Here is a 72,089-nt window from a genome sequence, read left to right as displayed (position 1 = left end):
GCTGCTGCTCCACCCTTTCTGTCCAAGTGCAGTTTTTAGTTTTACACATTTACAATCTTTTTTTAATTATGGGCTGACGGCATTTGCCAAAAATAGAATCACAAGCACCACTTTAAATGGATGGTGGTGGCGGGGGGAGGGGGTTAAAATGGAGGGCTGCCAAAGACAATGGTGCAGACAAAATGAAATTAAAAAGAAGATATGGTGCAGGTGTGAAGGACTAAGCTAACAGGGAGAAGAGTGGAGGAAGGAGAGAGGCGCTCGGCATTACTCAAGAAATAAGGGCAGCGTGAAAGGGGGAAGGGGATGAGAGGAAACTCCAAAGAGGTTTCACTGAAGAATGGCTGATGGGAGACAAAGCCAATGAAAACAGGGAGTAAGGAGTAGAAATGGAAGAAACTTCAGGTCAGTCCCAGCTGGCTGAAGAAAGATCAGCATACAAAAAAAAGAAAAGGCAGGAACTTTCTCCATTTCCTCGTCTCTTTCTCTCTCAAGTACACCTCATTTGGATAACAGTGGGTGATGCGGAGGTGGGAGGATGGGTTAAGAATAAAATTTTTGACAATTTGGCTTACGGCATCAAACTCTGTAGTTGGTTTTAGTTGTAATCAGAACAGTGTTACTTTGGTATGAGTATTTTTTTGTTCTTACTTCAAATAAACTGCCACTGGAATATAGCGATTTTGCTTTCGCTGTCATTAGAAATGTGCTAAAGAAAAAAAAACTGCAATAGACGACTAAGAATACTGTAGCAAAATCAATTAACCCACTTTGTTTGCTCTTTCATGAAACACATACAAAGCACCTACCTACAAGATATTTTACTAATACTATATTTTCTCCCACTGTATATACTGTGTTTGAATCCCTCCAGAATAGTGTCATCACTGTACAGTATACACATGCAGATGTATACATTTTTGCAAAAACTAAAAAAAATGTATACATGTGCCCATAGGTAGCATTCTGCTGTTAATATTCACATTATCAACATTTATCATCAAATGTGTCAATGTCATCAATAAATGCTGAATATATTTTGCAGATAGTTATATCCAGGATAAAGTGCCTGTACTTTAAAACATTCTGTAGGTTTTCCATGTAGGTTTTTTTTGACAGTCTTAAGGTCTTGTATAACACACTCACTGGTTTCTTGTTCCTATAGACATGTGTCTCTGCCGTTTGTTTTTGCTGTCCTCCTGTGTAATCGTTTCTTGCCTTTGTGCATACGTGCATGCCTCACTGAATTTCAATGCACCTTTGCCTTTTCTCAACATGTCACGGCTTTGTGCTGTCCGTTCTGTGTTATGGGGTTGATCTTTTCCAGTGTGACTTCAGCATCGCTGTCTAAATTCCCAGAGATGGCCGGTGAGTGTTTCTCAAGGGTGTTGTTTGCCACGCCCACCTCGACCTCCCCTCCACTTCCATCTTTCTTCTGTAATTCCTCCTCCTGACACAGGATGCTGTGAGGAATCACATAGCTTGCTGAGCTGTTGCCCTCCTTTGGGATGTGGCTCTTGGGCTCATACTGACAGTTGGGGTTCGAGGTAGGAGCACCCATATTGTTGTTAATACTGACGATCTCAATGGCGTTGCTCCCCGGGCACAGCCGATGGCAACCCAGGAGGATGGAGAAGGCCTTGCGGAAGTCGGCATTGAAGGCATAGATGATTGGGTTGAGCGAAGAGTTTGCCCAGCCAAACCACACAAACACATCAAAGGTGGTGGAGCTGATGCAGGGGAATTCTGTGGATCCATCTGGCATGTTTGTTTCACAGAATGGAACCATGCAGTTTAGGATGAAGAAGGGCAACCAGCAGCACACAAACACACCCATAATGACAGAGAGCGTCTTTAAGACTTTGGTTTCTCTTTTGAATGACATTTTAAATGAGCTCTCACTGTCCATGTTTGAACTGTTTCCCATGCTGCTGTGTCGGTTTTTGGCACTCTCTGCTGCTCGCTCCAAAGCAGATATTCTCCTTATCTGTGTCTGGGCGATGCGGTAGATCCGGGTGTAGGTGACGATCATAATTGCCACGGGGATGTAGAAGCTGATAAGGGAGGAGGAGATGGCGTAGGTCCTGTTAAGACTGAAGTCACAGTTGTCAGGGGGCAAATCATCAGGGTAGGTTCCATTTAGCTCGACATAGCTGGTGGTCTGAGCTTTGTGCCAGTTAAGCTGAACAGGAATGAAGGAGATGAGGACGGACAAGGTCCATGCCACACTGATCATCAGACACGCTACTTTAGGGGTCATCTTGCGTTCATAGCGGAATGGGCTTGAAATGGCCCAGTAACGATCGACACTAATCACACACAAGTTCAAGATGGAGGCAGTGGAGCACATTATGTCAAATGCCACCCATACGTTGCAGAATGCACCAAATGGCCAAAACCCCACAATCTCTGTCGCTGCCTTCCATGGCATTACCAAAATAGCTACCAGGAGGTCAGAGATGGCCAGCGAGATGACAAAGAAATTTGTGACCTTCGACCTCAGGTGTCGGAACTTGGTGACGGCAGCGCACACCAGGGTGTTGCCTAGCAGCGTGGTGAAGATGAGCAGGGAGAGAAAGCATCCTGTCAGAACACGTTTCGAGGAGTCTCTCTCTGGCGTAAGCTGCTTTCCATCTCGAACCATTGAGAAATTCTGATCCATTGTTTATGCTACAGTTTTAATAAAGAGAGAGAGGGGATGGGTGAGGGGGATGTCAGCAGTCACCCCATCACATCCCCAGCCTGCAGCAGCTGTGCTCCTCCAAGGACGACTCTCAGACGGAGAGTGTAGCTGGTGGAGAGGTAAATTGTCTTGGCACCAGCTCTCTCACTGACTGGGTCATCAATAGGCTCCTTGTCACAACCACCATTCTTGCACAAGGGATGCTATAAATATTTCAAAATTCTCTCCTCAGGAATGTTTCCCTTAAAAATCTCTGGTTCATAAATTCCTGCAGCAGCAGCACAGACAGCAGACATTCTAGTTTGCAGAGGAAGAAGAATATTCCAGCAATTTGCAATTGTTTTCTTTTTTTTCAATCGCAAATTGAGTCCTAAAAAATGAGTAAAGCAGCAATAAAAATGAGTTTTAAAGACAAGTTCTTGGTCCTTTTTCTCCTGGCATTGTATGCCTCAGCTGTCAAGCCCTCAGCGAAAAGTTTCACAACATACTGTTGCTAAGCTTTTGAGTAAACAGAGGCTCAGCCAATCATTAGCCTTATATACCACCTCATCAATAACTTCTATTGATGGTTTTTCGCACCGCGTTTATCTGATTTGTTTAATGATCTGCGAGGCGTGTCCCTGTGATTGTCCCAGCATCGACGCTGATCCACCCGACTACTAGGTAATGTCCTCTGTGATATTCTTTTTAATTTCTCTTTAAACGCTCCTCTCTCCTAGTAAATGGCACTGTCCCCGGCTAAACATAACACCTGAGTGTTGAGCAAAAAGAATAAATAAATAAAATGAAAATGCATTCAAAAGTCTTAACGGTTCGTTTTGAAAGAAGAGAGATACAGATTAAATGAGAAAACCAGAAAAAAACGCATCAGTCTTCCAGCGCTTTATATTCTGACATGATGCTTCAATTCAAACGCGTTTAGTTTCCTTTTGGCTGAATTTTGTGGCAATTTACCAAAATCCTTTCATCCTTGAAAATATAGAGTTTTCATCCGGACATCAGCCCAAATTCCTGGATTTGAAATAAAGGCTCGCTTCATTTATTTATTTTATTATTATTATTATTATTATTATTATTATTATTATTATTATTATTATTATCGATTTTTGTAGACAGCGTTCGCTTCGCTCTTTGGATGTGGATAGCTCCGGGCAAGTTTTAAGCGTCTTGGGTTAGCTTTGAAAACAACAGAATCCAGAACGAACCAATCAAATCATCCGCTAATTTTTAACTAATAAAAAAAGTTCCGTTCCGAATCCACATTTCTTCGGTATACATCCAACTTGTATCTTGGTAGTGAAGGAGAAGGAGCTCACCCTCTCTGCGCGCTCCTCCATGCCAAGAAAGTCACGCTGTCCCTTTTTGCGGCGTTTCCTTGGGTGTTTAAATCAGTCTTTATGCTTTTCTTTTTGGGGGCCATCCTTTGTGATGCAACATTCAGATACACTGCGATGTGTCTTCGGTGTGATTGGCAAGCGCAGAGAGATAGGAATGACTCTGGTCTCTCCAAGAGCGTGTTCCTACGCGCTCCTCTCTCTCCGCTCAGCTGCTGCTGCCTGCTGCTGCGCACCACGGTCCCTGCCACAACTGCTCCAGCAGGATGAGAAGGGTAAAGCTGCACAAATTCACCCTATACTGCACACCGTTTGCTTCTGAAAGTGTTTAACCAAATAATTTACGGCAACCTTTATGACTGGGAATTTATAAGTGTCTGACACATGCAAGGTTCATTCTGAAAAAAGTGAGAGAAGGAATGCGTGTATTCTCTGCTCTCCAAATTACGGGGATTTCTGTCTTTGAAATTACGCATTTGAATTTTGGTGACTCTTGTCTAACAGTTTTTATAAGTACCTGAATTACAATTTTACACTAGGCTACCATTAACTGTGGCATTTTCAGCTTCTTCTTCGTCTTTTTTTATCGCCTGCACTTCACCTACACAGACCTATAAAAAGCCATCACTACCACAAAGTCGCGAAAAGACAAGATGAGCTATAAACGAATCTGCCGCGATGTCCTGGAATGAACTTGTAGCCAGCAGACACACAGAGGCACAATGAGGCCATCTACAGGATACAAGACTGCAGGAGGTTAATGTGAGAGTGGGAGCCGACAGACTGAGCCGCAGCGTTGCATTAACGTCACCTCAGTAAACATGACTGACCAACTTTGAATTAAATTAGGTTCCCAGGAGCCTCGCTGCAGCATGAAGAGCCATAAATTAAGAGAGGTACAGAGTGTTGATCTGTGTGTGTGTGTGTGTGTGTGTACTTGTGTTTACTATGGGGACACAATCTGTTTATACTGTCAGTTGTGGGAACACACACCCCATTTGGGGACAAAAAGCAAGTTCCCATAAAGTAAAACATTAAACCTAAAAGGTTTAGGTTAAGTTTTAAGTTCAAGAAATAAATATAAGCCAAAGTAATGTCCTCTGAAGTGATGTTTGTGTGTGAGTCAGTGACTGAGAGAGAGCGAGATAGAGATGTGTACTGCTCAAGCTATGCTATCATGCCACTGGCTGCCTGACAGGCTTGGCCAATTTGAATATTAACTATTTAGCAAGATGAAATCCTCAATGGACGCTCTCTCACTGTGTGTGTGTGTCTATGTGCAAGTATGACTGTGCACATCTGTGTGGGGGTTTGCAGATGTGAATGTGTGTGTACGCGTGTGTGAAGTGAGTGAGTAATGCATGTAGACAAGCCAAGTGTAAGAGGCCTAGCAGACACAACGCCCACATTTCCCCGTAGCACAGAGCCAGGGTGTGCGTGCAGCTGAAAAAGTTCAAACCAAGACCATGTCACACACAAACAGAAACAGAAACACACACACACACAGTCTCACTCATTCACTCACACAAGACCAACCATGCAATGGAATTTACGTCTGCTCCAAAAAGCAAACAAAATAGAATAGAATAGAATAGAATAGAATACGGTTTTCAAAATTAAATTCCAGTGGTTAATTTTTCTCACAAGCAAACAGGAAATGTAAATAATATGGTGCTGTTTAAATGAATATGATGATTCACTTTATGGCTTGTTTGTAATCTCTGTACATACAACAGCACACAGTTCATTTGTAATCGTCAAAAATCAATTTAAAATCAGTCTTGCTTTTCAAAGTCAGCAGCAAAAGTCGCATGAGGTCAGCCGTTTCAAAAGATATGAGTACTATAAGTACTGTGTTTTCTAATGAACTGGCGTTGCAAAACTTTGCATGACTTTAAATGACACCACAGTGAATATTTGCCATTGTGCTGGCCCTCAGTTATTCCTAGAGGCAATGATTTGGAGGAGATGATCTAAAAACTGTCCAAAAAGCTTCTCATCATGACTCCATGGTCCATGCTAATATCTGTTGGGGGCTTTCCAAGCCCCATTTAAAAACATTACCACAATGCATAGATTCACCCATTCAAACCAGGAAATATCAAACAATTCAAGCTGTCAGGAGGAGTAGGGGCAAAAGCTATGAGGGAAAACTCAAAGACTAAATTTTTAACGCTCATTGCAGAACATTTGACTACTGAATAAGATTCACAAAGCAGTATCTTACACATGCATTGACATCTGTATGCATTGCTGTCATGAAAAACTAGCATCAGGATGTACATGATGCCAAGCTGCATAATCAGCATCACACAGATGACTGTATATTAAAATTAGCCTTTGGACGCTAAACAGGAAGTTCCTATAGCTTCATTAAAATATAGCTTTTTTTTTACATGACTACTTACATAAGAGACTGTCTGGTGCCTGGTTTCCTTTCTCTATAATAGAGAAACTAGTAATTACTGTGCATAGCCTTGAAATGCTATAATCATCTGTCAAGCGTATGCAAAAGCTCTGTTCTTCATTGCAATCTATTCAGCCTTCTATACAAAACAAAGTCTTTTTGAATCTGGGAAAAAGCTGTCAGTTGATACTGATAGTATGTTTCATTTAGTTTTGAATAGTTTAGCATTTAAAATTATTAGGGGCATCCGGTACCCATCTGTAACTTAGAGTCCAGCAAGCAAAAGTACAACAACAGGCAACATGCATCTCTCAAAAACATGGTCTTAAAAAGAGCAACAACATTTATTCCTCTTGGCCCAGCCAAACCACCGACGTTTGCTGTTGGAAACGATTGCATTTTAAAAGCACATTGTTTTCCTTTGTGGTGCGAGAAATTCACTTTAAACACTGATAATGAAATATCAGTAATAAAAAAAAGAAAATGATGACACTTGCGTCAAGGTGATGCTTGCATTATGGCACAGTTTTTCAAGCCTGTCAACAGCATTAGATGATTCTCTGTGAAATGTCCAACTGCAAATAGAATTTAAAAACAAGACCTGTCAGGCATTTCTGATTCATGCTTTTCCAATTCTTAACCGACATAATACAAGGCATGGAGGAGCTTGTATGTGTTTCTGTGTGTTTTCATATGTGTGAGGTGACAGGAGACAGAAAGTGAGATAAATGAATATAACGCTATAAGACTGGCCCTGTCTTTGTCACACACATTTTCACTCTTTCTTCCTCTCTGCCCTGCTCTAAATCCTCCGTGTCGGTGTGACATCCATCAGGTCCCACAATGTGCTTGTGAAGCCTTTAACCTCCCAGATGCCCAGCTTGAGCAAAATGTTGTGCACTAATCCCACCACTGAGATTTACCAGCTTACACGCATATAAAAGCTGGTGTTACACTCTACTATAACTGCATAATTATCCTCACTGTGGAAATCTGAGGTCTGTCTAATCTGTCTAATCAACCTATACTGTTTTTGCATCTGTGCATTATAAGTTTATGACATCTTTTCACGCATCAGGAAACTGAAAAGATCTCTAAATGACCTCACTGAGCCATTAGGCCCTTAATTGCTGCTTTAAATGATTTCCCTCAGAGCTAAAAGGGTACTTATTTACACCAAATATGATAATGAGGACAGAGGTGAAAGCAAAAAGATGGTATTCTTGCATGATCAAAAAATCCCAGAAATTATTATTAGCTGATAGGCTTCAAAAGTCAAATTTATAAAATGTAAATTTAAAAACAAAAATCAAATTTAAAACATTTATGTGCCACATCTTATTTACAATTGTATTTACTTTGGTGGAACAATTTCAATGGATACCATTATAATCAGGCAATTCTTACTATCAAATGTATAATGCAACCTGTTGAGATTTTCTGTCCCTTTCTTCTTCTCAGTCTCTTTTGTCTCTTCCTTTATGTCCCAGGATAAAAGAATCACTGCATCAGAACCATCTGTCTGCACTTTCATTTGCTAGAGTAGGTTTATAAAGAAGGGGAAGCATCAGTCATGCAGAAGATTAATCTCTAAGCATTCTGCAAACACATTTAGATTACTATTTTGATATAATGCAATGCTAAGCCCTTTACTCTAACCTTAAGCGTCACAACTTAATGCCTCACTCCAATTTTTTACCTTATCCCCAAAACCAAGTGTTACGCTTATTGTCTCTTACTCAATCTCATGAAGCCTTTATGGCTATCTGTGTCATGGTACCGGGTCTATGACTCAGTGTTTCTATGTTTCTTATGTTCTTATTTGGTATTGTTTAGTTCCTTGTTGTTCCTCGTTTATTCATTTGTATTTCTAGTTCTGAGTTTCTTGTTCATGTAGTCTATTCCCTTTTGTTCCTGCCTGCATAGTCGGTCATGTCTGTCATGTATGTTAAGTTCTATCTCCATGTTTAGTCATCTGTTTCCCAGTCATGTCTCTCGCGCCCTCTGTTCCCTCTATTCACTCAGTCCGTTTCTCAGTGTTTTTTATGTGTTTCCTGTTTTATTTTGATAGTCCCTTGTCCTGTGTTCACTGTGTTCAGTTTTGCTTCCTCCCTGTTTCATTGTGTCTGATTAGTTGCAGCTGTTTTCCCTTGTGTTTCCCATCCTGTCATTAGTCGTTAGTCCTCTGTCTTCCTCTGTCTGTTGTCATGTTGTACCACATTGCTGTGTATGTTTCTCTGTGGTCCTTGTTTGGCTCACCTAGTTCTTGTTCCCAGTTTAGTTCACCCCTTTGTGTTTTGAGTTCTGCATTTGGGTCCTACTCCTGCCTGCCACACAGCTACGCCGTGTGAATCTGACAAAGGATTTCAGAAAATGCTGATCTAATGAGATTTTCCAGTACACTCATCTCTTGGGTTTACAGAGAGTAGACAAAGTATCTAGTGAGTGGCAGTTCTCTGGGTGTGTGCTGGAGTTTGATTAGTGGTTACCTCATTTCCAAGAGTAACAGGTTTCACATGTTAGGGCATTTAAAATGAGAGAATTAATTCAATTTAAATTAAAAAATGGAGTAAAAAAATGCAAAAACAACTTCACTTTCAGTACATTTTGCTTGTTGCACTTAAATTTGTTTGTTGCACTCTGTCAACCAGTGATATGACTTTTACAGAAAGGTAAGCACATCTCAGAAACACAGGGTTATGTCTTGATTTAAAGAAAGTTTATTATATCACATGTTTACCAAGGTGGTTAGCAGGAGGAAACTCATCTGCTACAAAGATAAATCACTGAAGCTCATTTACTTGCCATTGCTAGCTATGTTTGTTTACGATAAGCAGATCATAACTGATCTCAGGGCAGTGAGAGCTAGAACAATGGCAGCTTTTCTTGCACATCTCCCTTTGTCTCCCATCGATTTACCCACAATGTTTATCCACAATGTGCAAGCGCAAAACACCAGAAAAAAGATTGCTGGCCTATGCACCTGCCCAGCTGAATTATTGTTAAAGGGAGCAGACACGACCATGAAATGCAGACATCTACATTTTCCTATGTACATGAAACAGGTAGAGCTTTCACACGCATTCATGTGATGTAAAAAAAAAAAAAAATCAAACAAGCAGGCAGACAAGTGACTGTAGATTTTCCTTACTGAACTTACAGTAAGCTTCATTAGTGAAACAATTCAGCAGCAGCAAGACCCAAACATAGCAAACATACAAAAATTCAAGTCTGAAATCCAAATTTTTCATCCAAAAACAGGTAACGGTCATACCTGTGCGGCAGTCAGCAAGACAACTACTCCAGAAGAGGAGCAGTTAAAAGTCTAAAAAGCAGTTGAGAAGTTCGTACACAAGAAAACAAGAAAAACTAGGAACTCTAGAAAACTAGGAGAAATAATGGCTAGAAATCTTGAGTAAGGAATCAAAATGTTCCTGCAAACGAAAGAACAACTGCAGGTATAATGACTAATTACTGGTTGAACACAGGTGGCAAAGAAAGGGGGGGAAACAGAACAAAGACTGAGGAATAAGACAGAAATTTCAGGGGGGAAAAAAACGTGACTAACACAAACTGAGCGAACACAGTAAAAACTAAAGTAAGTAGACCAAAAAAATGATCTCCTGCCTCCTTTAACCGATCACTTTTCTTTGACTTCAATGAAAAATGTCAGGAGGTCACGGAACGACGTGAAGGAGAATTTATAAGGATTTTACTCATGAACGCTCATTTTGCTATGAACTGTGAGACAAAATTAGCCCACCTCCTTTCATAATGGAAAGCTCATTGCTTAAGGAAGCAATAAAAGAAGCACTGAACCATCTTAGTATTTAGAGGATTTACATAGTAATTATAATGTCTGTCACACAAATACTTCCAGGTCACTCAGAAGTCTTTTTAAGTGAAATTGACTATTCAACTGCATCCTAACACAAGGATGGAAAACTGACAGCAATATGCAATGAATAAGAAGCTAAGCAGGAGATATCTAAAAAGTAAACTCCACATCATGACAAATAGTCTCTCTTTTGGCAGCTTGTGAAATGTCAAACAGTATCAAGAAGTGAGGCTTCAACAGATGCCTCACTTCTTGATGCATTCTCAATCATCCAGGTAAGTAAATCTCCAAAAAGTTGATTCTCTTCATCTGGATGTAGCGTTTTCACTACATCCAGTGAGACGCAGTGAGACCTCACTTGTGACAACAGGTCTCACCAAAAATCTCAGCTGCACAACTTTTTGACACACTTGTGGTTACGGTAACTAGTAACACTGAAAATCTTACTAGTTAACTCCAACAGTCAAAACACTGAACTTAAACTCTAATTAACTAGTAAAGAACAAAATGCTTACACACAATAAACCAGGGATGTTCTGGGTTAGGCAGTAAATTGTTGTAGTATCACTAGTAAAGGAGGCAAGCATGAACTAGTCTGAAATAAGGAATTACACAGAAGATGATGTTGTTGAATGAAGCATCTCAAGATACAATTCTGATGATTAATATTAGCATATGTATATGCATAAGTATTAACATATGTATATGAAGTCAGTGCTTCTCAGCTAGGGCAGCTAGGGAGGAGGAATGTAATCAGCAGAGATGAATGGAAACATAAAAGCCAACACTGGGCAGGATATTTGATGGAAAATGCAAAATTTGAAATGGTACTGAGTGAAAATAATGTTTCCAGAGATGATCAAGCTTACAATAATGGTTTATTACAGCAGAAAAATTGATGATTTGTTCCATTAGTAGTCCATTAGGATATCAGATAGGGCATTTGCAGGGTTACGGTGCACATCTGCATATTGTTATCACACAGGTCAAACACATAGTGATATGCTGAGGTAGACTTATACAGAAGAACAAGGTAGACAAAAACATAAAGACACATACCAGTCACACATGTGCAAGCATGTTAAAAAACAAATATCTTTTCAGGAATTGCACGATTTTGCACTAATTTATCCTGCACGTGTTTTAAAAGTACATACTATACATGCTTTCCAAAAAGTTACAAATTTAGACAAGTCAGCCAAGAAGGATTCAGTGACATAAATATAGACAAGCATGAATAAACATTGTTATTATACAGCGTTTAATAAGGTAAGATTAACATTACTGAGAATTAAGGAAGCAAAATGTACAAAATACTTCCATTTAGCAATTTGAATGATGTTATATGAATTAGTTACTGCTGGGACTTGACAATTTCACAGGGGTATTGTTGTTTCTTATTTATTTTGAATTGTCTCAAAAAAAGGAAGGGAAGCCAACTGGGCTTTGAGGATCGAAACATCCATGGGTGGAAAAAACAACAATTTAGATGTTTTCATCCACTGCCATGAAAGCGCTGTTGTCACTCTGATACCGGCTGTCACAGGATGCTGTGGAGTCCTTAATAAACCTTCAGAACTGTCAACACCTGTATGCTCGGTGAAATTGATTTTTGCAGCAAAGTCAAAGTATCTGTGAAATGTCAGACGCAATCATGTCCAGGAATCATATTAAATGTTAGCATCACAAATTGATGTATTCAAATTTTCCAATAATCAGTGTGTTAATTTAATTAGTACAGTTTCTTTAAATTGAAAAAAAAATGTCAGGCTTTACACAAAAGAGAAATGCCACCATATAGTGATAAATACACAGATGAGGAAAAACTGAAAATAAACAGTTATTGGGGTAAATTAATGTAAATGAATGTGTGTATTACCCCATGCTTAGTGACATAATATAGTTTACTGGAGTCTTCCAGGAAAACATATACTAAAACAAATTTCATTAATATGTCTTATATTGTTTCATTATACTTAATCTAGACAACTACAATTGACCGTTACATTTTAGTATTAAATGAAAGGTAATGGTCAATATCTTTGACAATATATATTCAACAAACACATAATATGATAAACATGAAATACAAAAATGATTTGCCATTGTAACAATTCATTATAGACTTGTCTCTCTATTTCTTTTTTTCCTTTATCAAACACCATTATTATTATATTTCTAAATACAGCAGATGGTACATCAGTAACACCTGAAATATTTAACTCAATTCATTGTCAATTAAACACAAAACCTCAGAGTATTAATATCATATTTTAATGGCAAGTAAACCATCAGTATGTACATCCATATATTGCTTTCTGTGACCTTCTCCTCCTTGTCCCCATATAAAGTGCATTAACCACACTGCCATATGTCAGTTGACTATTTTCTTCACTCCCATTGGTATTTATTTCAGTTGCCTCCATCAAATTTGTAACCCACTACCTCATTTGCATTCACATGCTTCATGTGGTTTTAATGAGATGAGGTTACATTTTATGCCATATACTTCCTCCTCAAGCTTGTATCTTGTATCTGAACAGAAACCACAGTTGCTATACCTGGAATCAGCTGTAGCCCAGTTCAGGGTCAGAGCCCTTTTCTTTTGTCTTTTATTGGAAAATTGCAGTTATGAGAAATGTGGAAAGGGGAGAGAGATACACTGACTAGCCACATTATTAGGCATATAAGTTCAACTTCTTGTTAACACAAATATCTAAACAGTCACATGGCAGCAGCTCAAAGCATGTAGACATTGTCAAGGCAATCTGCTGAATGCAAACCAAGCATCAGGATGGGGAAGGGTACAGGTAGTACCAACAAAGCTTTAAGCATCCAGGCTGACCTGAGTATTGTAGCAGACCATAGCCATTCTTTTTTGATCACAGTGTACTCATCTTCCAATACCTTGGGTCCACAATCACTGTTGGGATGTACAGCCAACAACCCTGTAGGAACTGTGTAAACCTGTGATGCTATCCCAAAAGGTTGATTCTGTTCATCTGGATGTAGCGTTTTTCAGTGGGAGAAATGTTTCACCACTCATCCAAGTGACTTCTTCAGTCTCAGCTGACTGCAGGTTTCCCCAACCTTATAAACAGTACATTGCACAATGACTGAAACTAGCACCACTGAATGAATAACGGACTGGGAGGTCCCCCCTATTGTGTCAATATGGACCAAAATAGAAATGTTCGAGAAATGTTTCTAGCAGCTTGTTGAATCTATGTCTCAAATTATTAAGGCTTTTCTAAAGGGCAAATGAGGGTCCAACATAGCACTAGCAAGCTGTACCTAATGAAGTGGCCGGTGATTGTAGAGAGGAATGGAAGAAAGCAGAACTGTCCATGTAGCAAGTGTCCAGGGCAGCCAGGAATTGAGCTAGGGACTCTTTCCTTGAAGAGATTTGTGCTTATATAGTATGTGCACCACAACTCAGCTTTAAGTTTGATCAGGTTTTTTTTTTTAACCTCTGGTAGTTTTCCAACTATTCACGCTCCTTCTTCCTAAAGTCACTGTCAGAGATCGTCACATCTATCACAAGTACTTTCCCTGCATCTTGTCAGCCACCAAGACGGTCTGGATAGTCTGTCTGGAGCTTGAAGTCCCAAAGGACTTTAACTCTGCTATTCTTACCCACTTTTGGTGGTGTGTTTCATTGGGATTTGGGGACTTCCAACCCGCAGATGTTCCTTTTCACTGTCCCAGCTACTTTGTTACACCTGTCAGTGTTTGCTGTTCCAGTACACAGCCTGGAACTTATGTCCTGTCTACTCCTGTCTCCGTGTACTGAGGGCCTGTTTTTGTTCTGCCATGATCAGAACCTAAGAGCTGTTCATCAAGCAGCCTTTTTTATCCACAGGCAGTTTAAAAAATAATAATAATAAAATAATTTAATAAGAAGAAAAGCAGAGACAGCTCACTACAGACAAACTAAGAGACATGAGCACACAAAGCATTGCTTTGTTCTGCACTAGTAATGAGGGATTTGAAAACAACAAAATCATCAGTAATATTTACAACGCCTGAGTGTTTCCTACGATAAAAAATCACAAATGGACACTAATACGTATAAAAAACAGTGTACTGTTAAAATACAGTACACTTTTATTCTTGTTTCTACAAATACCCAATTTTGTAATAGGATGTAATGATCTTCTTTTATCGTTCTACCAAGTACTTGGCTTTTTCTAAGCTCCTTGGCTATAACAAGAAAAGAATGAAGTTGATCCTTTCATCCAAGATGCTTTATCAACTTCCCCTTTATCATCAGATGAGCAAGTGCTTCTTTACTGATTATTGAAGCCTCTTCTATCCTGTCCAGCTTGCCATTTAATATCAGACTTTATAAATCAAAAGCAAACCTTCTGAGAAAAGATTTGAATTGATAATTTTGTCAGTTTATATAGGTTTTTGTGTCATATTTCATTTTACAAACTAAATATGTAATGTTGCTTGGTGAGTCTGGATTTTGGGCATCTCAATAACTGCCTCAAGACAGACCTTCTGACAATGTCAAGTGTCTCCCAGATATCAACCGTTGCCTAAACGTATTTCATAACACTTTAACAGGTTTCTAAAACAATGACAGGTTCATACAGCATAAAATGACTGATGCCAAATGTTATGTGGCTAACTGCTTTGACAAAGGGCCATATTCAAAACCCTTCTGTGTGAGCACAGAATTGCTTGGATAGACCTTTTACATGAAAGTGTCTCTGTGGGATAAACGCAGCTGCAGCTATGATAAATAACAGTTCTGTCTGATACAGGTGTGCCAGTGTGCGAGCACTGAATAGTCAATTGTATTGTGAAGCAAATGTCGATAATTAGCCCACCTAAATGAAGCATGCACACAAGGTTTATCAGATGCAGCTGCTCATTATATGTCCTTAAGCGGATTTTTAGGTTATGCTTCATTGTTTTAATGTTCAAAGTAATTTCTAGGGAATGGAAAAAAAGATAGCTGACTGGACATGAGCCTGCAGACATACAGGAAGGACACTCGGTGACCTCATTACTGTTACTCACCCACACCCATTTTCATTATTTCCATCCTCTTTACTAATTTCACTTGTTTATAGCCACCAATCTTTCTCCGTTCTCATAATTACTTGGTTCAAAATCGATGCTCCTCTTGCCCTAATGATTAGAACATCACCAGGAGTGGTAACACACCCAAGGGCATAAAAGCAAGCATGCAGATAAGCAGTTGCTTAGTAAGAAGCGTGTAATTGCTATGCAGACCAAAACAAATGGTCCAGCAAGGCCTATTTATTCTTCAGTTATGGATTTGACTTATTGGGATGCAAAGGACATCTCTGAAATACAGAGATGAAATTAAAGTGTGCAAATATGTTGAGTGGGTAGAAACTGATAACATGTATGGCATCAGTAAACAGCACAAGCCACTTACAGTTTATCGTAGAAACCTACAGAAGTGCTGTAAAAGAACTTTAAATGAACTCTTCACAAACACCTTTGAATTTTCTCCTTTTCATTTCTTATTGGACTCGATCCTTTTCTTCTGGTATTACACTCTGTCTCTTCTGAGATGATTTCCTTTTGCTTAAATAGTTCACTCTTCAGTCCCAGTTTGTTTTTCTTTTTAATAAACATAATTTTAAAACGTTTTTGCTGTTTCCATCAATTGGATATTGTGTATTTGTTCCTAAGCTTGGCTTTAAACAAATATTAGACAAGTAGAGAAAAAAATTCAATATATATTCACATTATTTCAAGTCTGCCTTAAAAAAAATGCTTTGATCCCCATATAGACATTGATTATAACATTATGGTGTTGCAGCTAGGTTACAGGAGTGATGCATAACCCCTTTTTCTTTGACAATGTAGTGTTCAGGTTTGCAAAAACAGAAATCCCTGAAGTAAAATACGATGAGCAATTAATTTGTCTACCATTTATTCATTTGCATTTGAAAAGCAGAACTGGGCCATGAGAATGACAAAGACATATAGAGTTAAAATGTGACACTATGGTGAAGAATGCTCTTTATGTTTTCACTTTCCCCAGTTTTGTCAGCTGAAGCACTTTCAGAAGTGCTTCAGCTGACAAAATCCCACAAATAAGTGCAGCTGTCACCCACACCAAGTGCAGAGCTATAAAGCTGTGTAAAGCTTGCACAATAACCACAAGCAAGCGACTGTAAGTAGTGGCCCTGATAACTATGCTGACTAATTTGTGTGTATCACTACACAGTGCCACTCTCTGTCTATGTGTCTTCACATACAGCACTTTGCTGCCCTTTCTTTGGAGCTTTGGACTCAACATTCAGGTGTTGCTATTTGGAACCGGTATAAAAGTTAAGAAGCTATGAAAAACAGTTCAAAAATCACCTTTGAACTCTGTTAGAAAAGGTATGTTCAGCTGGGGACAGCCTAGCCGTTTCCTCTTTTTACCTTACATAATATTTAATCCTGTCATCAGTCATGTCCTTTCCTGCCTTTTTGACCCAAACTGAGTGGATAAATGTGTAGCCATGCATGAAGACAAAGGGCAGAGTCTTTACTGAAGAACAACAAAAAAGAAAAAAAAAGAAGGAAAACGTCAGACTACGTCAAGGGAGTATTTCTGTTCGTGTTAGCCAAAATTAGCAAAGTGAGGTTCAAAAAGTGTACTGTGAAAAAGAAAGACAAAACCCTTTAATGTTATCCTTAAAATGTTATGAGGCCTTACCAATAGAAAAGGTCAAAGAGATCGATTGATTGTTACTTTTTAAATGCATCACGAAAAACATAAATGTTTTTGCTCTTGTTCTATTTTTAATTCTTCCCTTACCTGAAACCCATCAAGTGATTTTTATAGACAGACTCCTCCGGTGAAACAAATCCTGACTGTGTGGGAGGTGCTGTGCTGGATATGCACAAACACCGGGATTTTGAAATCATAAATAAGAAAAAAAGTGTTCGCATGCCATTGCTCATGTTATAAAGCCCTCAGCATGTCATGAGAAGTAAAACAGTCAAAAATGTCACTCTGACACTGTCACAGTCTGACAAAGTCAGCTCTTTGCGAGAGCACTCAAATGTACTGTAGATATCAAGCTGGGAGACGATTAACTGTGTATTTGAAAATGTAACACATGCACCACAGAGGTACGATTTAAATGACATGATTTTTTTCCCCCTTGGTTTTGAAAGGGGTTTCTGTCTACACTGTAAGTTAAAAATACATGTAGAAAGAAACAGTAGAAAAAGTGAGGCTGAGGGTGGCAAGAAGAGGACAAGTCACTATTCATTGGATGCTGGTAAGATGATGGGAAAATGTTGCTTTTTCAGAATGTGTTCCTATTTTTGTCTCAGAACACTCTTAAGGCCACTGACCAAAATGGTCCATCCTCAGAGCACTCAGTAAGGTCGAAACAAGTGTAAAGATCACAGAGGAAGATTCTTTTTGAAAATGTCTAATATATATATTACTTAATGTATAATTTGGTTCCATCACACAGCATTCAGACTGACAAAACACACTTGACGCCTCACAGATTCTAGGAGCTTTTCTGCTTTTTGTCTTTCTCTATTTCAAGAAGCTTTCCAGTGAGTGGGCAGCACCAAGTCCCCGAGGATTTAATGAAATTTCTTTTTTTGTGAGGCAATTTTTAAAATGTCAAAAACAGACGGTTCAGGGAAAGGCAGGTCTGTCAGTCTGGCTTGTGAAATGGCGACTGGTGTTGACCGTCATATCAAAACACTTTATTTATTAATTTTATTTATTTATTTATTGAGCAGAAAAATATAGCTGCTGCTTTTATTATATCAGTTCATTTACTTTCGTCTTCTCTACAATATCTATCTATCTATCTATCTATCTATCTATCTATCTATCTATATATATATCTATCTATCTATATGTATATATATATATATATATATATACATATATATACACCTCCAGTGGTTCAGTGCAAGGCACAAGGTCATGGCATTTTATGTCAGGACAAGATGAAAATAGAAAGAAGGCCAGGAGCTGGACAGATTGAGGCACAATGAGTCAGTCTGATAACACAGACGGACTGAATCAGTGGGCTGAAAGCAGAAGGCAGTTCGTGGAAGTAAGTGTGTGTGTGTGTGTGTGTGTGTGTCTGCTGCAATTTTTCAGAGGGGAGGGAAATGAGAGGACATCAGAGAGATGATGTTCTTGGGTTTTAGGGGTTAGCTGCAGGTGGGGAACACCAGTCCTGCAGGTCCCTGCGGATGTCTTCAAACTGTTCTTCAACCCCAAACGCATGCTGAAAATAACTCCTCTCCCTTTATTCCAATTAGATTCATTCTCTCCCTCTTTTTCTGAAGCCATCTGTTTTCTGTCCAGTTTTACTTCCCGACTACAATATGGAAAAATGTGTCTTTTAGCTTTTACATTACATTACAGCTGATTTTAATTTGTGATGTTAAATGTAGAAATGTTAGCATGTTAGAAATAAACACCATCGGCATCCTAACTGATCAAACTGGCTGGGATACTAGTGACCAACCTCCTCACTGCAAATTTATCTTATGTTTGTCTTATGTTTTATCTTGTCACAGGAATACTTAAAGAAATGGTTGCCAAGCTGTGACGAGGGGAGAGGCGAGGAGAAGAGAGAACCTTGGGCAGCGCTTAAATTTCCGCAACTTAACACTGCCCTCCTGTGGTATATCTAGTGAAGAAGAACAGATCGAGCTTAGTCAAAGGGAATAGTAAGTATTACACTGAATCGGTCCAGGATTTTTCAATAACATAATATAATAATATTATATTTTTCTCTAAAAATGTATATATTGTTATTGATTACATGCAAAAACTTGTTTTAATTAAAATTTTTAACACTATGTACTACAAAGCGACAACCAACAAGTTAAGTAACTACTTACATCATATTTTAAGGCATGTTTGCTTAAACATGTTGCTGAATATACAAGCACAGGATAATCAGTTATAACCACAAAATGATAAATATCACATCTAACCTTTTTTTTTATTGGTTGCTTGATTTTTTTTTTTATTGTTTTTAAGAGTGAACATTGTTCCATCCCTTGATAACATCACCACAATGGGGCCAGGAGAAACGCTGCTCGCAACATATTCTGACAAAACGTATACATTCACATGACTGGAGCTACTCATTCTGAATCTGATGGCGACGTGTGGGAATGGGGTTACAGCTACAGAAAAGTTTCAATGCAGGTGTAAAATGTATTCAACATTCAAACAGATACTAGATGGTAGATAACACAAACACTGAAAGTGGCACAGAAAAGGCTGGCATTTTGTCATTTTGTTTAAATAACTGGGGTCAACCATCCAAAAGCAACAGACCGTGCACAAGAGAGGTGAAGAAGAGAGTGCAGGGTGGAGTGTGTGGAGATTAGTGTCAGGGGTGATTTCTGACAGAAGGACAGCAGCAAGAGTGAAAGGAATGTTTTACAAGATAGCAGTGAGGCCCGCTGTAATATATGGTTTGAAGATGGTAACACCTACAAAAAAAAGGAAGGCAGAGCTGCTAATATGCTAAGATTTTTAATGGGAGTGACCAAGATGGACATGAGTACATCAGAGGGAAAGCTCAGGTTGAGCTGTTTGGAGACAAAGTTAGAGAGGCAAGGTTGAGATGGTCTGGACATGTGCACTGGAGTGCAAGCAGATGTAATGGAAAACATGTAGCAGCCAGGTTTATGGATGTAAATGTGAAGGAGGGTTAGTGTGAAAGTGGAGGATGCTAAAGAAAAGGTGAGATGGAGGCAGATGGTCCGCTGTGGCGATCCCTAAAGCGAGCAGCTGAAAGAAGAAGAGAAAGTTATGCCCTGTGTGGAGAAAGGATGAACTCATTCAGTGTATAGCAATGTTTTTATATTCCGAGTAATCAAATAAAACTAGTTAACTGAAAACAAACACGGTTTGGAAAAGTAACTAAAACTACACTGCGCAGATATAAAACAAACGTTTAAAAAAGTGTTTTCAGCCTTGTTCTAGGTCATGGATATCAAACTCATTTTACATGATGGGCCAAGTGCAGCCCATTTTAATCTTAAGAGGACCAGAAAAGTGAAACTTTCCTTTCTGTCACTGTATAGAAATTTCATTGCATATTTAATCTTAGAGATATCTTAGTTAAAGAAAAGCAAGTGCAACAGCAGCTTGTTTTTCTACACAATGAAGAAATGCTGACATACAAAATGAAAGAAATCTGTCAGCAAAACCCGTTGGGCTTAAATTAAGAAATAAATGTGTACAATTACATTTTTCTTTTTACTGTGGACACATCGAAAAAAAAAAGTCTATATTATATAGTGAAAAAAATGATTTTCTGTAATGTAATTTTTGATCTATTACTTAATTACTTTAGTGTAGTATGGCTGTGGGAGAGGCCTATCAGCATGAAAAGCTGTAAGACGTACAGTTAAAAGTCACATTTTCCAAAGCACTCCAGCGGGCAGGATTGGAGTCTTTTTTTTTTTTTTGGCCGATTCTGGCCCTTGGGCCTTATGTTTGACACGCCTGTTCCAGATATTACATCCATTCCAGATATTAGAATCTAACAAATACCCCCATGTTGTGATAAAACGAGTAAAAAAAGTTATTACTTAAATGATAATTAAAAACTACAAAAAAATACAATGAAATTAAACATTTGCACAATAAAAAAATAACTGCAACAGGGAAACTACTTTAAAAAGGGTGAAACGTTTGAAAAAGAAACAAACATATTCTAACTAATGAAACTAATAACTAACTTTAAGAACTTTGGTCCATACTGTAACTTGCAGAATAAAACACAAACACGGGCTACAGATGGACAGATCTATGGCGTAAGCTTGCCGCTCTATGTTCATATTCTATATTGACGTTCCTCCTCCCGGAAGTCAGCCTCTGCCTCTCACGCTGCCTCCTTCCCAAGCAGCGCGAAAACTGTATTTACACGTCCGAGTTGCACAGGGGTAAAAATTGTCTGTTGTGAGTTGAATTCACGTCGTATCTGTGGCTGTAAACTACTGTTGCGAGCGAAATTAAGCCCTGTGTCACGCTGCTGTGGGTCAGTGTGGCGCTAGCTGCTAAAAACACTACGACGTAGCATGAAAGCTAGCCTCCTGAGTTAACCAACACTTAGTAAGTGCTGTGTTCTGCCAGCTTTCCAGATATACCCAATATACTGAACGTCGGGTACATGTTATTAAGATAGCTACTTTATTTAAATGTATCCTAAAAGAATATTTATTGCAGTTTATTGAACGCCGAAGCACCTTTGAAATAATTAATCACCGCTAACTCTGTAGTTAAGCTTTATTATAGTCTATTGTTGAAGAAATGAATTAGCATAACAGGTAAAGATTCCAGTTTTCATCTCAGGTCTTTTAAGGCATCAGATATTATAGCGGAAGGTTTGTTTTGCTGAAAGACTTGTCAGTGTAGATTAGTGGTTACACAGCACAAACTGATAACAGTTGAAAACAACAAACGCTGCAGCGAGCACGTCATCTGATTCGTTTGATAAGACCTGTTTGTTAATGTGGCCACTGCCAATAAGAAACTAATAATCTGTCACTCCTATTATATTTCGTTGACTCACAGGGAAGAGAATCCCTGTGAGTCTTATTTTCATCACCTCTCCTTCTTTTCTCTTTCAGAAAGCAAAAATGTCAAAGATCGACAAGATGAGCATCCTGGGGGTGAGGAGCTTTGGGATTGAGGATAAAGACAAACAAGTCATCTCTTTCTTCACTCCTCTGACTGTTCTGGTCGGACCCAATGGAGCGGGGAAAACGGTACGAAAGCATTTCTGACAAAAGCAATACTTGACTTATTGAAACATGACAGCGAACACAAGGGTCGACAGTAGCACTTTTTGTATTTTCCAAAGGCTTACAGGAAAAGTTGAAGAATAATATTCCAGAATGATAAATGCTGCTGTCATGTATTCATTTCTTTTTGATGCTTTCAGACTATTATTGAATGCCTGAAGTATGCAACATCTGGAGAACTTCCCCCTGGATCTAAAGGAGGTGCATTTGTTCATGATCCAAAGGTTTGTTTGTGTTGAACTAAAAAGTACATTTCTCTATTTCTGATTGCAGTGGTATGCTTAAGACTCATAATGTGTGGCATGCATCTGAAATTACTTTTTGCAACAGATTTTTTTGTGTATTTGTAATATTTTATATGTTTTAAATGCAAATTTAATACTAGAAAACATAAGACAGGGATAAAGTGTGTGAAAAAGCCTGATTTAAGTCACTTGTGAAAATGACAATAAGACTCCTAACTGCTTGGTGCTAAATATCTTTATCAGGTTTAGTTTGTCTTCATACCTTAAGAATTGCTATGATTTCTCAAATTTAGCATTTTCTGAACATGTTAAAATTCAGTCTTAGCCTTTACATCTTCTTCAGGTCCTTGTCGGATGATTTTTACACCTTTATTCACGTATAGCGATGTTCATATGATTCCAGGATGCCCATGAGACGGATGTGCGTGCTCAAATTCGCCTCTTATTCTCAGATGTCAATGGAGAGAAAGTGACCATCCAACGCTCTATGTCATGCACTCAGAAGGCAAAAAGCTACACCTTCAAAAGCTTAGAGCAGGTCATTACCAGATGGAAGTAAGCCAAAATCTCATGTTTCTTATGTAAAGTTTTGTTTAAAGTTAAAAAAAAAGAGAAATATTTGTGGATTGTATACTAAGGTTTCCTGACCTTTTTCTTATGCGACTGTCTATTATAATTCATCCAGAGATGGTGAGAAAGTCAGCTTGTCTTCTAAGTGTGGTGAGCTGGACCGGGAGATGATTTCTGCATTGGGTGTGTCGAAGCCTGTCCTAAATCATGTCATCTTTTGCCACCAAGAAGAGTCTAACTGGCCCCTTAGTGAGGGAAAAGCACTCAAAGACAAATTTGACTCCATTTTTGCTGCAACCAAGTAAATGGACTACACAAGTGTTGCATTACCCAGTTTTAGTCTTAAAGGAATTTCTGTTAATGTCAATTTCTCTCTCCTGATCAGGTATATCAAAGCTCTAGAGACAATGCGTCAGCTGCGTCTCAAACAGAGTCAGACAGTCAAAGAGTGTCAGGTGGAGCTGCGCTACCTGAAGCAGAACAAGGAGAAGGCCCAGCAAATTCGAGAAACTGTGGACACCAAGGAAGCCCAACTGATGGCCTCAAAAGACAGCGTCCAGCAGATAGAGAACCAGATTGAGCCGCTTGAGGTGGGCTGGTGTTTGTATGTGTGTTTTGTGTATTTATTTATTTGTTGGCTGCATATCCATGAGGCCGAGCTTCCATCAAATCACATCCCAAAGGTGCTCTGTTGGGTTGAGATCTGATGACGTTGGAGGCCATTTGACTGCACTGAACTCATTGCCATGTTTAGTAAGCCAGTTTGAGAAGATCTGAGCTTTGTGACAGTGTGTGTTATCCTGCTGGAAGCAGCCATCAGAAGATGGGCACGCTGTGGTCATAAAAGGATGGATATGATCAGCACTCGGAGAGGCTGTGGTGTTTAAACGATGCTCAATTGTTACAATGGAGTCAAAAGTGTGCCAAGAAAATCTTGGCAAGTGGTTATTTAAGTTATTGTTGTCTTCCTATCAGCTGGAAGCAATCTAGTCATTCTCTTCTGTCCTCTTACATCAAAAGGCATTTTCAGCCAGAGAACTGCCGATCTCTGGATATTTTCTCTTTTTCAGACTATCATCATCACCTTTCTTCCCCGTTCTGAAGCTCAGTTTAAATTTCACCAGGCTGTTTTGACTGTGTCTACAATGAATGTGTCTAAGTCTAAATGCATTGTTGCCATGTGATTTGCTGGTTACATACTTGTGTCACTGAGCAGTGCAAGAGGTTTACCCAGTGAAGTGTATGTATACATGCATACATATTGTGGTGTAAGCAGATTTCAAACCTTGCAAGTATTTCTTCTTGAGTGGAAGAAGTTGAGGAACACAGATAAATTATTTGGGTGTGTTATGATTAACAAGGTTTTTTTTAATCCTGTGTCAAAGAATATGGGTGCAATGAGCACACTGGAAGGGGATAAAATATATAAAATAACTTAAATATCTTATTCTTATTAAACCAACTGACCAAATGTATTTTTTATATTTCACTGCAAATACATCCCTATAGGAGTCTGTCACAAGTTTATTGTATTTCACTGCAAATGAACAACCAGTAATGCTTTAAGTAACTTCATTCACTGAATCGGCTGAATAAAGCTTATAGCACAATAATATTTAAGGTTTAACCCTCTACTGCATAGCGTTGCCCTGAGGCAACAAACCACAATTTCATGCCTTACACTGGCCCTTCAAAAAAAACAAAACTTTTTTTTTTTTTCAAATAATGCTACCAGGCACATCTCTTTCCAATAAAATGATGAGTTGAAGGTGGTGTGACTTTCATTTGGGGGGGGGGCAGGACCCCTTTCTGCAAGCTGCACTACATGAGAGACATCTCCATTAGGAGGCAAGATAAAGATCACTATTTTACATGTTTATAGTGAAATAAATGTATATTAAAAAATACTTGTATGTGCATGAATATGTTAAGAAGCATATTTGATTGTTTGTTCTACTTTTTTAAATTTATTTATACAGTACAACTGTTAATTTTCATTCGTTGCCTCAAGGCAACACTGCGCAGTTAGCCCAATTTTTTTCAGGCAATATAATGCATTTGCATATGTGTGTAGAGATGTATTTGTGTGCATTTATATGATCATAGACAATGTTTTTTGCTTTACAATCTACTCATAATTACAGGACATGGATGTAAAAACCTTTTATGCAAGGAAACCAAGGGAATGTGCACTTTCTGTCCTCAGAAAGTGAGGACAGTGAGCTTTCAGGGAGTGACAGTGAAGTAGAGGAGTGGATCCCTGAATGAGGTTTGAGGGACACTTAGGAGCTCAGGGGTCAGTTGGTAAAGTAACTGTGTCTGTGTGTGTGTTAGTGCCCACATAGCAAGCAGGTCTGGCCAGGATCTGGTATCAAGTCAGCACTTTGAGTAATCTGGGAGAGTAGAAAAGCGCTATATAAAAATCAGTCCATTCACTGTCTGAACAGAGTTTCGGCATGTTACTTTTGCACTGTTTTGCATGTTCCGGCACATGTTGTTATTGCATGGCTTGATTAAGGTACACATTATGCTGACATCTGGGGCCAGACCTGAAACTGTTCTGGGCCAGCACAGGGCCAGCAGTGTGTCTACAACTGGCCCGTGGCTGCACACCACCTACAGATGGCCCACATACTGCAATGAATAACGGCCTTTTGGTGGCCCAGATCAGGTTTGCCAGAGGTAATCCACACATGGGCCAGCACAGGACGACCAGGGTGTCTGAAACTGGCCTTGTGCTGGCCCATGTGTGGGCCACCTCTGGTAAACCAGGTCTGGGCCACCAAAGGGCCGTCATTCTTTGTGGTATGTGGGCCATGTGTAAGTACATTGTGTGGGCCTGATCCCTGCCATACCAATATTGCTGTGTGGGTGTCAGTGTGTGTGGTCGTGTATTACTTATTGTTGTGGGGACACAAATTTGTTTACACACTCACATTGTGAGATCTCGCCTACTTTATGTGGACAAATTGCAAGATAAATCATTCAATTTTAGGGTGAAGGCTTGAGTCAGGGTTAGGATAAGGTTTAGGCAGGGACTTGTGATGGGTAGAGTCAGGATAAGTCTCCAGGAAATTAATGTAAGTTAATGTAATGTCCACAAAAGTGATGGAAACACAACGTGTGTGTGTGTGTGTGTGCCTGCGTGCGTGCGCGTGCATGGGGTTACGGTCAAATGTTGGATGTATTTTGGTGTTTTATTATTTTGTGAAATGTTTACATTGTTTATTTGTTGTTTATTTATTTGTTCATCCTTGTTGTACTAATACAACTTATTATAGAATAACTTGGCATTTTACTACCCTTGTTGCACAGTGTTGCCTTGAAGCAACAAACCAATATCTGTTTGGGGGGGGGCCAGGGTGTCAAATTTTATGGTTGATATAATATTAGGGACCCTAAAGCTCCCCCAAAATAGGGAGAAATATTTTTTCCCCAAAAATTAAAAAGTCATGCAGTAGAGGGATAATGGTAATTGTCCTTTTTTCTCTTTTTTTTAATATTTCTTTTTCAGAATCGACTGATGGATATTGACCTTAAACTTGGGAAAGTGATGAAGCTAGATAATGAGATCAAGGCTTTAGACAGCAGGAAGAAACAGATGGAGGAGGACAATAAGGAGCTGGAGGAAACAATGGAGCAGGTAATTTGATAATATACGTAGTATATATATATATTTATTTTATTTTGTGATGAAAAACCTAAAGCAGAAGAAAAATTAGGAATGACAACTTTTCGTAAAGGAGGAATGCCAGCATGAAAAAGACTGAAAAATAATTAAGTATAATACAAAAAATAAAATGCATGATCAAAGTTAATGAGGTTGTATTATTAATGTTTTTCTCCCTTATAATAGGCTTAATTATATTTATGTATTCATGTAAATATGCCAGACTTGGCCACACAGGCTAATTTTCTTCTGCGGGAAAAGCTTAGCAGTTGCCTCATTGTACTCTAGAGTCCACTTTGTATGATGTGTCATTATCTTCAGTGAGGAACTAATAAATAAAAAAAAAGCTACAGAGGGTGAATGAGATTGTTTAACTTAACAATGAGCCAGTTAATCTTTGGCTAGCATGACTACTGTATCTTTTCACTTCTCTGTTTGTTGGTTGATGGGATCTCTTCCTATAGTTAACAGTATTAGGACTTTGAACTATATGGAACCAGAGCAATTGGGGCAGATTGATGACTGTGAAAGACCAAATTTATTACCACTATATACTGTTTTGATTTTAAAGCATTTATAAAAGCAGGTCCAAATGTCTATATTAATTGCACTTGGTGAGCCACTCTGAAACCAGTTTACTGTGTGTGGCAGGTGTTTCAGGGTTCAGATGAGGAGCTGCAGGAGATTTACCAGAACCACCAGAGGACAGTGAAGGAGAAGGAGCGAAGGCTGACCGAGTGCCAGAAGGAGCTGGAGAGAGCTGGCAGAGAGTGTCAGAGACTCAACAGAATCAAAGCTGAACTCCTGGTTGAACAAGGTACCCACAGCTGTACATTTGGTGCTACCAGGGTAGCTAAACATCTGTACCTGAATGTGAAAGCACACACACGATTGAATATATTCCAGCATTCTGGCAGAATGTCACACTCAATCCTAAATAAATGATTAAGCTGAAAATATTCATATTATTAAGGCTATTTTTTTCAGCATAAACTTTATTTTTCTTTAGTACAAGATTAGCTTCTTACACCTATTTTGCTTTTGTTTTTCCTTCTTCCCAGGTCGTCTACAGTTGGAAGCTGACCGCCATACACAAAACATCAGGAACCGTGACACTCAGGTAATGGGGGCACAGTCGCAGTTGTTCTAATGGAGGCTTTAAATGAATATAATCGAGTGACAGAGACTAGGAAAATTTCATCACAGCAGTGTCAAGCGAATGTTAGGTTGTTCCTTGAACAAATCACACATGTTGGTATATTTTTCCTCCCTTTTCCTCCCCTTTCCCACACAGGTTCGCTCTCTGTCAACCTATCTGGAGATGGAGGGCTATGACCGACCACCCTTCACTGCTCTTCAGCTTGAGAGCTTTCATCGTCACGTAACGCAGAGACTGGAGCAGGAAAAAGGGGCACTTAGCCAAGTTATGGTAAGAAATTCTCAGTTGAAATAAAAAACCAAGAGTTTTCCTGAATTCATGTTATTTACAAACAGAGTTAAAAAACAAAATGGACAAGAATTCTTTTAAATATTTTCATTTTTGCATTTCTGGTTAATGCTGTTAAGCAGTGCTGTTGTTTTCTCTCTGTCTGATCATCTGCAGAGACTCTTAATACATAAATATATCTTTATTATTCACTAGTGTCTTAGAAGGTTTTTCCATAAAACATTCAGTAATATAGACAGAAACTGTTAAGATGATGTCGGCATTTCATGTGCAGTTTTCTCTTTTGTGAAAGATTTGTGCTTTTGTGTCATCAGGTCGATCTGCAGGAAAAGGAGCAACAGAAGCAGCAGTCTATTGATGAAATGAGGGATAAGAAAACTGGCCTGGAAAGAACAGTGGAGCTGAAGAGAGACATGCAGGGAAAGAAGCAGCAAGAACTGAGGAGTGTGAGAGCCGAGCTGCAGAGGCTGGAGGGTTCGTCTACTCGACTGCAGGAACTGGAAAATGAATTGGCTAAAGTGGTGAGAGTATTTTGTTTTGCTGTGAATTTTAGCAGGTGGTTGTTTTTTTGTTTTTTGATTAATTTGCAGAATTCCATATTAAGGATTACACTTTGTTTGGGACACACAGAGCATATGAACCTACACACAGTTATTCTGGAAAAAGATGTTGGTGCCCTCCCTACACATTCCCTCAAAAAATGTTTTTAATTTGTAGCGTGTTAGACTCTTTATTCACACCAGACAAAGAAGTAGCAATGTTCAGCAAAGGGTTGTAACTAGGGTTGTAACATTTTGTCAGTAATGGTGATAACACTCGAATAACAGATAACAGAGAGGACACACAGAAAGGGTGTAAGACAGAGAGATATACATTTCCTGAGCTTTCTCGAAGAGATTGTTTGCATAATGTTCAGAAATTTTTTTGTCGAACAGTTGTGCATTATTCCTACGATTTGTTATTATCATTTTTGTGAATGACGTTTTAAAAGGTTTGCCATAGAAAGTTTAGCTGGAACTATACTGCTGACACACTGTGTCCTTTTGTTGTTTTAATGATGCCATTTTTTCAATGTTTGTTTTCCTGTTCAGGAGCGTGAGCTGCAGAGTGCAATCCAAAACTCCAACGTGGAAGAGCTGAAGGCTGAGGTTTCGGAGCTCCAGAGAGAAAAAGCTGAACTTGACCGCAAACAGAGACGGCTAGATCAAGAGATGGAGACGCTCAACACACACATGACTGCACGCACGCAGATGGACATGCTGAAAAAGGATAAGGTAATGTGTCATCTACAGTTAAAGAAAAAGAGTCAATGTTGATTACTGCAGCCTTTCTTAGAGTTGACCCCCTCGAAGGCGATGTTAAAAAATGTTGCAGAAACTCACCCAACTTTACTGTAGTGGTAGTAAAACCAAGTAACCCTGCATGGTAATCTAACCTTCGTTCTCTGCTTTTCATCTTCCCTTCTTCGTCTTTCCCTTTTATGCCAGCTGCCCCATCATGTTTTCTTTCTCTGTAGACTCTCATTTCTCCGTTTGCTCTTTTAATCTTCTAGGGCGAAAAGGAGGAGCAGGTACGCAAGATCAAGTCCCGTCACAGTGAGGATCTGGTGTCCTTACTGGGCCACTTTCCCAACAAGAGAGAGCTGGAGGACTGGATCTATTCCAAGTCCAAGGAAATTAACAGCACCAGGGTCAGACTTGCAAAACTCAAGTTAGTAAAATGCATTTACGTTGAAGCACACACACGATGAAAGAAAATGCTTTTAAAAAGACGTTTTTCAGAGGGACTGATTGGTGTTATATTGCTGTTTTTTCCTACATTTCAGTAAGGACTTAGCTTCAAGTGAGCAGAACAAAAGCCACATTTCTGCTGAGCTGCGTAAGAAGGAGCAGCAGTTAACCAGTGACGAAGAGAAGTTCTTCAATGTGTGTGGTAGTCAAGATCTAGACCAGGACCTGAGCAAACTGCAAGAAGATCTGGAGAAGATATCCAAACAAAGAGGTTAATGGCCTAAAAAATTAACTAGAATTGGCACCTTGGAGTTGACAAGATCCTTAATTGCAGTGTGGACCTTAACTGTAAACTATAAAAATGCCTCTTTTTCACTAGTGCTCTGGCTGCAAAAGTCCAGTTGTATAGAACTTATTTTGTCATAATTACTTTCCCAATAAGTTGCTAGTTGTTATTCCTGTTTTATATAGTGGTGTTCATTGTAATAACCCAATGTAGTGTAAAAATGAGGATAAAGCAGAGTAGCTACTTATTGATTAGTCCTTGATCATCATGTCTTGTCTAAAAAACAAAAACAAAAAAAAAAACCCAAGATGGCCACAGCCAAAGTGCCAGACTTATTCTTTAAAACTTGGCAGACCAAAAGGTGATGAACATGTCCATCATTAATATACATTTGATCTTTTATGTAGATAAGATGTTGCGGAGGTTGATGAGGTTCATTCTAAAGAAATACAGAATCCTTTGTGTTGCTGGGTGTATTTAACAGGTTCCGTGCGTCGCTCTTTAAATGCCTCTTCTGTGCGTTTGACTACATTATAAATTAATGTAACAACATCTTTCCATCTGTGCTATAACCTCGAAGAGTGAATCAACTTTGTTAAAATTAGTTGACATATTCAAAAGCATCACACAATCAAGAAAAGTATTTCCTATTGAATATAACTATATATGTATTCGCTGGGTATGCAGTAAGTTAACCAAGGAAGTGATTACTTGACTTTAGTGTGTATGCCCATTTTAACTAAAAGCCTAATGTATAGTGTGGTTGGTTGGCGTCTTTTCTAGTAATAATTGTCAAAGCGATTCAAATATTACACAATGATTAATAAATTTTCTCTTTCTGCACCTGTCCTGGTATAGCCATGCTAGCTGGAGCCACAGCAGTGTACACCCAATTCATCAGTCAGCTGACAGAGGACAGGGAGCCCTGCTGCCCAGTGTGCCAGCGGACGTTCCCCTCTGAGTCTGATCTGCAGGAGGTTATCAACGACATGCAGTCGAAGTTACGCCTGGTGCCGGACAAACTGAAAAATACAGAGCAGGACCTGAAGAGGAAGGAGAGGAAGAAAGATGAGATGATGGCTCTCAAACCTGTGAGGTACTGAACCAGAGGGGTCTCTGATCTGAGTTTGATTGTTTTCTTCCGCTTCTAAACTCGAGTAAAAACAAATAAAAAAACAAATGTCAGGTAATACCCTCAACAATATTAAACTAGAAAAAAAATTGAAAAAATAAAGAGTAATAAATAATAGAAGGCCAGAACTGTTGTTGTTTAGCATCATAGTAATTTAAAACTCTACCATAAAACAGTGCAAAGAACAAATCCCTGATGTCTTTTCTGTAGTCACCCAGTTGTAATAAACAACAGGCATTTAAGCAGCACTGCATACAGACTGATAAACACTAATCTGTAGGACTGTGTAGCATAAGGTTCCTATACTGAGTTTGATTTTTTAAATAAATAAATGACCATAAAAGTAAATATCTTTAATTGATTTTTCCAAAATTTACAGAGTTACCATTTTTCTTCCTAACAAGGAAATAAATTAGCCTGTGGACAGTCTCTTGTTCTCTTTCCTTTCCAGTAGATGGAGCTAGAGTGTCATAGTTCTAAATTCTGGACACACACACACACACACACACACACACACACAGTGTATGTTAAATCTCTGAAATGAACATAGTTTAGTAAGCCAACAGACACTTTTTTGTTGTTCTTGTCAGGACAACCTTTCATGTTAACTTTTATAGTAAGTGTGATGATAGTCAGAGAAACATGTATACAAAAAACTAAAACATTTCAGCGTCATATTTACAAATATTCTTATGTAAATAGTCACATACTTAAATTTTTCGAGGGTTTTCAGCCCCACCTTGTGGCTGCCTGTATATTAGGTTTGCTTCTTTTTATTAATGGAGATGGAAAAACTTTTATCAGCTGCCATCTTTCAAAGGGTGTGAATATTCTGCTACAGGGCCGTGTGACAATGTATCCAATGAGTTCATGTGAGCTGATTTTATGCGTGCATACTTAATTAATTCACCTTATATAGCAGTGATCTCTACAACCAGAGTCTGAGTCGAGCCTCTGAGTCATCTGATATGCCATTACTTTTTCTTTTGATTGTATTATCAGATGAGGCACAGCCCGTCTTCAGTGACCCTGCAATGCACCAAATGTCTTGGCTGCCTGTGGTTCAAATTCAGGACATTGAAGTAGGCCAAGTGTCTCTCAAAAGGGATGTTTGTTTTTAGGTCTCTTTAACTTGGAAGCAATAAGATGATTAAATGCTCAGCTAAATGTAGCTAAACTCATTAGTAGGTGCAGCTTTACAGTGGAAACACTAGATAAAGTTAAATTAGTTAACTCTGATGAGTGTTTCCACTTAAGTTAAGTAGAAACACTAGTTTAAGAGGTGTCCCCTTTCAGCACATAAAGTATGGCCACTGTGTGTCGTGAGACAGGATATCTTATATTATATGTGTGTTATCTCTCTCCTCTCCTTCAGAAAACAGACATTATAGACACAGCAGTTTGCTTTCAAGAGTTTCACGAAGTTATCAGCAGTTTGTTTTCCTAATGTTTTCAGGTGGGCTATTCCACAGTTTGGGACATAAAAGTCAAAAACTGTAGTAGCAAAGTTCTGAAAATCTATTTATTAAGATAAAATGCAGTAATCCATTTGTTAATGTCAGTTAAATGTATGGCCATATAGTTCAGTACATCATTGTCATGGTAACAAATGTTATGCTGTCTGATAACTGTGGTAAATAGCAACATGTACAGTAATGTGAAAAATGTAACTACTGCCAACTTCAATGACAACTGCCGTGTAGAACATCACAGAGTGATACTCAATCTCCGCCAAAGATGAAGAATTTCCTGTCAGTGATACGTGATTTGAGCCATTCAGGAACGTTATCTGAAAAATCTGCCCAGCGATTACACAGTCTCTCAAAGGCTGCCTTTATTCAAGTGAAATGAGGTTAGCAACCTTATCAGAATTGTTAGTCTGAGAACACTTACCTTTTTGTGGGATGTAGTACACCTTTTTAAAGCGTTTTTGTTTTTACATGAATTCAACTTTGTCATATAACAAAAGGTTGACTATTGGTTTATAAATTAGTATATTAACAGCCATTTCTATGACAGAGACTGATGAAAAGGTGTTTTTTGCACAAGATGAATCGTGAGAACTGTGGGGGTTTAAGAGTTTTCTTTTTTCCCCGCACCCCCACCATCCGCTCAGGTTTATTTTGGTTTGGTTTTGTTTTGTTTTTTTGGGGTGGAGATTGACGTCTTTTAGCTATTAATAATGTTGAATAATAATTCTGTTATGTTTTGCAGTTGTATATTATAATAACTCGAGTGTGTGTACAACATGACTCCAAAACTCTTCTTTCATAGTTATGTGACAGATATTTGAAAATGTGCCTCCAAATATGCTTGTAGACTTTAATTACAAGGTGTCAAAAGGAAACATTGTTGTACATACAGGTTTTTAATAAGTGTCACACTTTCAAAGTATATTTACTTTCCATTGTAATGTCTCTCAGACAGTCCATTGTACAGCTTCAGGAAAAGGAGCTACCAGAGTTGAAAAACCGTCTACAGACTGTGAATAGAGAAATTGAGAGGTTGAAGGGTGATGTGGAGGAGCAGGAGACTCTGCTTGGCACGCTGATGTCTGAGGAAGAAACTGCCAAGGCCTGCTTGCAGGACATTTCTCTCATGGACAGATATCTGGTATTAACCTCCTGCCTGTCATTCTGGACTTGCACTTATATCTTTCCTGATCTTTCTTTACGCAGCTTAAATCTTTGTGGGCTTTCATTTTCTCTCTTCTTTATTTTCCTGATATTTAATTAGCTATAAATTATTCTTGTTGATTGATGTTGTTATTAGAGTTCCATTTAAGCAATGTCCTTTTTTGGATTTTCTTTTGCTTTTCAGATGGACCTTAAGGAGGTGGAGAGGAAAATCGCTCAGCATGCAGCAAAACTCCAAGGAGTAGACCTGACCAGAACCACACAACAAGTCAGTCAGGAGAAACAAGAAACTCAGCACAAGTTAGACACCAGTAAGATGACACAAAGCAAGCACATCCATTCACGGGGAAATTGTGTCTCTTACAGTCTTAATTTTCTAACTTTGGCACTCAAAATCTTTTATTTCTTTTTTTTTTTATTTAAGAATTTGGCTCAATTATCATGCTCTGAGGACCTACATAAGGAGTGTGACTGGGAGGGGGGTATGAAGATATAGAAGCTGTTATTCGAGAAGGGCTGTTTTATTGATTTCGCTCAAACACTAGATTACTTTTCTCACTGAAACAGCTTAAACAGTTTTACTGCTTTGATCCTTTGCTCATACCGAGGCTGCTAGCATTTGTTAGCTTGTTTAAGATGTCCACGTTCAGCCTGGTGACGATGATTTAAGTGTCTGATTGGATTTATTGTTACAAACATTTTTGTTCCACCTGCGATTTACTCTCATATAACTGTTCACTTGCACCGTTGTATGCATGTTGTTCATGAATAAAATGGTATACATTGACCCTGCCGGTCATCAGTGACCAAAGATGCTGGAAATCGTGTGATATGGGTCCCTGGCTGGTTTGTTGATGTGTCTCTAGTTGCTAGTTGTTTTTTCTTTCTTTTTACCTCTTTGTATATTTTCAGCTTCCAGCAAGATGGAGCTGAAACGTAAGCTGATCCAGGACCAGCAGGAACAGATACAGATGCTTAGAAGTGCAGTGAATGAGACACGAGCAGAAAAGCTCCAGCTGAGCAGTGACATGCAGAAACAGCAGCAGCTGGAGGAGCAGTGTGCCGAGTTCACCACTGAGATCCAATCATTGACCAGAGACATCAGGGTATTTTTTTTTCTTTTTTGTTGTGCTTATATATTTTATATTCACATGAAGATTAAAATGTTTCACACTTTATTCTCATACTCATAATACAAAATAACAGAAATATACCATAATCATACAATCAAGTCTTATATATTCATTATATATGGCTACCAGACGTTTGGTGAACATCGTTTATTTTTAGTTGCATGGTTTAAAAAAATTCTATAAATTTTCTATGTTGTCCCTTTTTTGTGTGTGGGGTTTTTTTTTCCTCTTCCACTTTGTGGTTTACCAGGAGGCAAAAGAACAGCTGTCCCCTCTGTCTGCCGCTCTGGAGAAGCTACAGCAGGAGAAACAAGAGTTGCTGGAGCGCAAGAGGCAGAAGCAGGAAGAAGGGCAGGAGAAGGTGGACACAGTCTCACTTTTGTCTCTTTTGGAACGTGCTTTCTCTATAATGAAAAAACAGCACAGAACTTTACATTTACGGAGCAATTACTTGTTATCGGTTTTCATTTAAAGTGGTAACGGAGGGCCTGTTTCTTTTCCATTTAATTTGCTGAGTTTTTTGCATTTTACACACACACACACACACACACACACAAATTAATAGATAATGACAGAGCATTATGTTTTTGTAAGACCTTTTTTCTGCCACAAATAAACTGAATATCTGTTCATCTAAGTCTGAATTCTGTGTTTCTGACAGATCAGCTCCATTAAAGAGAGATTAAAGGCGATCACCACCTTGGAAAAAGACATCACTAAATATGTCGATGAGGGCAAAGATGAATACAAAGAGGTAACATGTTTGGCACTGTTGTACAAGATGCATCACAACCCCCATCCCCAGTGATTTATTTTGTGACATATATTGAATTGTAGCCTCGGAGTAAAAGGTACACATATATTTTATGTACTTTGAAACGCCAACTTTTTCATTTTAACACTTTAGCACTGTTTCTTGTGAGATTAGCTGTAGAAGCTTGACTGTAAATGTGTTGATTTTATTATTTCTGAATGTGTTTAACCATTTCATGGACCCTATCATTGCAGCAAAAAGAGTCTGAGCTCCATGAAACTAACACTCAGCTCCATGAAGCTGAGAAGCATAAGGAGAAAATTAATAAGGAAATAGGAAACATCCGTCAGGACATAGACACTCAAAAGGTACAGGACAACAGAGCAAACATGTTTCATAACTTTAAAACGAAGTTAAGAAACTTTATTTTAGCTTCGCCTAACTCTAGCTACATGAGTACGGCAAGCACTTTTTAAAAGTTTAAACCTTCTTAATGAATCTTAGGTCCAGGAGCGCTGGTTACAGGACAACCTGACATTGAGAAAACGTGTTGAGGAGTTGAAAGAAGTTGTGGGTAAACGTGAGGCTCTTATGAAGGACATGGGCAACATGCAAGTCATGCAGCTACGCCAGTAAGAGCACCACACCCATTATCAATTTTCCACATGATCGGTGAAGCAACCAAGCAATTAAACTAGTTTCAGTCTCCGTCACATCAGAAATGCCACACTTGACACTTGTAAGTGTTACAGAGCTGTTTGTAGTATTTTAAATTCATTCCCTTCATCTCTTTCTGTGGTTTTCCAGAGAACGGCGTGAAGCAGAGCGCAAGCTTGAGGATTTGAAAAGAAACCGCAGTATTGCATTGGGCCGACAGAAAGGCTTTGAGGAGGAGATACTGCATTATAGGTGAAACATGCAGATATGCGGCACTTACACATACAGAGCTTACTCTATACACATATGGTCATCCAGAAAATGAGGAAATAATACAAATAAGAAAGTTGATTGGAAAATTGTGGAAAAACATGATATCCCAAAAGCAGCTGTCCATTCAGGTTCTGTGTAAAACAAATGAGGCTGAGAAGAAGTGAATCTCCAATTGATCTTCCTTTCCGACAGACGTTGAGCTAATTCAGTAGAAATAAATGTTATCTTATAATAAACACACAGCATGATTAACCATTATTGTTGATAACACCTCTGCTATATCTGTATATATTCTGGATTAGACTGCTGTGAATTAGAACTTTATTTGCTTTCATTTATATAAATACTGTGTATTGAAGTCATCCTATTATGATACATCTCTGTCTGTTTGTCCAAGAGTTTCTCCTCTATGATCAGGTGTTCAGTAACCAAGGCACACAGGTACATCTTAGGACCCCAGAGGTTCTTAGCCACCGACCCATTTTTACCATTTCTGAGCCTGCAACATGTCATTTTCCACAATTGTAACATCTAATTTATATTCACAAAATTTGAATATTATGTTATAAATTATATATTATATCACAGTCACATTGCCTGGGAATTAGAGCAGGGCAATATGGCCAAAAATATTTATCACAATATATATTTGAAAATTTGCAATAAAGATATAACTGACGATATAATTGACACAAGTTTATTAGTGCAAAACAACCCCATCAATTTATTTTCACTCAAACAAGCAGCCGTTTTTTATGTGCATTAAAGTTATATAATAATTTAACAGTGCAAATGCAAATTCCATGCTGACAGTTTAACCAAAAGGCATTTCCAGTGGAAATGGGCTGACATATCCTGAGCATAACCATGTATAATATCTCAAAAGTTGCAAAGAGGTGCTTTGCAACATGAAACTGCAGTGTGCCAAATAAATGAGTCAAATACGTATTTTTCAGACCATAAGGCGGACCATTTTTCGGGATTATAAGGCGCATTAAGCGAAACAAAACAGTCAGATAAGTCTAACCTCATTCAACTCATTATTCTTGCTTCCTCCACTTCTGTACCATTGATTCATTAATGCTGAATTCTCTCGCAGCTTATCTATTCTCATGTTCTACTTCGTGTCTGATAGCCATGAGTCTAATATCCGCTTCATATGCGTGTCTCTTAACAGGTGCCATTTTGGGGTCTTTATACACACAATACGGTAATATTATGATGAAGCACAGTGCGTATTACTCCGCGAGGCTCCTGACTACGGTAGACGTAATGCTCCAACAATCCATCAAGCAATGCGGCTTTGTAGCTTACCAAAGTCGTACTGAAACATTTTTTGACAGATTTGAGGCTTCTCGCCATGTACAACATAAAATTGGTTGGAGGTCAGTAAGCACAACCAGAATTCATACATAAGGCGCACCGGATTATAAGGTGCACTGTCGATTTTTGAGAAAATTAAAGGCTTTTAAGAGTGCCTTATAGTCCGAAAAATACGGTAATAACGACGGCCCGCTTGCATGTTCTACAAAAAAATGTGCTTTGGTGGCTATCTGATGGACAAAAACCAAACCAGTTCCACATCACTGAAGTTGCACCATTTTTACAAACCAGTTCTGGTTCATCTGTTTCATTCAACAATCTGCTTTTGCCCTTCTCATTCTCCGTATGTGTGTATGAATACAAAGGCACTGCGCATGCGCGTTTTACCCATATTCTATCGCGATATTTCATTTTCTTGTCATTGCCTAACATTACACCGGTATTACCGTGAACGGTATAATATGGCCCAGCCCTACTGGGAATGATCTGGCATTTGACTAAAATGACATGAATGTGGTGGAGCATAACTGGACTAATATTTTGCTGTATTTAAGGACTGTATCAAACATTCAATAATTGTAAAAATGTACTCAAAGGCAATGGGATGTTAAGCTATGTGAATTAGTCCAGCTTACAAAATCAACTTTTCAAGCATGTAATTTGACATGTGTAGGTAAACCATAAGGCACATAAATATGCAAACATAAAATAAGAGGTAAGTTAAGATCATCTTTTATTGTGTCGGTGTATATTTGATTGAACAAAATCTTGCATACCAATTTTTCATTTTACACTTGATGTTGGCAAACATTGTCTGAGTGTAGTAGTGCACTTGTATGTTAGACATTAGACCAGCGGTCCCCAACCTTTTTTGCGACATGGACCGCTTTAATGTCAGACAATATTTTCACGGACCGGCCTTTAAGGTGTCGTGGTTAAATGCAACAAAATAAAACGATATGACCAAGACAAAAGCTGTGGTATCTTGTAAATCTAATAATAATCACAAAGCAGCATCCTCCTGAAATGCACCAACAACATTAACAGTAACATCCTCCTCTCTGACCCTTAATGCTCTCTGGTCGCTATGGTAACAGTTAAATATTTCTTTCAAAATAAGACACACAACTACAAAACAAATATAAAGTACTTGAAAATATATAATTCGCCATAACGCTAAATCAATGAGAGTAGGGCTGCACGATATTAGGAAAACCTGCGATGTGCGATAACTGTGATCAATATTGCGATAACGATATGACTTGCGATAAAATAAATAGCAAAAAAAAAAAATTAAAAAATGAATACATAATTTCCGTTTTACTGCAACAGTTTTATTTAAAGAAAGCTGCTGTATTAGCAGTGTAACAACAAAGTGCACTTCAACATTGAAACATTGCCCCCATTAAAAAAAAAAAATTTCTGAGGCTTGAATTCTGAAAGACATCCTTCCCGGTCTCTATAATTAGTTTTAAATAAACATAACTTAAATTATACTGCAAATTATCTCAATGCAGTTGTTCATCATTTTACCACTCACCAAGTAGTTATGATGTAAGTCAAAACTGGAGAGGAAATTTTACTGAAGTGCTTGCGTAGTTTTCAGCTTGGCTGAGTTCAAACATGACGGTCTTGCGGCATGTTTCGTAAATTTGTGGAATGGCGACATGGGAAAAGTAGTTTCGTGAGGGGATGCGGTATCTCCGGTCCACTTTATGTATCAGACTGGTGAAGACCTCTCTGCTAACTGTATTTATAGGCATCATGTCTTTAGCCAAAAAATGTGTAATGGCCTCTGTTATTTCTTTGTACCGCTTCGACGTTTTCTCATAAGGAGTTCCACTTGAAAAACTCGAATACAGAGACAGCTGTTGGACTGTTGTGCTCTTTGTCTTAACATTAGCAACCTTTGTTTGGCTAGCCCTATCTTTCTGGAACTCGTCAAACAGTTCTCTGTGGTTGTTTTGAAGATGATGGTGGAGATTAGTCGTGTTTCCTCTGGTGGTTGCCACGAGTGTTCGGCAAGTTTTGCAGAGTACCTGTGTTTGGAGAACGTCGTCTTTATCAAATCCAAAGTACCTGCAAATAAGCGAGGTACTATTCTTTTTTTTTTTTTTTTTAGGCACGAGTTCATAGTCAGTAGCGTTCTCGTCATACATCTCGCTCTCAGCCATTACAACTCTGACTCGTTTCTGCAGCGTTGTTCGCTCCCCACCTACGTAGGAGGCAGGCCTCTAATCCATTTGATTGGTTAATACCGTGAAGGGCTCTATTCGACTGGTCAAATGTGTAAAGGGGTTTCTTTGATTGGTAAATTCTTTAAAGCACGTGTGTAAACATTTTAAGGTACCCAGTTATCGCAGTTTACACCGTCTTTTGCGATGGGCCCATTGCACAGGCTGATATCGCGATGACAATAAATTTTCGATTTATTGTGCAGGCCAAAATGAGAGCCCTGTTTCTCTGCAATGAGACGATCCCACCTGGGTGTAATGGGGGACAGTGACACCCGAAGTGTGTTGCTTATGCTTAGTCTGTGCCGCGATTTTGTTTTGGTAGCTGTAACTGCAGAAAACCCCGCTTCACACAGATATGATGTCGGAAATGGAAACATGGTTTTTAGTGCTGTTGTGGCAATCTCAGGGTATTTTGCCACAACTTTTATCCGGAATACCGGCAAAGTTGATGTCTCGAACATACTTTTAAGGCCTGTTGTGATCTCCAACAGTTGATCTTCTTCTTGCACAGACACGCTGGATTCACCCGGTTTATTGACAAATGGTTGCAGATCCATGCCGTGTCAGTTCGTGGGTCTTTTGTGATTAGGAAGTAGCACTCGAACTCTTTTAAAGGCAAAGACAGGTGATCGTGCACTAGGAAGTTATTTATTTTTTCTGTGCGGCCGGTACCAAAAAAAAAGAAAATTTATTCATAACACACGGGAAAAGACCTAGGGAAACCGAGTTAACGATTAAAAACCCTGAAAACCACAAATTTCACACCTGCGCCTCAACTCTCAAGGCCCGCTACTAAACGACCAGGGGTTGAGGACCGCTGCATTAGACGACTGACATGGTCTTTTAACTAAACAATACTATAGTACTGACGTGTCCTAGTGTACTAAAAGTGGTTTAAGTTAAAAAATGAAGTTATCAAAGCCCTGGGTAGTGTTTAGAAACAGTAACAGAAAACCATGTCATTCTCTATTATTCAACGATTTATCATTAAACTAAAAGTGCAATTTGAAATTATTACTTACAGGAAAGAGCTGCGAGAGGATCAGTATGACAAAGCTGATGAGCGCTACAGAAACAAGATGATTACAATGAGGACCACAGAACTGGTCATTAAGGACCTGGATCTCTACTACAAGGCTCTTGATCAGTAAGTTTTGTCCTAACATATGCATATATACAGCTTGTGGTTATTAACAAAAAATAGTTCTCCATACATAACATCTGATTTATGGTCTTCTTTTAAAATTCTGTAAATAGTTTTCATTTGACAGCTTTGTTGAATAAAGAAAGATTTCTACCATATTTTGTGATACTTTGCAATGTCAACTGGAAATGACAGTGTCAACTGATGCAAATTATCGCAGTTCTATCTTGTGCAGATTTGTGTGCTTTTCCCTCACGTATAAGAGGGTGTCACTTGCAGAAACATGGCTAAGCAGTTTAGTCAGCTATTTACTCAGCTTGGGAAAATGGAAGTGTATGGTGACACATACTGAAACAGATGAGATTGATTAGTTTCAAGGTAAAACCACAGATAAATAACATATGAAATGCATAGTGAAATGTGTGTCAGTTCAGAGTTTTTGACATGTTCCGTTGTATTAGAGCAGTAACTTGTTAATGTGAGACTTGGGAGTCTTCATCAGAGATCAAGAAGTGCTATACATGTTTCACAAAATATACATAATACATATCTATGAGTGAGTCTACAATAAATATAAACAGATATACGCAATAAAAACCATAAGCCTCAATTATAAATATACAAACCTCAGTTTAAAAAAACAAAAATCATTAAATAAAATATTGTGTTTGCACAATAAAAAGCCAGGATAAAGCAAGTAAAAGTAAATAGGTTTTTACAGCATTTTCAAAATGACTGAGAGATTGAGCAGCTTTAATGTGAGAAAGCAGATTGTTTCACAGATAAACAGGCCCTATCACCTCTGCTTATTAGCCTCTCTCTAGGAATGTCCAAGAGCTGTTGGTTTGTAGACATCAGGGCTCTGGTAGGACTATAGGGCTGTAAAAGTTGAGTTAAGCAGGGTGTTGTAAACTTCAGACATTACATGGAACCTTTCTTTATGAGTTGATGTATTGTTTGCATTGTTGCAGTTTGAACAGTACTAGTAGGTCTTGTGTCAGAACTTCATTAACTAGTTAGGCCTTAATTGGGCGTCTATGCATATCCGAGGGAAAAAATTCACTTGTGTCAATTTCAAACTTTGCTTAGAGAGAGGTTCATTTCCACATCAAAATATAGTTTTATTAATATGTGCTGAGATGTGTTTTTCTTCAGTCACACTTAAGATCTACACTAAAAATTTCATTTTATAAAATGTTGGATTCATGGCTGCTGGTTAGAAAGTGCAAACCAACTTTCCACGTCTATTAATTTTTTAAATGAAAGAAGGGGGGAAAAAACTTCAATGTGACCTAGTAACATACACGACCAGTCAAAAGTTTGGACACACCTTCTCATTTAATGGATTTTCTGTAAGTTAATTACTTTCTACATTGTAGATACATACTGAAGACATCAAATATATGAAGCAAGATATATGGATTCGTGTAGCAAAAAAAAGATAAATAGCCCTAAATATGTTTTATTGTTTAGATTCCTCAAAGTAGCCACTCCTTGGTTTGTTGACAGCCTCGGCCTTCTGTCAGTGAGCTTCATGATGTAGTCACCTGAAATGGTTTCACTTCACAGGTGTGCCTTGTCGGGGTTCATTATTGGAATTTCTTGCCTTCTTAATGGGGTTGGGAGCATCAGTTGTGTTGTGCAGAAGTCAGGTTGGTACACAACTAATAGCCCTATTTGACAACTGTTAGAATTCATCCCAAAAGGTTGATTCTTTTCATCTGGATGTAGCATTTTCAGTGGGAGAAATGTTTTGTCATTGTGGTTGTTGATCAATGGTCTTGACAATTTGCAAACTAATGATCAAGGAACTGACCTCACAGCCATTTGTCCATTCAGTAGACTAGTTTCAGTCATTGTACAAATATACTGTTTATAAGGTTGGGGAAACCTGCAGTCAGCTGAGACTGAAGAAGTCACTTGGATGAGTGACAGAATGTTTCTCCAAATGAAACCGTTCCATCCAGACAAACAGAAGCAACCTTTTGACATTTACTTATCTGGATGATTGAGCATGTGTCAAGGCATGTTAGAATTCGTATTATGGCAAGGACCAATCAGCTAAGTAAAAAGACTGCCCATCATTACTTTTAAAAACTGAAGGTCAGTCAGTCCAGGGAATTGCTAAAACTTTGAATGTGTCCCCAAGTGTAGTCACAAAAACCATCAAATGCTACGACAAAACTAGCTCACATGAGGACCAGCCCAGGAAAGGAAGACCAAGAGTTACCTCTGCTGCTGAGGATAAATAGAGCCCTAGTAGCAGACACATCTCAACATCAAATGTTCAGAGGAGACTGCACGAATCAGACCTTTATAGTCAAATAGCTGCTAATAAACCACTACTAAAGAAAAGCAACAAGCAAAAGAGATTTGCTTGGACCAAGAAAAACAAGAAATGGACATTAGACCAGTGGAAATCTGGGCTTTGGTCTGATGAGTCCACATTTGAGATCTTTTTGTTCCACCCCCGATGTCTTTGTGCAACTCAGAAAAGGTGATTGGATGGTCTCTACGTGCATGGTTCCTACTGTGGCGCGTGGAGGTGTGATGGTTGGGGGTGCTTTGCTGGTGACACTGTTGGGAATTTGTTCAAAATTGAAGGCACACTGAATCAGCATGGCTACAAAAGCATCCTGCAACATTCCACAGTCACCTGTGGCAAATTCAGATGGTTTGGGATGAGATGGACTGCAGAGTGAAGGCAAAAGGGTCAACAAGTGCTCAGCATGTCAGGGAACTCCTTAAAGACTGTTGGAAAACCATTTCAGGTGACTACCTCATGAAAGTCATGGAGAGAATCCCAAGAGTGTGCAAAGCAGCGATCAAAGCAAAGGGTGGTTGTTTTTGAAGAATCTGAAATATTGAACATGTTTTGAGTTATTTCACACTTTTTGTTTACTTCATAATTCTATATGTGTTCATTCGTAGTTTTGATGCCTTCAGTGAGAATCTACAATGTAAATAGTCATGAAAATAAGAAGAAAAAAAAAAAAAACGATAAAATGAGGTGTGTCCAAACTTTTGACTGGTAGTATAAGTCGGTATCTGACATAGCAAATGTAGAGCAGGTCATCCAGATTAAATTAAAACATGTCACGATTTCATCTAAGGGCATGCAGAGTCAATCTTACCAATCCTAGTTGATGTAATCACGAATTTATATATACTATTCTGATTTATATTTTTACACAGCTCAAAAAATGTATACATGTGTAAATATTACCACTTTCCTGCCTACAGGAAGAAATATTGGTAAGTTTTATGCACGTCTTCTGTCTAAAAAAGCTTTCGTAGTTTTACTGTAATGACACATCTAGTGCTTGTCTTCCTGATGAGGCTCTTTGAATTTAGGTCACCAGAACTACCGCAGAGTTTTTAGGTTGATAGCTGGAACGTCAGCAGCATTGACGGGGGGCGGGAAGTGATGTCAGTGTCTTCCAGTACTTTGAGTTGGTGGCCGAGTGCAGGCTGAAATCTGATACAGTTTAACTGGTATTGCATAGTGACGTTTTTATTAACTTTATCTTTTTTTAAATTTTTTTACTGTTTTTGAAAATTTTTTATCTAAGTATTCCTTATTAACCTAAATTAATCAAAAGTTTTGGAAGAAAAATGTTTTAAAAGAATTCTAACTAAATTAAATCAACAGGGCATTGCTTACACTTTTACATTGTGTTACATTCCTGTTAATTAATCTTTGCAGTCAAATAAGGTGTTTATTTTGTTTGCCTTTCCTAGAAGCAAGCTTTAAAGTTTGCTTTATGATGGATGTGAATAAAACTTGTAGCAAAGTTACAACTGAGAGATCCTTCTCTTTTTCATCTGCCTTGTTTTGCATACATGACAGCTGTCAGTGCGCCCCAGGGCAGCTGTGGCTACAATGTAGCTTGCCATTGCCAGTGTGTGAATGTGTGTGTGAATGGGTGAATGACTGAATGTAGTGTAAAGCGCTTTGGGGTCCTTAGAGACTGAGTAAAGCGCTATACAAATGCAGGCCATTTACCATTTTTACCATATTGGGACTTTGGAAAAATAATCACATTATTTTTTGTCCATGGGGTTGATCATTTCTGTGAGGTCTGAAGGTACTTCTTTTGCTTAGTGGACAGCATGCCAAATGGAATGCACTTGTGCTGGTGATTTCAGTGCGTCTTTGTGAGCTTAATAGATGTGCAGATATGCAGGTCTGTTATCTGTAGTATATCACTTCAGTCAAGTGCATTCAGGAAGCATCATGTCTCGCAGGCCAGCAAACAGCTGTGATTGGCACGTCATCAAGTGGTGATTTGAAGAGCGCTTGAGTGCTTTTGCTTTGCACTTTGTTGGCAGAGCACACATTTGAAATATTATTTGATCGTGTTCATTTAATTGTGGGAAGCAAAATGTCTAATTGTACAGCCTATTAATAACAAGCAGGGCTCGCTTTACCCCAGAGGATGGAGCTTCCAAGAATTTCAACTAGATCACAGGGCAGTTTTCCACTTGATGTGTTACAACACATCAGCTTGTCCAGATAATCTCTGTTTATTGACGTTGACTGAATGTATTGCCTCCTGTGGTGGTCTTGTTGACACCTCAGTGAAGGAAAAAAAAAACGATTACTCAGCCACCACTGCAGTGACTTCACAGTCTTGCACGAAGTAGGTGGCCTTTAGTCATTCTATAAATAAAATAATTTGAAAATGAGTCATGTCTTTCATGTGAAGTACCAGGCTCTTGAGTAACTAAACAGATTCTATGGATTCCAAAAAGCAGATTAGTTTTAAATTAATATATTAAAAAAGCTAGTTTTGCTGCTCAACGTAGTCTTTTTTTTTTTATAGTTGCCTTTATAATGCTGTTAATTTATCTTGGGAAAACTTTTTTCAAGACTCTATGTGACTGCATTCATAAACTACAGCTATGAATCATTTGCACATTTTGTTTTAAACTTTCATAATGTTTCATCAGTTTCAATGAAAGATCCTTGGTTTTTAGTTCTGACACTTTGCTACTGCATGCTTTTTAGCTTTAGAAAGATATATATTGACCTGCCTAATAATGCTAAATTACACCTATAATTACAATTTGCAGACTAATTAGCAGCCTGATTTACATAATGCAACACTTGCATAAGTTAAGTTTTCGGAATTACCTGGCTCTTGACCTATATGTTCTGCTTGCATATACTCATCCCCCACTACATTTCATGGCAACAAACTTTGTCTAACTTAGAGTTAGGTATGAAACAGTACACTTTGTTGTGTGCAAAGAGTTCAACTATCCAGTGCAGTCAGCAGTTTGAAAGCATGTTTGTGTGTGCAGAGTGCAGATGCGAGCACTTGTTTTGAGTTCAGGTCGCTAAAGCCTTTCATAAATAGAAACCAATACAGGCTTTTGACTTTTAATTGTAGGCCCGTAGATTGTTACAGATATAGGTAGTTTACGTTAGGGTGCTAAGATGATATGTTATCTTTCTGTGTTATCTTCAATTATGTGTTATTCTATGTTATCTTCATTTACATGGCTAACCTTAAGTAAGCTCCCATAACAAATTGTATCTGATACCCCAGACCTGGCATATTGTGAACTTTCACAATACACTTACTTACTTTCTCACCTTTCCAGTTTACTGTATCCTAATGGATTGTAAGATTGATTAAAAAAACAGAATTTAAATCCATAGTTAATCGTTTGAATAACTTTTCAGGAACAAATGCTAAATAATTGCAGAGCCTGTTTTTTCTGAGTGTTTTGCTAAGCAACTCGACTTAATGCCGAGTTTTGCTTCCATTTTTTCTCATACGTCATTGTGTAAAGACTTTCCAGCAAAGACGACTACAAAACTCAAAAACAGAAACTGTTAAAGTATAAAAACGATTAGATCAAACCCCCACAGCAACGGTTAAAGCTGTACTGGAATAAATGTGGCAGGTCACAACAGAGTTGCTAACTGTGTAGCTTTGTACCTGATGTGTGTCTACCACTACCAGGGCAGGGTTTTTTTTTTTGGATTAATAGAACTGATTTTGATTTACTTCCAAAGAGCACTCACCACTATTTATGCTTTTTGAAATGACCGCCTAAAATCCTAAAACATAATGTTAGGTTTACTATCTCAAGCCGGGTAATGCAGCAGTAAGTGAAGTAAGATCTTATCAAGAATTAATGCAAAAAACAAAGATTGTACATGTCTGTTTTTAGTGCTGCATACTAACCAGTTAATGGTTAGTAGATGAATCACTAGTATTATCTGCAAATCCATTTACTTTGAGGGTTCAAAAGAAGTCCTATCTAATGATGACGTTTTTTTCCAACAGGTTTCAAATTACCTAAAAAGAAACTTTGACATTTAATTAACTTATTAGATTAACCTAAATTTGCTATTGTGCTGAAAAATATCCTGCTCGACATGCAAGCCTTCCAAGCACAGAAAAAAAAAACATCTCATAGAGCAGAGAGTTCACTTCCTATTTTGTATCACCGCATAACTATCAATGCCATCATTTTTATGTGGCTTCAGCATTTGCAGTGCTGATTTTCATGATTGAAATGTGCAAATAATTGAAAATTTATCAGCAAGGTAGCAAAGCATGACATTGTACACAGTGAGGCCCTTGCCAAATGTTGTACAGATATTTCTGGGCTTTCTATTTAAATGCAACTGTGTTATAGCAAGTCAAAAGCACCCGAAGGTTACTTTTATTTGTCAATGTATCAGGCTTTTTTTTTTTTAATTATCCTTTCTTTCTATTAAAAATATATTCATGTTTGCAAACTGTTTATTCTTGGAGATCAGGATACTCTGAGAGACACTTAATAAGGATAAAAGGCCTTGGTAAGGATGTGTGAGCTCACCATCACTGATACCATCTGAGTACGGTATCTGAAGAGAGCAGAAGCATCATTTACCCATAAGTGTGGGTTAGAAAAGGCATGACAGCCTGCAGTGTTATCAAGATTGCAAGCAAGGCATAGAGCCTTCCATCAGACATTACATCCAGGTCACAGTTTCTATTTGAATACAGAGAAAATGGTTTCTATGGTAAGATGTTTTGATTTGGACGCAAAAAAATGAATCAGTGTGCAAAAATTGTCTGTGCAGAACTGAGCAAAAGCTAGAAGTCACTGATAATGTGACTTTCAATAAAGTGAAGGTAGTTGAAAGTCACTTAATGAATATGGGTAAAGAGTTTGTGTTTGCTAATTATTGAAGAGTCAGCATAGCTTTCATTGTATTCAAGTCAAAATAACAGTCTGTATGTGTTGGCTCAGCAGTTCTTAAACATTTTCTTTTATGCCCTTCTTCAGAAATCCACGAAAGTTCAAGCCTCACACTCTAACTTTTAGCAATCATTAAAAGCAAAAAGTTATCCAAGTATAATTTTAATTTGTAAATGTCGGTACAGGAGCATGAGTCATTTTAAGTCCTGTTTACCTTTTATAAGAAGGAAATGTGATTCCTTCAGACTAATCTCGCTTCATACTTTTCAACTTAGATCATCAGTTTTGAATACATTGCAAGCAGTATTTAAACACATCTGGGAAAGCCAGGGCATCTCTAAGCGATACCAGGTTTACTGGGTCACAGATGTAGAGCGGGCTCTGTAGATTTGTGAATGTAAACGATCGTCAACAAAGGAAATGACTTGCAGCTACCGTATAATGAGATTCAGCAACTTCCAGTGAAAAGGGGTGAAGTAACCACTAATGATCTTTAACCCTTTTTGAAGCGATTACCAATGAGAGTGCAGAATGTCATTTTATATTACCAAAGCAAAGTCTCAGGAAATCTGAGTGACAACAATTACCTCTTCTGCTGCATCTATATGATACACAACGGTAATTAAATGCGTGTGCAGAACTCGTGGTAATGAGCCTGTTTGAGACGGACACTAAACAGACGAGACTATGCACGTCTGACTTTGGGAAGTACCCCTCACGTATCTCAAATTAAAATGAGGTCGTTCTTCAGCTTATGCAGCTAGTTTTAAATCATGGTCCTACTTGAAAATTGCAAAACTAATTGAACATGTTGAGGATATTGTGGGCTCACAGTCACTATCACCGCACTATCATAGTGTGCAGGGAGTTGATTGGTCCACTTCTGGACCTGGAGAAAATGTCTCTCCTCTTTTTGTGGCGATCGTGGCTCAAAAGTTGGGAGTTCGCCTTGTAATCGGAAGGTTGCCGGTTCGAGCCCCGGCTTGGACAGTCTCGGTCGTTGTGTCCTTGGGCAAGACACTTCACCCGTTGCCTACTGGTGGTGGCCAGAGGGCCCGGTGGCGCCAGTGTTCGGCAGCCTCGCCTCTGTCAGTGCGCCCCAGGGTGGCTGTGGCTACATGTAGCTTGCCATCACCAGTGTGTGAATGTGTGCGTGAATGGGTGGATGACTGGATGTGTAAAGCGCTTTGGGGTCCTTAGGGACTAGTAAAGCGCTATACAAATACAGGCCATTTACCATTTTTCTCCTGCAATCCAAGACAGATATTTTGGCACTTTTTATACATAGAAATTCATAGAATAATGGCTACAGTCGTCTATGAATTTACTATGTGTATATTGTTGTAAATATGCATAGCAAGGGTTTTTAGCAATGTGACTTGAGCTGAATGCCCCCCTGGTCAAAGTTGGTTGTCTGTCCAGTTTATGCTCTGCTGCCAACCCTGAAAACATGCCTGTATTGAAGCAATGTAAAGCCTTTTCTTCATGTTTCTCCTATATGTGCAATAGGTTCTACAAAGAATACTTAATAACATTTTGTTGTAAAAGTCTTGATGCATGCTCAATCATCCAGGTAAGTAAATCCCAAAAGGTTGATTCTGTTCATCTTAGACGTAGCGTTTTCCGTGGGAGAAACTGATACTGAGGAAGTCACTTGGATGAGTGACGAAACATTTCTCCCACTGAAAATTCTACGTCTAGGTCAGGGGTGGGCAACTCCAGGCCTCAAGCGCCGGTGTCCTGCAGGTTTTAGATGTGTCCTTGATTCAACACAGCTGATTCAAATGGCTACATTACCTCCTCAACATGTCTTATTGCCAGGACTCTTATGTTCTCCAGAGGCCTGGCAATCTAGGTGAACAGAATCCACCTTTTGGGATTTTTTTCTGAACTGGAAGATCATCACAATACAACAGGTTTAGTATTTCTATAGCAAAGTTCATCAAGAAAATACTGAATTCTGCACTAAACATCCTGAACTTTTGAAACTTAATGTGATTAAGTCAGCCTACTAAAGTCAATGGATGATAGACTGTGCCCTGCCTTACTTCTGTTATATTCTAGGATATTAGTAGACATCTTGAGACTAAATGTTACCTAATGCTAATGCAGTATTTTCATATAAAAAAAATGCTGCATTATTATATTACAAGATAATAAAACTCAAAATGGGATTACTTTTTAAAGGGACAAATATTACACCAGCCTCACATAATGGAAGTCATTAGTCACACCTTCCTTTTGTTGCATGAGCAGTTCTGTAAAGAAGATGTAATAGGTTGGACAGGCGGATACTTGATCTACTATCTCTATTTTTACTTCATGGTTCATTCGCTATATATGGTCTACGGAAGACATACCGTTAGTTGTACTGTTATCGCTAGGTTGTTTTTTTTTTTTTGTTTTTTTTTTGCGAACCACATTTCATGTTTCTAATCAGTTTGTTAGATTATAGACCAAAAGTTTCTTGGTATTCAGGAAAGTGAAAAAAAATCCAGTTGAGCTCATATCTTATGTATGATTTCATATCCTGTCAATATTATAGATGCATTTATTGAAAGATAAAAAATTTTGCTGTTGTTTTTCATTTTTGTAATCAGTTGATCAGATGCTTATTTTCTGCTTAAGCAGTAGCAAAATAATTTAACCTATGCAAAGCTTTATGATGGCTATTTACACATTTCACTTTGAGAGAAATAATTTACCATTTGGCATCATCTTTACATCTTCTCTTTTGAATGTTTCAATTTTGTGCCAATTTTTTTTTTCCGCATTTATCCACTGTCGGATAAATGATAAATATTCGGAGATGTACAGACACAGGGATTGCTTAATAAATACTTCAAACATAATGGTAGGATGTGACCTGTTAATATGTTCTTGAAGTTTTTATTTTAGAATTTAATATTTAGTAATCACTATCATGGTTCTGTTTTAACCTTTTTACCTGATTGCTAATAGGGAAATGGCACTTCAATAAACTTAGATGTCCCATGCAGCAATGTCTAGTAGAAGTGGCTTTTTGGTAGATAAACACATCTATCTTAATTAGGTTTATCCTTTATATATTGCTCAAAAATTAAAATAACACTTTTTAATCAGAGTATAGCATCAAGCCAAATAAACTTTGGTATATTGACCCAGACGCTACAGACGTTGAACAGGTAGTCCAACTCCTCCAGGATGGCACATCAATATGTGCCATTGCAAGAAGATTTGCTGTGTCTTCCAGGACAGTATCTAAAGCATGGAGGTAATTCCAGGAGACAGGTAATTACTCCAGGACAGCTGGACAGGGCTGTTAGAGGTTCTTAACACATCAGTAGGATCATAATCTGCTACTTTTGTGCAAAGAGGAACCAGATGAGCACTGCCAGAATCCTACAAAATGAGCCCTGGCAGGCCACTCGTGTGATTGTCTCTAAACAAACAATCAGGGTGGCTTGAGGGCCCAGCATCCTTTAGTGGGCCTCCTCTAGTGTGCTCACTGACAGGTACTGTTAGGCGTGATTGGCATTTGGCACAGAATATCAGAATTGGTAGATCGACTACTGACACCCTGTGCTTTTCAAAATAAGAGCTAAACACATTTGATAATGTGAAAACGTCTGGAGAAGCCATGGAGAACATTATGGTCCCTGTCACACTGTTCAGCATGACCAGTTTAGTGGTGGGTCAGTGATGATCTGTGGAGCCATATCCATGGAGGGATGCACTGACCTCTACAGGCTAGGCAACGGCAGCCTGACTGTCATGAGGCACCGGGATGAAATCCTTGGACTCATTGTCAGACGCTACGCTGGTGCAATGGGTCCTCGTTTGCTCCTGGTACACAACAATGCCTGACCTCATGTATGTAGAGTGTGTAGGGAGTTCCTGGAGAGAGAAACAATTGATACCATATCAGTAGATATATCCAGTATAATATTTCTTTCCCCATTGTGACCCTTTCCTTTAATTTTTTGAGCAGTATATTAACTTTTAATTTTATTTGTTTTCCACAGAACCATCATGAAATTCCACAGTATGAAGATGGATGAAATCAATAAGATCATACGAGACCTATGGCGCAGCACCTACAGGGGTCAAGGTGTGTCTCACATTAACACGAGAGAGCTATTATTATTTTGTGGCATTTTCAGAAATACTGTTTTCCCCTTCTTACTGTCATTTATCTATTCTCTTCTCCCTCCAGATATTGAGTATGTGGAGATCAGATCTGATGTGGATGAGAATTCATCTGCTGGAGTGAGGCGGAGGGTTTACAACTACAGAGTAGTTATGGTGAAAGGAGACACAGCTCTGGATATGAGAGGACGCTGCAGTGCTGGCCAAAAGGTAAAAAAAGGATTTTTTTTTCCTGTTTTGTGGTTACATCGCATGAAACCTGCATGTGACATGCAGTAAAAAGGTCAAACTTCTCAGTGAATCAAACATGATGTGACCATTTTGTTGTCTTCCTCTTTAAAGATATGATTGTGTGTGTCTAGGTACTGGCATCGCTGATAATCCGTCTAGCTCTGGCAGAGACATTCTGTCTGAACTGTGGGATCCTAGCTCTGGATGAGCCCACAACCAACCTGGACCGAGAGAACATCGAGTCACTGGCACATGCCCTTGTAGAGTGCGTATATACGGATTCAGTATTCTTACTGCTATACTAGTGAAAACCCTCATTAATAGGATGCAACAGCTCCTAACATTAACTGACAGCTGTCTCTTTAGCCCCAAAACCAAATCCTTTAAACAGTTTAAGTAGCAAAGTGTCAAAGTACACACTTAGGGAATGTCTAATGTGCTTGGTCCGATTTATAAGCCGCCTCATCATATCTGGAACCTCATTTGGGCTTAAAAGCTGTTATAAAATCCAAGTTAACTTTGTACCAAAAAGGCCCCTTTGATATAGATATGTTGCTATAGATACTGGGGAGTAGATGGGCTTCAAACCAGGAAATAAAAAGTACACAGCTGGTGATACTGAATTAAAAAGAACTTTATAATTATTGCAGTAGTAAAAAACAGACTCCTCTGTTAGTAGGATTAGTACTATCTTTCAAGCCTCATACTGTGTCCATACACAGTGCCCAGTGAAGTGTTACAGGATGTAAAGGTTGTCATTTGCTCATTCCTCTTTAAAAGTTGAACTATTTTGGCTTTACTGGAGCAGACCGTGTAACACATCGGATGGAGAAGCCAGCATCCGACATGTCAAAACTTTAAACACACAGACTTCTAGTTGTATACCTTGGCAGCCACTGTCTTCCTTGCAGTGGAATGTAACTCTTTATCTCCTGCTGTTTTCTTCAGAATCATTAAGAGTCGCTCTCGCCAACGCAACTTCCAGCTGCTGATCATCACTCACGACGAGGACTTTGTGGAGCTGCTCGGGCGATCCAGCTACATTGAACATTTCTATCGTATCCGTAAGAACCAGGACCAGAACTCTGAAATCACAAAGTGCAGCATCAATTCCCTCTCATCCTATCTTCACTGAGCACTGAAGTGATTCTAAAAGCTGCTTTGGAAATGTAAACTAATGCTTTATCTCTTTGCTTTGATTTTATTTGGGCAAAGACCACGTTCAGGTTTGCTTTTCAGGAGGCATGAAGAAAACTCATTCGTACATCATTTGTTTAATAACTGACTATAAGTTAACTGATATACAAAGGCATGTTTGGTTGATAGTGTTTGTTTTTGAAGTCAGTCGTCAATAACCTTATATAAACGTATTATAACCGTTATAACCGTAATTATCCTTAAGAAACTGTTGGAAGAAGTGCCAAAACAAAAGCAATAGGCTTCTGTTAACATCAGAAATATTTAAGGACAAAAAGCTTGATTCTAATCCATGAAGAGTTTGCTTGTTGTGCTGGAATCCAGCCTGAGTAAAAGAGCTGTTTGGGTTTGTTTTGTTTTTGTTTTGGGGTTTTTGGGGAGGAAAAATAAAACTGCTAAAAACTGTCGAAACTTTTCTACATATTTATTGAAATACTGCTGTTATTCATAGTCTGACTAGTGACCAGCAGCTATCAGATGGCATTTTCAGCAACAGCACATGCTTTGCTTAAAAAATAGGGGGAAATTACACATTGAAATTCATATATAGCTAAAAAAAAAAAAAAAAAAAAAAGCCCCTAAAGAACACATAAGTCACATATCAGATTGTGATGAATGGAATATTCAACTTGAAATTCTTAGCTGGTGTACATTTGTCATTAGCTGAGAATAAAATTATAGAACATTCAGTGGAAACCAAAGTTATTGACCTATTATCACACCACAAATCAAAGGTAAGATAATTTAATTGCTGTAGATTTATTTCAGAGAAACACAGCGCCTTTATCTCAAAGTTGCTCATTGACCACAACTTAATCAAGAATTATGTCACACAATCCGTACATTTTTTTTTTTCTTGCATTTGGCAAATGTGATAAGGCGTGGGCAAAGCAAGTATAAGTAATCTGTTATCTGCCAAGACTTCAGAACAAACTGGAAGCTGACTACAGCAAAACAACCACTTCAAGGGCTTTTTTTGAGGACGCATCTTCTAAAGGTTTTCACTCTAAGTACAAGTATGGAGATGATGATGATGCTTGTGCTAGTGTCTGCTGCGCTGATGAGTCCATGTGCTGCAAATCCCGTCCGGAGTCTCAACCTAGACCATATCATTGACTTGGCTGACCAATACAATAAAACTATGTATGAGGTAAGGGCTCATCTCATAAGCACGAGTGTTTTCTTGACTCTTAGCTTGAACATTTTATAACGTTTTCGGTGCCTTGACTTGTTAAAAACCTTGAAAATGTGTTAAAATTTTAAATGTTGACAAATATTTTTTCTATTCAATGTGGCAGAAGTTCTATGTTGAGGATGTGACTGATCTTGCTGCGGATGGATGTGGGGTGAGAGGATCCTTTTCCATGTCTTTGAAACTGTGTTCCCTGTAGAGCATTCAGTTTTATTGGATTACATTTTTAATTGTCATTGATTTTAAACACATCTTTAAAAGTGAATATGTTCTCGCTCCTGTTGCATACAGAATAAGTTCTTCTGCAAAGTGCATGACATCCTGAAAAAGCATCACAGAAAGGAGGATGAGAAGATTGTGAGAAACCTGGACGTGTTTTTTAAAGAAACAAATGTAAGATATCTTTTTGCCAAATGAAAATGTCCCATCTTTGTTACAAATATGTAAGGATTATGTACTAACTGCATTTGCAATACAGTGAGCGAGATCATACTGAACCCAGGTGTGTTCTTATCTTTTAGGTGAACTGCCAAGAAGAACTAATTAACGTGCCGCATGCAACAACCGAAAAGCCAATACCGTTTTTGCTGGAAAACCTTGCAAACTGCATTCGCCGGAGAAACTTCATGGGAATCTAAAAACAAAAATGCCTAAATAGCTTCGTGATCCGTGAACTGTCTGACATGTGGTAACTTCTTCAGATGTTTTTCATAGTCACAGTTTGATACAGTTGAAGTACTGGATATTTATTTTCTGGTATAGTTTTCTCTTTTATGCAGTTTATTTGTTATTTAATAGCAACTACATTCAGTGCTTTCACAAGGATATTTTTGGTTGAGTTATTTTTAAGCTGCATAAGTAAAAATGCATCCATCGCTGGCATTAAACTTTACAACAGTTAAGGCAGCAACTGCACATTATTGTAAACTGCATATTTATATTTTATTTAAAACAAGTTCAGTTCAGATTTTGATATGTTTGGATGTTTGTTGTAGTTCTCTCACTCCACATTGAAACAAGTGTTTACAGAACAATAAGGCGTTTTTCTCACAAGTTGCAGTTGTATGGAAATGCTTTGTACTTTATGTTAAGACAGTCAGCTTTAACAGACATTTTGATCCTGTTTTATTTTTATATTAAATTTTGATGACGCCTTACTTCTGACAAGCTGTCTCGTATCATTCACTCCTTCGGTTCCTATTGTCTGAAAAGGGGACATACTTGTCAATATTTTCAGTTCAGTATCTTGACTTCTGTTATAATTACTTTGCATGATTGGTTCAATGCTACACTCCCTTTAAGCCAGCTGTCTTCTGATTGGTAGCTCCTCCTACATAGAAGGTTTAGGAGAAGCTGGTTGTACTCACAGCCACAACTGTGTACCTTAGATTCATGTACCGTATTTTTTGGACTGTAAGGCACACTTAAAATCCTTTAATTTTCTCAAAAATCAACAGTGCGCTTTATAATCCGGTGGGCTATATGTGGTGTGCTTACTAACCTCAAAACAATTTTATGTGGTACACGGCGCTCAAAAATCTATCAAAAAATGTTTTAGTACAACTTTGGCAAGCTACGAAGCCGCACCACTTGATGGATTGTTGGAGCATTACGGCTACTGTAGTCAGGAGCCTCATGGAATAATCTGGGTCCAAAGCAGCCAGGACTCAAACCACCAATCCTCTGATCAGCAGATGAGTAGATGATCTGCGGTGTCTCTTGAGCTTGAGCCATCCCACAAGCGTTCCAAAGTCTGGCAACAAAACACCTGCCACACACCACCGTCTGAATGTTATCAGACCAAAAAGTCGATTTCCAGTCCTCTTGTTTCATTTTGGTGAGCCTCTGTGGACTGTAGCCTGAGTTTCCTGTTCTTAGATGTCAAAAGCAGAATCTACTGCTAGTCTGTTTGATTTAAAGGTCAACATAATGCTGTAGCTGAACAGGTGTACCTAACAAAATGGCTGGTAGTTGCATCTACACAAGGGTGGATTCTCGTAGGAATATGCTTACTGTATTTTTCAGACCATAAGGTGCACCGGATTATAAGGCGCATTAAGTGAAACAAAACAGTCAGATAAGTCAAACTTTACTCAACTCATTCTTCTTGCTTTCTCCACTTCCGTACCATTGATTCATTAATGTTGAATATGTATACCAAATATATATATATATATATATATATATATATATATATATATATATATATATATATATATATATATATATACACAAGTGTGTGTGTGTGTGTACATATGTATAAAATAAAATATACAAAGGTTAGCAGTGGATGCACTTCCACTGCATCCAGCATGATATGGTGCATTTCCAGCAGGATAATGCACCATACTATCTATAAATCTCTCCTTGGGCTGGTTCCCTCTTATTTATGTGTTTATATGTGTAAAAACCACAACCAGTACAGCCTTCATTTTCACAATATCATACAATTGATTGTCCCAAAAATCAGAACAGAATTGGGGGGGAAAGGCGTTTAAATACGCTGCCCCTGCTTCCTGGAATAATCTGCGGAAGGAACTAAAATTATTAGAATTGGTTACCTTGGGGGAGTTTAAGTCCATCTTAAAGAAACGAGGGAATAACTCTTTTACTTAGTGTGATTGTTTTTAATGTCGCTCTTAATTTGATCTGTTATTGTATATTTTTCACATGTTCGTACGGGGATATTTTTACTGCCAAACTCTGTGTAATCTGTAGAGTAGAAACAGATGAAATAGTAATCAGTCTAAACAAAAAACAGCACCTGTATGAGGGCGGGATTGAAAACCACACCAGAAATCAAACTTCAGACTATTCAAGTCTTCTCAGCTTGAGCATATTTTCAAGTAACCATTGTAAATAGATGTCTGTTGTTTTCTTCTTCTCCTTTTTTGTAATGCAGCCCACCGTATAGACTCATTTCAGAGAAACTGTTCTTTTTTCTCAAGCTGCGTATTGACCACAACTTAATCATGAGTCTTATCTCTCCATCGCTGCAGACTGCATTTGGGGTTTTTTCTGTAATTGACAAATGTGGTGAAGGCGTGGGCAAAGCAAGTATAAATAATCTGTTCATCAGCCAAGACCTCACAGCAACCTGCAAGCTGACAATTGAGCAGAAATACTTTAAAGGCTTTTGCTTTTCAGCCAACTAATAACAAGTATGGAGATGATGACGTTTGTTCTGGTGTCTACTGTGGCCCTGCTTATCAGTCCATGTGCTGCAAATCCCATCTACAATATGAACTTAAACAATATCATTGACCTTGTTCAAGAATACAGTAAAACTTTGAATGAGGTAAGACCCTATCTTATATATTTTACTGCCTCTTAGCATTCATAGAGCTTTTTGTTGTTCTTGTTGTTAGTTTACTTTTATTTTTTCTGCTTTGTTCAAGTTTTTAAAACTCGATTGTGACAATTTGTCTCTCCAATGTTGCAGAGTTTCTATGTGGAGGATGTGACACACTTGGTTGAATCTGGATGTGGGGTGAGAAGACTACTTTTCATGTCTTTGAAACAGTTTGCAAGCTTTCCATTCAGGTTTCTTTTTTGAGAGACTGCAATAACAACAGTGATCTCTTTTTTACATTTTAATTGTGTTTATTTGTAACGCTAATAGTTTCTTGTTTATGTTTCATACAGGATAAATTCATCTGCAAAGTGCATGAAATCCTGGAAAACCATGCCACAAAGCAGCAGAAATATAAAGAGAAGGAGATTGTGAGAAACTTGGAAGTGTTTATTAATGGCACAAATGTAAGATATCTTCTCTGACATATTTCCTATATAAGAACATCAAATCTGTGTTACACACATTTAGAGACAATGTACTAAGTCTACTTGTTGTGTTTTGGTGAGACAAAGAATCTGCAAAACGATAAAACATTGTACTGAACTCAGCTGATTTCTTGTCATTCAGGTGAACTGCACTGAAGTACTGAAGACTGTGCCGAAGGCAAGAACTGAAAAGCCAATACCGGCTTTGCTGGAAAACCTCAAGAAATGCATTCAGAAGAGAAACTTCAATGGACAATAAAAACATGCCTGGATACCTTCCAGATCTGTGGACTGTCTGTCATAATGCTTCCAAGTCATTTTCTTTGTTCTTTTTTTTCTTTTTGTAATTTATCACAATTCAAGCATTGGATATTTATTTCATTCTATAGTTTAAGACAGTATTTTTCTTCCTTTTTATGCAGTTGATGTTATTTAATAGTAGCTATATTCGGTACATTAGCAAAGACATATCTGACTGAGCTGTGTTTAACTGCATTTGTAAAAATGTATGTGTAGCTGTTGTCAAACAGCACAACAGATCAACTTGACATGTTATTCTACAACTGCATATTTATTTTTTATTTAAGTTAAGGATTTTTTAATATATTTGTATTACATATTTATTGCAATTGTCTCACATTGCATTGAACCAAGTGTTTACAGAACAATAATAAATCACTTTTATCCACAAGTCCAGTTTGTATGGAAATGCTTTGGGCTTTATAGCAAGACAATTAACGTTTACACACATTTGGCTGTTAAGATCACATTTTGATGATGGCGTCATTTGTGGCTCAGTATTTTAGTTCTTGGCTTCTGTTAGCATAACTTTGCATGATTCATTTATACTGACCGAGCTGCAGACTCTCAGTCCATCCACTGTCTGAACTTAGCCTTTTGCTTGAAAACTACACTCCCTAAGCTACTTTTCTGATTGGTTGCCCATCCCTAACGGAAGGTTTAACCTGCAGGTGGGTGGAGCTGCTGTACTGACTGACAGAGCTGTGTACCTGAGATAACAATATTAAGGATACCACCACCTCTCACTCTAACATTGTGTGTATGCATATACACTTACTGGCCACTTTTGTATGTATATCTCTTCTACTGCTCATTAACAAAAATATCTAAGCAGTTAATCACATGGCGGAAAGCAAATATTTATACATGTAACCATGGTAATGATGCCCTGCTAAAGTTTAAACAGAGCATCAGAATCAGGACCACAAGTGATTTAAGTGACTTTGAGCGTGACGAGTTTCTTGGTGCCAGATGAGCTAGTCTGAGTATTTCAGTTACTGCTGATCTACTGGGATTTTCCCACACAACAATCTCTAGAGTTTACAGAGAATGATCCGAAAAAGTAAAATCCAATTATCTGTGTGAAAATACTTTCATGATAGCAGAGATCAGGGGAGAATGGCCAGACTGCTTTAAGCCAGGGGTGGGCAACTCCATGCCTCGAGGGCCGGTGTCCTGCAGGTTTTAGATCTTACCCTGGTTCAACACACCTGAATCAAATGATTAGTTCATTACCAGGCCTCTGGAGAACTACAAGACATGTTGAGGAGGTAATTTAGCCACTTGAATCAGCTGTGTTGGATCAAGAACACTTCTAAAACCTGCAGGACACCAGCCCTCGAGGCATGGAGTTGCCCACCCCTGCTTTAAGCTAATAGGAAGAACACTGTAAGTCAAATAGCCAATTGTTAGATTGATCGTATGCAGAAGAGCATCTCTGAATGCACAACACATCTTATACTGTAGCCCAATTGCATTGAACTTCGACGCAGAAAGGGTACATCCTCAGAAGACACATAAGGTGCCACTCCTGTTTGCTAAGAATAAGATAGTGAGGCTACAGTTTACAATTCTACAATAGAAAGATTTAAATCATCGCCAAGTATGTTGAGTCTCAATTTCTGCTGCAGTATTTAGATGGTAGAACCAGAATTTAGTATAGCAACATTAAAGTAAGAATCCATCCAGGGGATTAAGGAAACATTTAATTAACGTATCAGATTGTGAATGAAATACTCAGGTCAAAAATCTTCACTACCATTCACTGTAATTTGTAGAGTAGGAAATGATGAATGAAATTTTCAGTGGAAACCAAAATCATCAGCCCTTTGGCCAGGTTTAAAATCACACCGCAAATCAAAGTTAAGATTGTTTGAGTCTTCCCCCATTTTTTTCAGCAGTATACTTCCAAGAAATCACTTTGCGTGGATCACAGTCTGTAATGAAGTTTCTTTTGAAAGTACCATTTTTTTTTCTCTTTTCTGTAATGCAACCAAGTCTATAGGTTATTCTGAGAAAAATAGTTTCTTTTCTGCTCATTGACCACAAACTAATCATGGATCTTATCGCCAAGGCGCTGCAGACTGCTTTTTGGTTTTTTGTAATTGGCGAACGTGATGAAGGCGTAGACAGAGCAGGTATAAATAATCTGCTCTCAGCCAGCACTTCACAACAACTTCAAGGACTTCTGCTTTTCAGCAAACGAACAACAAGTTTGGAGATGATGATGTTAGTGCTGGTGTCTGCTGTGGCCATGCTGATCAATCCATATGCTGCAAATCCTGTCAGTAACGACAACCTAAACCGTATCATTGACCTGGCTGAGAAATACAACAGAGATCTGAATGAGGTAAGGGTTCATCGCATAAGCACAATTGTTTGAGTGACACTTAGCTTGAAATTTTTGTAACATTTTTTTGGTGCCCTAACTTGTTAAAACCTTTAAAAAGTGTTTGCAATGTTCAGTTACAAATATTTTTTCTATTAAATTCGATTACATTTTTTGGTGCCTTATTTAGACAAATGATTCAATATGTTAAGTGTTAGCTGACAAAGTAATTTTTTCTTGGATCTTACAGAGGTTCTTTGTGGAAGATGTGACTTACCTGGCTGACAATGGATGTGGGGTGAGGAGACGTTTTTCATGTCTTTGAAACAATGTTCCTTTTAATTCATTCAGTTTTCTTGAATTGTTCTTCTGATTGGCAGTTTGAGTTGGTTATTTATTTATTTATTTTGACAAACTGCAGAAAAAATATTAGCCAACTTGTATATTTGTAAATGCACGTGTTTTTAAAAGCTCATAAATCCGTCCTTGTGTTTCATACAGAATAACTTCTTCTGCAAAGTGAATGACATCCTACAAAAGCATGCCAAAAATGACAACGAGAAAGATATTGTGAGAAACCTGAAAATATTCATTAAGAAATCAGATGTAAGTTATCTTTTTTGACACATCTCCAACTTAAGAACAACAAATCTGTGTAGTCTGTGAAGGTTCTCAGTCATCCAGGTCATCATAGTCTAAGGAGCTTGGAAAGAAAAGCATCAGTCTGTGTTGTAAATATTTAGAGACAATGTGCTAACCTCACTTTAGGTAGACAAATACATCTGCAAAACTGAGCATATATACTGAACACAGATTCCTGTCTTTCAGATGAACTGCGAAGAAGTACTAAAGAAAGTACGGCCGTCAGAAAAAGAACAGCCACTACCTGATTTGCTGGGAAACCTCACCAAATGTATTCAGAGAAGAAATTTCATGGGAAATGTAACACAAGCTGCCTGAATACCTTCAAGATCGTTGAACTGGCTAACGTGATAACTCTTTTAAGTGTATTTCAAAAGTCATGGGTTTTCATAATTCAAACATTGTTTTCATATTTTAGGGTTTTTTTTATATAGTTTGGTAAGTTATCACTGATTTTTCTCTGTCTTTTTTTATGCAGTTTTTATTATTTATTAATAGTAAATTCAGTACAGCTCAAAGATTTAGTTTGGTTGAACTATGTTTAAACTGCAAAAGCACAAATATATCTGTAGCTGTCTTTGATCATTACAAAGTTTAAGAAAGCAACTTAATGTGTTTATGTACAACTGCAAATTTGCTTCTTTTTTTTAAGTAAAAGTAATTCTGGTTGTAATAATATATTTGTGTGATATTTTTATTGTAACTCTCTCACGCCACATTGAAACAAGTGTTTACAGAACAATAAATCACATTTGCTCAGAAGTGGAATTTGTGTGGAAATGCTTTGTGTCATTCAACTGTAACAAACATTTCATTTTCTTTATTTTAAACCTGAATTTTTATAAAACTGAACCTTTCGCAGACCGTTTCATATCATTCTGCCCTTTCAACATCTTAACAGGGAGATATTATATTCATTTGCAGCAGTTCTTGGTCTCTGTCAGTTATTTTTCAAGACTTCCCCATGCCATCCACTCTCTGGAGTGAACCTTTGGCTTCCATGCTGCATGCTTTTCAAGTCAGCTTCCTTGTGATTGGCAGTCCAATCAAAACAACCACAAGCTCCACCCAAAGCAGGTGGGTGGAGCTGCTAACTCACAGCCGCAGCTGTGACATCCCACAGCTCTGTAAATAGAAAAGAACTTGCAAACTGAGTATTCATAGTGGTTTGAAGCTTTGAGTATCATGTATATATAAACATTCCTCATAATTTGAAAATTTGGCTAGGTTTAATATGTAACAGTATTAATATTAATCAATCAATGTATTTTAAGCACATTTTAAAACAACACAGGTTGACCAAAGTGCTGTACAAAGTAAAAAAAAGTAGAACAAACACTAGAGTTGGATGTCTCGAGACCACTTTTACGTGGTCTTGGTCTTGTTTTGGTCTCGGATCCCTCAATCTTGTCTTGGTCTCGCTGTCTCGGTCTTGCTGTCTCAGATTGACATAGTGGTCGGGAGATTTGGAGTCAACAGTATCCATGACACACAACGTTCGATAACGTGTCATGCGCAAAAGCATCAGCTCATGCCGTGCTTAGAGAGTACTTTGAAATGAATCAGAAGAGTCGACTCCCATTGAGCGAGAGCCGGCTCCTCACTTAATTTCCTTTCGCTGCTCAGCTCTCACACAGTGGCTCAGCTATGCTCCAATCCCTCCATATTGTGGCCAATCACATGCGAGGATATAGGATAATATCATTATGTGAAAAACAGAGAGAGTGAGAGACGCGACAGTCAAGTGGAGCGTGCGTCTGTCCTCTCAGTAAGTGAGTGAGACAGTAGACAGCGGTGAGGAGGGCTGTGCAGGTGCATCGCAAAAACACATAAATATGCCTGACACCTGTAAACGAAGCAGCATCTGGCTGCAGTTTAAAGACTTTTTTTTGGTCTCGGACTCGTCTCGACTTTGTCTTTGTCTTGACTCGGTCTGTCTTGGTCTTGGTCTTGGTCTTGTCTTGGTCTCGATACCCTCTGGTCTTGGTATTGTCTTGGTTTAGGCGGTCTTGACTACAAGTCTAACAAACACACACAAAGAACAAAGCAAAAACTCAGTCACAATTAAAAGCTAGTGAGTAAAAATGTGGTTTCAGACGGATTTTGAAAATGTCAAGTGTTGGAGAGATCCTAATTTGAAGAGACACTGTTACAAAGTTTGGGAGCAGCAATTGCAAAGGCCTGGTCTCCACTGTTTTTTAGCCTGCTTCAAGGGACAACTAGAAGCAACTTATCAGCTGACCTATTTGGAATAGTTTTAGTTAAAAGAGCAGAGAGGTCAGATGGCGCTAATCCATTTAGAGACTTAAAAACAAACAGTAAAATCTTAAAATCAATTCTACTGTACTGTATTCTACTGGAAGCCAGTGTAAATGAGCCAAGACTGGGGAAATGTGGTCATGTTTACGAGTGCCTGTCAAGTGTCGGGCTGTAGCATTCTGAACAAGCTGAAGACAAGAGAGCAGAGCCTGGCATCTACCAAAATAAAGACTATTACAGGAGTCAAGCCTGGATGAAATGAATGCATGAATCACTTTCTCGAATTCAGCAGATGACAAAATGTTCTTATTTTTTGCAAAGGCCCTGAGCTGGAAGAAGCTGGCTTTTACAACAGAATTTATTTGTTTCTCAAATCAAAAATTGCTATTAAAGAATACTACCAGATTTTTTGCAATGGGAGTTCTAGACTTTTCCAGAGGCCCAAGGTCACCCTTATACGGTGGCCCTGAAAACCCAAAACATGGTAGGTGTGTTTTATCATGATTCATTTAATACTGATGATGGATTTTTAGGCTAATAGCTAGGCTAATAAACTTACCTCTCACCTTTTCTTTCCTCACAAAACCGATAGATCCTCCACTTCTTTTGAGTGTCTCCCAGCGCAATTCTTAGCATATTTTGGTTCCTGCAACTGGTCCGTCGGGTTATTGTCTCCACATAAACACTTTCCTTGTGCTTTTGGAGATCTGTTTTTTTCTATTTCTGTTTTCGTTTGTCCTATTTCTGTTTTCATTTTTCCTAGTTCCGTTGTCGTTTTTCCTATTTCTGTTTTGTTTTTTTCCTATTTCCGTTGTTGTTTTTCCTATTTCTGTTGTGCTTTGTGTGCTTTTGCAGCGTTTTTCTTATTGCTGGTGTTTTCTTAAGTTGCAGTCCGTTTGGCCTTGCAGGGCCACCATACCCTTAAAAGGAAAGCGAGGGTCAGAAGGTCCAAATAGTACAATCTCAGTTTTTTGATCATTTACATTCAAAAAATTGAAAGCAAACCATGAATTAATGTCATCAAGGAAGTCTAGCAAAACTTTTAGAGAGTCTGTAGAATTGTTTTAAGAGGAAAGTAGATTTGAGAATCATCGGCAGTGAAATGAGATTCCATCTTTCCTGAAAATAGAGCCCAATGGGAGCATGTAAAGAGAAAAGAGGACTGAGCCAAGGAAAGATCCTTGAGGGACCCCACATGTAAGGGGTGTAGATGTGGGTGAAAAGCCACCGAACCTGAAAGAAAAACTTCTATCAGTTATACACATATAGATATATATATATATATATATATATATATATATATATAAATATATAAAATCACCAGCCATTTTGTCAGGTACACAACTGCAACAAGATGTTGAACCTTGAATCAAATTGGGTACAGTAGCAGAAGACTGCACCAGGTCACACTCCTGACATCTCAGAACACGAAACTGAAGCTGCAGATCACGCAGGCTCACCAAAGTTGGGAAATAGAGGATGTGAAAAATGTGGCTTGGTCTGATGATTTAGTTTCTGCTGTGACATTCAGTCAGTAGCTTCAGAATTTGGCGTAAATGACATTAAAGCATGGATCCATGCTGCCGTGTATGAATGCTCTAGGCTGCTGGCGGTGGTGATGCAATGTGAGTGATATTTTCTTGGCACACTTTGTACTAGTGGTGGGCGGTTCGATCCAAATATCGATTGTATCGATACCAAGTTGGCATCAATATCGGATCAATACTAGCCTGGTGAGATCAATTCTTTACTTTAAGTTCCGCTCTTGTTTGCAATGCTGTGGTTTCGGAAAAGACGAAACAGCCAGGTCGCCGGACTCGCCGCTCCTGTGTCAGCACAGAGCAGGCACACTTTGCTCCCCCCTCTTGTGTTTAGATGTTGCGCCATCATGTGACGTGACTCAGATGCTTTGGGGGTTGTTAAATTGTTTACATATTATTTATATTTTCACCAGATGTTTTTGTTGTTGAGAATTTTTATTGTAATTTTTGTATTATAGTTTCTCAACAGTACTTGTTTGTTTTAATTTGTTTAATGGTTTGCGTGCACTTTTTATTTTAGATTTTGTCAAAAAAAACCCTGATAATATTGATTTTCTATAAGTATTTTCTATTTAATTATAAACTTTGTCCTAATTATGTCCTAGGTTTTAACTATTTCATAATAAAAAAGGAAACATCACAAAAAACACTTAAGGTCATGAAAATTAATTGAGATTTAGTAATTCAATGGTGCATCCACCTTATTTATTGAAAAGTATCAGTATCGGCGATACTGGCCCGTATTTACTTGGTATCGAATCGATACCAAAATATGCAATATCGCACACCACTACTTTGTACTAACTGAGCATCAGTAAATCATAAAAGGCTGATTGAGTATTGTTGCTGTTCATGTCCATTCCTCCCTGTAGGACCACAGTGTACCCATCTTCTGATGTCTGCCTCCAGCAGGACAAGGGAACATGTCTCACAGCTCAAATTCTCTCAGACTGGTTTCTTGAACATGAAAGTGAGGCAAAATTGCCAGTTACACTCAATATATGCTCACAAAGTTAAAAACAAACAATTTAAACATCTGATTTTGCTGAATGAAATATTCTTGTCGGAAATCTTTAGTGCCATATTCTGCGTAATTTGTTGAGTAAAAAATGACGTGACAACAGTAGGTGGAAACCAAAAAAATCATCAGCCCGTTGATTCAAACATAAGATTGTTCAAGTCTTCCCTTAATTTCTTTGTACAGTATATTTCCAGGTAACCACTTCGAGTGGATAACAGTCTGTTAATAAATTGCTTTCATTTTTTTAATTCAGAGAAACGCTTGCTTTTCTGCTTACTCGCCATAACATCATCATGTCTCTTATCTCACATTCACCTCAGATTGCATCTAGGCTGTTTTTTGTAACCAACAATTAGGGCGAAGGCGTGGGCAAAGCAAGTATAAATAATCTGTTCTCATCTAAGACCTCACAGCAACCTGCCAGTTGACATCTGAGCAACAGAACCACTTTAAGGGCTTCTGCTTGAAGACACGTCTTCTAGAGGTTTTCAGCCAACAAACAACAAGTGTGGAGATGACGATGCTCATGCTGGTGTCTGCTGTGGCCATGCTGATCAGTCCATGTGCTGCAAATCCTGTCCGTAATCTTACTCTCAGCGATAGTCTTAACAGTATCATTGACCTTGTTGAACAATACAATGAAACTCTCACTAAGGTAGGAGCTCATCTTATAAGCACAACTGTTTTCTTGACTCTTAACATTCATAAAGCTTTTTGTTGTTGTTGTTAGTTAACTTGTGTTTTTTCTGCTTTGTTCAAGTTTTTGGTGCATAAAACTTGTTTGTGACAATTTGTCTCTCCAATGTTGCAGAGTTTCTATGTGGAGGATGTGACCAATTTGGTTGAATCTGGATGTGGGGTGAGAAAACTTCTTGTCTTTGAAACAGTTTGCAAGTTTTCCATTCAGGTTTCTTTTTTTGAGAGACTGCAATAAGAACAGTGATCTCTTTTTAGCATTTTATTTATGTTTATTCATAAAGCTTAGTTTACTTGTTTATGTTTCATACAGAATAACTTCTTCTGCAAAGTGAATGACATCCTACAAAAGCATCCCAAAAATGATGAAGAGAAAGCTATTTTGAGAAACCTGGAAATATTCATTAAGAAATCAGATGTAAGTTTTTTGTTATTGTTGTTGTTTGACACATCTCCAACTTAAGAACAAATCTGTGTAGTCTGTGAAGGTTCTCAGTCATCCAGGTCATCATAGTCTAAGGAGCTTAGAAAGAAATGCGTCAATCTGTGTTGTAAATATTTAGAGACAATGTGCTAACCTCACTTTAGGTAGACAAATACATCTGCAAAACAGTGAGAGATATACTGAACACAGATTCCTGTCTTTCAGATAAACTGCAAAGAAGTACTAAAGAAAGTACGACCGTCAGAAAAAGAACAGCCACTACCTGATTTGCTGGGAAACCTCACCAAATGTATTCACAGGAGAAATTTCATGGGAAACGTAACACAAGCTGCCTGAATACCTTCAAGATCGGTAAACTGGCTAACATGTGATAACTCTTTTAAGTGTATTTCAAAAGTCATGGGTTTTCATAATTTAAGAATTTTTTCATATTTTAGTTTTTTTTTTATTAGTTTAGTAAGTTATTACTGATTTTTCTCTTTCTTTTTTATGCAGTTTTTATTATTTATTAATACTAAATTCAGTACAAGAAAAAGATTTAGTTTGGTTGAACTATGTTTTAACTGCAAAAGCAAAAACATATCTGTAGCTGTCTTTGATCATTACAAAGTTTAAGAAAGCAACTTGATGTGTTTATGTACAACTGCAAATTTGCTTCTTTTTTAAGTGAAAGTAATAAATTCTGGTTGTTGTAATATATTTGTGTGATATTTTTATTGTAACTCTCTCACGTCGCATTGAAACAAGTGTTTACAGAACAATAAATCACATTTGCTCAGAAGTGGAATTTGTGTGGAAATGCTTTGTGTCAATCTACTGTAACAAACATTTCATTTTCTTTAACCTGAATTTTTATAAAACTGAACCTTTGGCAGACCATTTCTTATCATTCTGCTTTTCAACATCTTAATGGGGAGATATTATGTTTAGCCGCAGCAGTTCTTGGTTTCTGTCAGAGTTACTTTGCACAACTCTCCCACGCCATCCATGCTCTGGAGTGAGCCTTTTGGGACCCAACAGGAGGCGGAGAAGCTGGCGGGGGCCTATGGGATGCGCTATATGGAAACCTCTGCACGGGATGCCATCAACGTGGAGAAGGCATTTGTGGATCTGACGAAGGTCACCTTTCAGCTGGTACAGAACGGGGACATCAAGATCCAGGACGGCTGGGAGGGCGTCAAGAGCGGATTTGTTCCCAACACCGTCCACTCCTCTGAGGAGGTCACCAAGAGCAGCCGGCAGTGCTACTGCTGATTCGGCTGCAGCACATTAGGGTGAGAGGTGGTAAAACTTCAGTGGACTCCATATGTACAAGATCTCTTTTGCCATGGCTGCTCTCAGGCCAGTTTTAGGGGACTTTAATGTTTCCCCTGCTCAGTTACATACATTATTTTTTACATTCAATTGCCTATTTAAAGCTCAAACTTAGGGCACTTTGTTGATGTTCCCAACAGGTGTAGAAGCACAAGAAGCATCCTGCCACTTCATCTTTCTGTGTGCATGCCTGTAACTGTAGTAATCCTGCTGTCTTTGCAGCTGCTACCGACACTTAAGCTTTATTCCACCTTTGGCCTTTCCTGACGTGTACAGTTATATTCCAGTGGCCAGTTCCGTTTCTCTAGCTGCACATCTCTAAAAGACTATCAGTGTAGTGTATTTATACTCTTGTGTAACTTTAATTTGATGAATCAGTGATGCCACGACTGAGCCACGCCTCTTCCTTTTTTCTGGAAATGCCTCTGAATATACCGCAGCCCGTTGTGGACTATATTCGGCTGGAGAGAGGAGGCAGAAAGAGGCAGCAGCCTTGCCGACTGATTGTACGTCTGCACTACAAATCTGAGTGGCTTAATGCATAAAGAAGGTGGAGGTCGGTGAACTCCAAGGGAACCAAAGTTTCAGATGTCTCGTTTGTTCACCTGACTGCGGAGGAACGAGTTTGCACTGTGAAAATGATTAATGGTACATTTGTTCTTTGCTGGAAGAAAAACGTTACTGTAGCTGCTTATTTTAGCCTTGACGACTTGATCGATATGGCAAGTTCTCAGTTCATGTTTACTGCTCCGTGTTGGGTTACTGGTGAGAACAGGTGAGAAACTGTCCAAAAGTCTTTTGCATTGATCTCCATAGTGTTCAATTTGAAATAAATATAAAGTCACAATAAAAAAAACAAAGACATGAGCCTTTGGCTTTTAGGCTGCGTGCTTTTTAAATCCGCTTCCTTGTGATTGGCAGTCCAATCAAAACAATCACAAGCTCCACCAGAAGCAGGTGGGTGGAGCTTGGGTCTTGCTGCTTGCCACACTCTGTCATCCCTGAGAGTGCTTCGTCAGAATCCCAATGTCTGTCCCACTCTAAGTTCTAGTCTGATCCTTTTATTCTGAACAGATATGGATCCCACTTCAGGTGGAAGCTTTCCACTTTATTCAGAAGCCTGTATGAGAGTTGTTCTAGTGCAGCAAGTCTCCCTAGTTGAACATGCCATACAGAGACAGGTGGGGTGGAAGGGGCCTTCCACTAGGAGATAATGAGTTTACGCCCCAGCATCAATGCAGTCTGTACCCACTCAGCAGCCTTAGGCAGAGCATGTTTAAGGAGTGATGGGTCCCCCAAAATGAATAGTCTTGGTGAAAAAGGAATATCCCATCGTATGGTTGATTTGATAAAGTCATGTATCTCAGTCCAAAAGATTTGGGTTTTAGGACAGCTCCAAATCATATGGGTCAATGTGCCCACCCCAGTCTGACATCTCCAGCATTCAGGGGACTGTATGAGGTTTGCCCTGTACAGTCTGTGTGGCGACCAGTAAATTTGGTGTAGTAATTTGAATTGGATTAGTCTCGCTCTAAGTTCCCTGGACACCTTTTTACTATTCTGCAAAATTGTAGTCCATTCCTGATCTGTAAAAACCACACCAAGGTCAGCTTCCCAAGCTAATCGGAGGGCAGGTAGCCCTTTACTTGTGCCCTTAACAAGCATTGAGTAATATTTAGAGACTTCACGACCTCCCCCAAAGATTTTTTTGATGTAGCTGAGATATTCAATAGTTGGAGGTGGTGAGGAGGAAGAACCAAAGGTTTTGAGCAATAAGTGCCGGAGCTGCAAGTATCTCCAAAACTGACTCTGTGGCAACTGAAACTGTGCTTTAAGGTCATTGAAGGACTTGAGAATTCTCTCCTGATACAGGTCTCCAAGAACAAGTATCTCTCTCTCTGGACCCACAGTCTCCAGAAGAACGGAGACTTATTAATGCAGAGTTTGGGATTGATCCATATGGAGGCCTCAGTATGAAGGTAGGAGTTAAAATTTAATAGCAAGGCCACCTTCTTCCAGACTGTCTACAGGAACGAAAGAATGGGGTGGGTCTGTATATCTGGTGAGAGCTTGGTGGTTAAAATGTGCATCGGAGGGAGTGGTGAGCACAAAGTACTCTCAAGACTAAATCATGGGGGGGCTCGTTCTGGAGGGAGAGCCCAGTGAACCATGTGTCTCAGACTGAAAGCATACTGGTAAAACAGTAAATTTGGGACCCCCAGGGCACCCGACTCCACTGGTTGCTGTAGCTTTTTAAGCTTTATTCTAGGATGTCTGTTATTCCATATGAATTGGTTGCATAATATGTCAAATTGATGAAAATATTTTGATGGGATTTTTAGCGGGAGTGTTTGTAGTAGGTAATGAATTGTGCTCCTTTCCAAAGGGTGAGAAACAAAGGGGACCATCTAATTATGTTGGTTCTGAACGTGTCCAATAGAGGTTCAAAATTAACCTGAACTATGTTAGATAACAAAGGGGGGAATGTAATGCCCAAGTATTTAATACCAGTCTGA

The 72,089-nt window shown here is 38.5% G+C and overlaps 2 protein-coding genes and 2 long non-coding RNA genes across 6 annotated transcripts in view; 3 read left to right on the top strand and 1 right to left on the bottom strand.

The window, feature by feature from the left end:
• The window catches only part of drd1b (dopamine receptor D1b), a 6,648-nt gene extending 2,981 nt beyond the window's left edge, over positions 1–3,667 (bottom strand). The window contains exon 1 of the mRNA XM_063485213.1: positions 1–3,667. This exon is cut by the window's left edge and continues 2,981 nt beyond it. Within this exon, the coding sequence (XP_063341283.1) occupies positions 1,271–2,662 (1,392 nt within the window). The 5' untranslated portion in view covers positions 2,663–3,667 and the 3' untranslated portion in view covers positions 1–1,270.
• Positions 3,668–21,131: 17,464 nt separating this feature from the next.
• On the top strand, positions 21,132–54,525 carry rad50 (RAD50 homolog, double strand break repair protein). Of its 3 annotated transcripts, none has more exons than XM_063485809.1 (28): positions 21,132–21,210; positions 21,882–22,019; positions 22,196–22,279; positions 22,704–22,855; positions 22,986–23,171; positions 23,256–23,460; positions 26,385–26,513; positions 27,192–27,357; positions 27,602–27,660; positions 27,835–27,969; positions 28,302–28,508; positions 29,079–29,261; positions 29,540–29,697; positions 29,813–29,988; positions 30,862–31,099; positions 33,559–33,748; positions 33,956–34,082; positions 34,684–34,877; positions 35,155–35,265; positions 35,566–35,658; positions 35,913–36,026; positions 36,163–36,290; positions 36,466–36,567; positions 41,173–41,295; positions 52,503–52,588; positions 52,694–52,836; positions 52,989–53,122; positions 53,806–54,525. In XM_063485809.1, exons 2-28 carry the CDS (start codon positions 21,891–21,893, stop codon positions 53,990–53,992), a joined length of 3,939 nt encoding a protein of 1,312 aa, XP_063341879.1. In that variant the 5' UTR covers positions 21,132–21,210; positions 21,882–21,890; the 3' UTR covers positions 53,993–54,525. The 3 variants fall into 3 exon arrangements, with proteins under 3 accessions (XP_063341879.1, XP_063341878.1, XP_063341880.1); XM_063485808.1 differs by having other exon boundaries at positions 21,141–21,363; XM_063485810.1 differs by having other exon boundaries at positions 21,169–21,194.
• A 787-nt stretch (positions 54,526–55,312) lies between these two features.
• LOC135933625 (uncharacterized) lies at positions 55,313–55,939 on the top strand. The gene is made up of 3 exons (XR_010573855.1): positions 55,313–55,400; positions 55,538–55,639; positions 55,768–55,939. It is a non-coding gene; the product is annotated as an uncharacterized LOC135933625 (long non-coding RNA).
• A 2,643-nt stretch (positions 55,940–58,582) lies between these two features.
• LOC135933666 (uncharacterized) lies at positions 58,583–59,612 on the top strand. Its single transcript, XR_010573875.1, has 3 exons — positions 58,583–58,736; positions 58,892–59,005; positions 59,169–59,612. It is a non-coding gene; the product is annotated as an uncharacterized LOC135933666 (long non-coding RNA).
• Positions 59,613–72,089: the final 12,477 nt, after the last annotated feature.

The sequence above is a fragment of the Pelmatolapia mariae genome, linkage group LG10_11 (assembly GCF_036321145.2).
Source record: "Pelmatolapia mariae isolate MD_Pm_ZW linkage group LG10_11, Pm_UMD_F_2, whole genome shotgun sequence".
NCBI lineage: Eukaryota > Metazoa > Chordata > Actinopteri > Cichliformes > Cichlidae > Pelmatolapia > Pelmatolapia mariae.
The sequence above is the reverse complement of the archived record's forward strand: the minus strand, read 5'-3'. Positions and strand labels throughout refer to the sequence as shown.

Bases quoted from the DNA above. Each gene is read 5' to 3' on its own strand.
- rad50 (XM_063485809.1), top strand. From the start codon at position 21,891: ATGTCAAAGATCGACAAGATGAGCATCCTGGGGGTGAGGAGCTTTGGG. The intron at 27,970-28,301 runs GTAAGAAATTCT...TTGTGTCATCAG, and splicing joins GGGCACTTAGCCAAGTTATG to GTCGATCTGCAGGAAAAGGA. The intron at 28,509-29,078 runs GTGAGAGTATTT...TTTCCTGTTCAG, and splicing joins AAAATGAATTGGCTAAAGTG to GAGCGTGAGCTGCAGAGTGC.